The 60225-nt window shown below is 37.7% G+C and overlaps 2 protein-coding genes across 2 annotated transcripts; both read right to left on the bottom strand.

Annotated features, from left to right (window-relative positions):
• Positions 1-2997: 2997 nt before the first annotated feature.
• Positions 2998-44760, bottom strand: LOC130014032 (uncharacterized). Its single transcript, XM_056102828.1, has 5 exons — positions 44756-44760; positions 44440-44479; positions 41820-41961; positions 41389-41472; positions 2998-3002 (listed from the first exon to the last, which is right to left on the bottom strand). Exons 1-5 carry the CDS (start codon positions 44758-44760, stop codon positions 2998-3000), a joined length of 276 nt encoding a protein of 91 aa, XP_055958803.1.
• A 12655-nt stretch (positions 44761-57415) lies between these two features.
• Positions 57416-58774, bottom strand: LOC126830547 (uncharacterized). Its single transcript, XM_056102827.1, is given in 4 exon segments — positions 57416-57744; positions 57747-57921; positions 58182-58310; positions 58571-58774. Coding segments are annotated over 4 exon segments (837 nt in total).
• Between the last annotated feature and the right edge of the window lie 1451 nt (positions 58775-60225).

The following is a 60225-nucleotide window of genomic DNA, read 5'->3' as shown; positions in this document are numbered from 1 at the left end:
ATAAAGGAGAGAAATGTACATGGCTGTCATGCATCAGGCGTCACATTCACCATTCAATGTGCAAACCAGGGATATATGAAAATATCAAAGTTGAAAAAAAACAACCCTGTCAACGGAGTGTCAAACTGATTATTGAAATTGATATTTATGGGTGGAATAATTCTCAAGTAAGTCAATGGCCTTGCTGGAGCAAGATAAACTTAAGGTAATAGAAGGATTTTCTTTCAGCGAGTGTTTCTTTCTTTTACTTATTTTCATGGTCAACTCCAGTTATAGTATTGCGCAAAGGGGTCTTTAGCAGTGGGAAGAAACCGGAGGACCCGGAGAAATTGCAAGAGATACGACAGGCAAACCTACTCCTTGTCACGCACAAGCGAGGATTCGAAACCACGCCACTTGACTCAATGACAGACCTTATGATTTCAAGCACACGCGTAAAACCACTAGACCGACCCCACACTTCAATAGACAGCGAGTATTGGTGAATAGCCAGAAGATTCCGGATGTGGTCCGAGTAGGTTCGTAGAGTAGATAGAAACGTATGCCCGTCTTCATAGCCCTGCTTGTGCAGAAAGATAGAACGTTAAATCTTTTTGCATTCTAATATACATCCAAATCAGGATTGTTGGATATTTATTAATGACATTGTCAATATAATATATCTAAAACAAAGAGAATGGCCCGATTCTCCTGATAAGTTGTAGTCATCGGAATGCCACCAATCATTAGTTGATGGTCTTCAAAAATGGATGTACTGGAAAGATGTAAGTTAAACATCATGTTTAAATGAACGGAAGGGGGGACATTATCTCTTAGAGGTGTTTTTAAAGACCAGTAGTAATATAAAATGTCCCTCTTATAATAAAACACTACTTCCCCCTCCCTCCCCCGAGATAACTAAGTTACAATTCGTCAGGATATAACCAAGTATTGGACAGGACGGAAAGCCTGGCAAGGGAAGCTGTCTAGTGGTTCGCATGTGACGAAAAACCGAGGTCAGGTGCACACGTAAAAGATCCCTTGGCAGTTAAAATTCGATATAAGAGTAGGCCGTAGCACCACTGTCCAGGCAAAATATTCCTCGTAACACACTCTATGGCGTATGCCCGTCTTCATTATCCCAGTCGGAGCAGAACAGTAGGTTATTTCATTTTTTATACGCCCACATTTTCATGTGGACGTATATTGTCGTCGCCCCTGTCCGTGCGTCCACAATTTATTTGTGGACACTCTACAGGCCACAATTCTTATCCGATTTTGACGAAACTTGAAATATAGGTTTATCTCCAACAGATCTCGGCTGCTTTCGATATCGGCATGTATCGGATCGAAACTTCATGGATTATGGCCCCTGTTTGTACGAAAAATCACGTTTTAAGCTTGTGGACCCTTTAGAGGTCACAATTTTTATCCAATTTTCTTGAAACTTGCAATGTAAGTTTATAACCAACAGATCTCGGCTCCTTTCGATATTCGCGCATATCGGACGGTAACTTCCTGAATTATGGCCCCGGATTGTACGAAAAATCGCGTTTTTAGCTTGTGGACGCTATAGAGGTCATAATTTTTATCCGATTTAAAAAAAAACGTATTATTATATCACCGTTACACCCTAAGGACGTTTGAGTTCGAATTTCGTGAAAATTGACAGACAAAATGGCCACCGTTCGTTCTCAAATAGCGTAATAATATAGTATATCAAGGTTGTGGACCCCATAGAGGCCACAATGTTTATCCGATTTTGAAATGTAAGTTTATAACCCAAAGATCTCGGTTCCTTTCGATATTTGCGAATATCGGACCGTAACTTCCTGAATTATGGCCCCTGATTGTACGAAAAATCGCGTTTTTAGCTTGTGGACCCTTTAGAGGTCATAATTTTTATCCGATTTAAAAAACCGTATTATTATATCACCAATTGACAGACAAAATGGCCGTCCTTCGTTCTCAAATAGCCTAAAAAATATGGTATATCAAGGTTGTGGACCCTATAGAGGTCACAATTTTTATTTGTAAGTTTAAAACACAAAGATCTCGGTTCCTTTCGATATTTGCGCATATCGAATTGTAATTTCCTGAATTATGGCCCTTGATTGTAGGAAAAATCACTTTCATTTTAGCTTGTTCTCTATCAATCTCTCGAAAATGTGGGCGTATCCTGCCTTGCAGCCGCTGGTTATGAACGAGGAAATGAAATAGGGTTTAACGGCGAACTGTTTGTCTCTTTATGGACGAAGTAGACAAATGTGGCGTCAATCCGAAAAATGCTCGGAAGATAAATCATTACCATGACTAATGCATTTTTTGTTCAATTAGCCGGGACTTTGAAACACAATAACTTTGCAGATGTACAATCATTGAATGTCTTAACTTGGGCTTAGAGATGAAAGCAATACTGAATTGTTGCTGCATGCTTTGAGAGAAAGAGAGAGAGATTGGGTTTAACGTCCACTCGACACAAACTAGGTCATTTCGGGACTAACATATGGTTCAATTTTATTTCCATAATTCGCTTGCGCGTAGGGGTCTTTAGCAGTAGGGGGGGGGGCGGAGAAAATCCACGAGGTTGGACAGACGACGCTGCTCCTTGTCACGTACAACCGGGGATTCGAAACCACGCCAGTTGACTCAATAACCTACCTTATGATACAGGGCGCACTTGCTAACCATTCAGCCATCTACCCCTCTTGCATGCTTTGAATTGGAATAAGATGTGTGTAGGTCTATGCGCCAATACATCGACAATGGGTATTTTCTGCTCCGTTTCAGCACAATAATACGCAAATTAATTATGATACATGCATTATGCAAGAGCGTAATCTGCCTATTGCAGGTCTTCCTTTGGGTCTGAATTGTTATCTAAATGCTAACTTTATCCAGACAATAATCAACTCTCGTTAGCTGGCGATATTTACTGGATTTGAATACATTTTTGTGGTGGATAATTTTTTGAGCGAGACTTTGTTATCATACCAACGTCAGTAATGATGACCAAGACTAGCCTAAAATACAATGAGTAATATATCGGTTCAGGGTGAAGAAATTTTGTTTTCATTATCTATTTTTAACTATTATAGCGAGAACTATCAGCTCTTATCTAATCTTACCGAATGCCCCCCCCCCTTTAAGTATTTTCTATTTATGCGGGATTGGGCGGGGGACATAATATAATACTCGAATAATAACTGAAATCTATAGTCAAATCAAGCAGAGTTTTCCTTTGTTTTAATTTCCAAACCAAAGACAATAACACAGAAGGCATCATGAACTGATCTTCAAACCACTTGAGACGAAATACTTTACAGTTGAGTGCTGCTCATATTTCAATATGATCAATATGCTTATGACTCGTGCATCCTCTAGAAGTGATGTTCAATTATTCTAAATGTCACTATCAGACTTCCAAACATGTTACTGAAAGCTGAGCATGCTCATTTATTCCGACTGACTCAATCATAATTCAATTATGCTGCAAGAGGAGATAAATTTCGTCTAGACTTGAACCTGATTTATTTTATTAATTTGAAGTTGTGTTGATTATAAATTACTTGATGTAATTTGTACAGAGTTATAGCTTGATTATAAATATAGGTGTCCCCAGACAATTGGGTTAACCCTGGCACATTTTGAAATTTGAGCGCATTTTGTATCCAGACAATCTTGTATGACATATATCTGGCCAATGGTAAATATTTGAAGTTGTCTTTCTGCCTGTATTCAATTACGAGTCATATTATAGTGACTATCGTGACAGTTGTAACATGGATGCAGACTACCAAATAGTCTTCTATTAACTTTAATATTGATTCTTAGCTTCACCACAGAAGAAGCAACATCTGACACAATATCTCGCTCTGAAGCTTTTTTGGGGTTACACATGGACGGTTGAAGTTGTATACTAGTAAGCATGTAACCAGCACAGTAGTCAGGTCTCATCGACCACCCTATTCTTACAAAATGAAATGAAATGAGGTTTAACGTCCTACTGTTCTGCTCCTAACCTGGGCTAATGAAGACGGGCATACGCCATACAGTGTGCTATGAGGGAAATTTTGCCCGGGCAGCGGCGCTACGGCCTATTCTTATATCGAATTCCAACTGCCAAGGGATCTTTTACGTGCACGCCAATGTGTACACGGGACCTCGCTTTTTCGTCCCATCCGAACGACTAGACAGCTATCCTTGTCAGGCCCTCCATCCTGCATCACTGACAAGGGGAAACCACGCGGGAAACTATTCTTACAGATGGTAGGTCTGGAGAATATGCCGGTAAAGTAGCTGATTATCGAGACAAAGGGGCTGGGTGGATGGGACCACATAACTTTATGGATGGTCCAATTCATCACAACACAAAGTGCATATCATATCTACATACCTCCTACCAAGTTTAGCGATCAGCGATGATTGCTAGTAGACATGATAGTTCTGGAATATGTTATAGTTGAGAACAGTGCATATCACATTATAACCAACCTGATAACCATGTTATCTTTTCGATTCAAAATGATGAATATTAACCAACAATTGGCAGAAAATACTAGTTCAATCGGTCGTTTTCAGGTATAGATTACAAAATCAACACAACTGGTCATACAAAAGGGGACGACTATCCATTCAATGTTACCGAGATGATAATGGGTTATTGGTGGTCTGTTTTAATTGTATTCAATCTATTGTATTTATATGTCAATTTTCATTGCTATCCTTCACTTGTGTTTTAAATTACGGATCCGACTGCTTGCCTTACTGTCTGGTATCTGATCAGCCAGTATCGTTAGACATATACTCGTATTTACATATAGTTACCAGAATTAAAGTTAAAGAACTATAAAGAAATATTTGAAGTTTTGTTGAATATCCAAAGTTATCCTGTAGCATCTATTTGTATATATCATACATATAGCCTTTGATTATTTTTGGACTTCAGATAATATTTTCGAACCATCTCCTTGGGGGGGGGGGGTCGCATATTTTTCCTTTGTTGGAAATGGGCACAAATCATTATAGTATTTTATTTTGGTTCCGTGTATTTCACGGTCCACTCCATTAATACCAAATGAAGTGTTTTCTGAAATTGTGTACTGAGGTTGTGACGTCTGGACATTGGATTAATCTTCCAAAAAGTCATAATAGAATTTCTGTTTTGAAAATATTTAGTTACTTTAAATATTAACACAAGACTTGATCTTTTGCTATGATAATGATAAAATCTATTTCGGGGGATACACATGGGAGACTAATGTTATTTACTTGAAATTTGGATCACTTGGCTTTTAAGCCCTCCAATTGTACTCACACAGCGGCGCTACAACCTACTCTTATATCGAATTACAACTGACAAGGGGAAAGTACGCCAGAAAATACCGAGGAACTTTCTCGGCGGCCAACACCGGGAGCGAACCCGAGCCCCCCCCCCCCCCGGCTAACGTGCCAATGTGATACCCACTGAGCCAGCGCGGCTACCAGATAGAGTCCCGGGCCATTCAGCTTATGATGTCCTTCCCAATAAACCACCTTCCCGATCCATCAACTTCACGACTAGAGGAACAGGAATGTGTTTCTTTTTTTAAATACAAGTGGATGAGGAGTGCGGATGTTTAAAGCTGCAATTTCATATTTTTAAGTTATATTGTTAAAATTTATTAAAATAAAGCCTTAAAATAGATGGTATCTATAAACAGTCCTACCTTATTAAAGAATAATCCTATTAATTCTATAATTCACTATTGCCAGTTGAGAAATTGGCAAAAATATCATTTTCAACTTCAAATTCAAACGTTTGAAGATAGCTATTCCATGGGGGAATAGAAAAACAGGGGAGGTAATTGTGTTATTATTTCCGGGGTCAAAGGATTTTTTAAGAGGGAAAATAATACCTATGATCGTATAATAGTGAGTTGAAACCTTTTGAGCAAAAGACATAGAAATAATTGTGTTTTGACTTTCTAAGAAAATATGAAATTATCGCTTTAAGCCTACATTGCGTGTAAGAAAGGAGTATGACAGTGTCAAAAATAGTATACACCTTGGCCGGGTGCCCCCTAGATCCTGGGGCCCTGGTTTCAGCCGGTCTTAGTCTATAGTTAAATCCCGCACTGCATAATTGTACACTTTGTTTTCTATTCGTTATACAGCCAATAAACGAACTTTAGATATTTTAAAAGGCCGTAATCGAATACATATTTACAAGAATACTGACGTCTGGTTCACGATGACCTGAGTTAGAAGGCGACAGGTAACAAAAACTATTTCTATTTCTATCTGCAGAAACTATGGAATATGAAATCAATTGTAGACATTCTACAATCATCTTAAGATTATTTTTGTTGCAAATGTAGTTAATAAGTTATTAAACATTGATTATGATCGGGATATAATAGGTTTTAAATTAGAATGAATTGATTGATAATTAATAATACTTGGTTTGAAAGGCAAAATAACAATCCATATGTGGAAGCCATTACCTGTAATTCAAAAGAATAATGAGTGTTCATTAAACAGCAAAAAAAGTAAAAATCATTTTGGTTTCTATTTATGTGGTGTTGACAAAGAAATGAAGGGACGGGACGGAAAAACCAGATCCTTCCGCGTACAAATTGAAGTGCACATAAAGAAGCATTGACAGAAATTGATGATAACTAGACAGGAACACCGTGGTGTAGTTACCCTCTTTAACATTATGCAGATGACCACAGACAAAACCTGCAAACGGCTATAATTGCCAACCTGAGTCCTCACTATTTAGAGTGAAGATGTTGACTCAACAGTACAGGTGTACTCGAAAATGACACAGCAATTTCCAAAGATTTGCCACGAACCAGGAGTGTATGGAAAACCAGACAGCTCTTTATTCAGTATTCTTAGTCCTTATTTCTTAATTCATAGTCCTTAATTCTTATTTCTTCATTTGTTGTCGTATTTCGACATTTGTACAATAACACTAACATTTGTATCTTAAAATCAATATTTGTTTTGCGAATTACATATTTGTCATATCAGATTTGTAAAATGTATTTTAATTGTATTTTAAAACGACAACAAAAAAAGAAATAAGGACTATGAATTAAGAATTAAGAACACTAAATAAAGAGCTGTTTGGTCTTCCATAGGGGGGGGGGGGGAAATCCGCGACACTGATAGCGAGAGGGTTTTATACTATATAATTTCAACATTTACAGAGAGCAACTAAATACAACCCAGACAATATAAATGTTTTGGTCATTCTATTGGCGGCAGTTTTGCACTTGGATTTTATATCGTGTTTTGCGTTGATTTATTTCAATCAATAATAAGAATTCACACTCTTCTAATTTGAATATAAGCACTGGCATGAAATACCATATTCTATATTGTTCCCAGAAACTATATTCATCGAGGGAGCGAAGACAATATAAATGAAATGAAATGGGGTTTAACGTCCTACTGTTCTGCTCCTAACCTGGGCTAATGAAGACGGGCATACGCCATACAGTGTGCTATGAGGGAAATTTTGCCCGGACAGCGGCACTACGGCCTACTCTTATATCGAATTCCAAATGCCAAGGGATCTTTTACGTGCACGCCAATGTGTACACGGGACCTCGGGTTTTCGTCCCATCCGAACGACTAGACAGCTTTCCTTGTCAGCCCCTCCGTCCTGCATCACTGACAAGGGAGAACCACGCCGGAAAATCTGGATGAACTTTCTCGGCCAATGCAGGGATCGAACACCCGACCTCCAGGCTAGCGAGCTAGCGTCTTACCCACTTAGCCACGTGATCCCCGCAGACAATATAGGTCCTGGTAGTAGTCATTATATATATAAATTAATATACTGATTTTTTGGTCATTTGTAGAAATGGAGAACGCATCCTAACTATGGTACTTTGCAATTAGAGGATTGTTCATTTTGGTAAAGGAATTTCAGCTTATCAAAGATATCTTAGCCGTTGGCGATAACTATGACGAACCATTATATATCTGACTTAATTATACAAACAAATATTAATCAGTGTTAATGGTGGAAAGCAGAACTATTTAAATATATTTATGACCACCATTATATAGATTTAGGCGTGCGCCAACCATTACATAGCCTAACGTGGCGACAAATTGTAGGCTAATTGAACTGATATTCCATACACGTCAACCAGCAAAGCAGATTCAAATGTGCAATAATATTGAAGTTACTGTATTTAGAAATGGATTCAATTGTCTCTTCTTGTGGTATGTGGTCCTATTCGGTGCATATCAATAAAAATTATCACGCACACTTTCCATATCAGTATTAGTAATAATACATCCATTTATATGGCGTAAAATTCACAAATAGTGCTCCTAGAGCTTTAAAGTTTTTTGTTAGTTTGTGTAATATAGTTTGAAAAGATGGCTTATCAGCGAGACAAAGATATGAATTGCAGTGTTTATCATCCTACTGGTCGACATCCACTGGGTTAATGAAAACGGGGTGGTCACAAAACGACTGGGAGTAAATTCCATCTATCCACAGTCCGAAAAATGCTCGTTCTACTTTAGTATTGTACGTATAGCAATGGCCAATGAACCTATCATTTTCATACACGTTTCTTATGGAATATGTTGAGACCGAGGAAGTTATGTTACTTTAGTAAAGCTACTCAGTCGAGATGAACCTTTGAAACGTTGTAATTGTCATGAATGTATCTATTTCTTATAATAAATAAATAAATAGAAAAATAAGATAGTCTTTTGTAACTTGTTATTGTAATTTCTAATCAGTTGCGTTAGGTAAAATACGTGAGCAGTCCAAATTGAGTGGACAGCCATTTTTAATTGTTTCCTCGTTGACTTATGGGGTATGTTATTCTTGTTCATTATGCCCACATTTTCATGTGGACGTATATTGTCGTCGCCCCTGTCCGTCCGCCCGCCCACAATTTTTTGTGAACACTCTACAGGTGACAATTTTTATCCAATCTCAATGAAACTTGAAATATGGGTTTATCACCCTACGATCTCGGTCCCGTTCGATATTGGCATATATCGGACTGTAACTTCATGGATTATAGCCCCTGATTGTACGAAAAAAACACGTTTTAAGCTTGTGAACACTGTAGAGGTCACAGTTTTTATCCGATTTGATTTAAACTTGAAATGTATGTTTATAACCCACAGATTTCGGTTCCTTTCGATATTCGCGCATATCGGATCGTAACTTCTTGAATTATGGCCTCTTGATTGTAGGAAAAATCGCGTTTTTAGCTTGTGGCCCCTCTATTATCCGATGTAAGAAAACGTTCGAATATATCACCGTTACACCCTATTGTTTGTTGATGAAACTTAAAACATATCTTTAAATCCCACAGATCTCAGTCCCGTTTGATATTTGCACTTTTCACGCCATAACTTTCTGGATTAATGCCCCTGTATGTACAAAAAAAATCGCGTTTGTTTTTAACTTGTTCTCTATCCATCTCTTGCAAAATGTGGGCGTATCCTGCCTGGCAGCCGCTGGTTAAAATGTCCATTGTGTCTTAAATATTTAAAATTACCCAATATTGAATTCTTATTTGTGTCTTTAATTGTGAATATTATGGACAATATTGTGTTACAGATCTACGCCCTTTAACCAAAATTGCAATTCAAACCAACTGTGCGATACTGGAGGATTTTAATTTGATCTGAATATTCATGTAATGCATATGCCAAAGGTAGGGTAGATAATAGATAATTATAGACAAACGAGACAAATAATAGGGAGCAACTGATATATTGGTAATTTTAACCATACTTTTCCATAAAAAGCCACATAAAAAGTCATGGAAGAGATATCGAAATCAATTCAGATAACTGGCAATGGCATGCGACATGCGAACTCTTCTTTATGAAATCATATTTAATTTAAACTAAACAGTAAAAAGATAAGGTCATGTTATCTTAAGATGGCGCTTCAAATAAAATGTGTTTAGATACGTAACTGTGACTATAAGCATGATCAATAGCTTTCATGGAACATACTTTTATTGACTGATATCTGAAAATCGATGGTTGAGGGTAAGACCCACAGTTAGAACCAATGGCATGCTATTAGTCACATCAATGCGCCGAGAGGCTGAGGTTTTACATCAAAGAAACAATTTAGTTGAATCAGCATTGAAATTCCTGAGAGTTATTCTTTAAGATCAATATGCCGGCTTTACAGGAAGAAAGATCTCGCTTTATAACTAGAGTCATGGTGCACAGCAGCCTTTTCATGCAGTGATATTCATCTATTCAAGCGCCTAGAATGATCTGAATTTGTCTTTTATGGTTCTAATTTATTGTTCCTTTTTTATTGTTTATTTCACACGTTTATATTTTTTTTATATTGATTACATCTCAGGGGAATTACTTTAATGTGAGACTTTCTCACGAGGAAATTATTTGCCATGTCTGCAAAATTCTTGCTCACTCTAAGAAGCGGTCTTTGGTCGCTGTTTTCAATATCCAATCTAAAACCATATTACACAGGAGGTAAAACATCATTAAATAAGGGGGATCACGTGGTTAAGTGGGTAAGACGCTGGCTCGCTAGCTAGCCTGGCGGTCGGGTGTTCAATCCCTGCATTGGCCGAGAAAGTTCATCCAGATTTTCCGGCGTGGTCCCCCCTTGTCAGTGATGCAGGACGAAGGGTCTGACAAGGACAGCTGTCTAGTCCTTCGGATGTTACGAAAAACCGAGGTCCCGTGTATACATTGGAATGCACGTAAAAGATCCCTTGGCAGGTGGAATACGATATAAGAGTAGGCGATAGTGCCGCTGCCCGGGTAAAATTTCCCTCATAGCACACTGTATGGCGTATGCCCGTCTTTATTAGCCCAGTATAGGAGCAGAAGAGTAGGACGTTAAACCCCATTTCATTTCATTTCATTTCATTAAATAAGGAGTTAAAACATCATTCAGTAAGGATTTCAAAGCAAGCTTCGTCATAGAGCCATCAAAACAAATCTAATATATTTATTTTATATTGAAATTTTATAAAGTTGATTTTCATGATCTAGAGTTGCTCACTGGTTTCAAACTAGTATTTTCCATTATTAAAGCCTCAATGCGGTTAATGAAATTGGTTTAATGTCCTATTTTTCTGCACCATCCTGGGTGATGGAGATTGACGCACGCTATAAGGGAAGACGTCATACAGCGTGCTCATGGGGGAAGACGCCATGTACCGTGCTCTGAGAGAAGACGCCATGCAGCACGTTTGGGTGGAAGCGGGCGTTAAATAAAACTATTTCATACACAGCGTACTACGAGGGGAGACGCCATGTAACGTGCTATGAGGGAAATTGGGGTGTTTCCGCCTACTCTTCGTCGAATTCCAATTGCCAAGGGATCCTTTATGTACAGGGGGCCCTCGGGTTTTCGTTTGATCATGCAGACCTATATTCAATAAACCTTTAAATCGATCATTAAAATGTTGCCGAAATATTCCTATGCCATTTGTATTGTGTATATAGATGTCTGCAAACTTGATATAAAATCAAATTGGAACTCGTTTGTGGGTTACACCTCAAAGCGAATGTTATTTGCGTATCAAACATTGGACACCGATAAATAATAAACTCAAACAACTACCCCGCGTTTTTATTCTTTTGTTATCTGACATTGCCAGGTAGAAACGCCACCAGCATAATTGTGTTGATAAAAACGTACACACAAGCCGTTTCATGTAATAATTGGATAACGATGGAATCTTGGCTCAATTACGTGGTCCTATTGACCCCTGAAACTCTGCTATGTAAATATAATCGGATGAACAAACATCATAAAATATTGAATTATGTAGCCTAATATTTATATATTGTTTGATAGTGTTTAATATACTCGAAGACTGCAATTTGTAACGGGTATAAATAACGTAAAACATAACTTTGAACACATAACTTAAACTTGTGATTTTAAACATAATAGTTTTGAACAAACAATCTTAAACATAACTTTGAACAAATAATTTTAATTTAAAGAAATCACGTTGAACAACTAACTTTAAATATAATTTTGAGCAATTCGTTTTAAACATAACTTTGAACAAATGATTTTAATTTAAACAAATCACTTTGAACAACTAACTTTAAAACATAATTTTGAGCAATTCATTTTAAACATAACTTTGAATAAATAACTTAAACTAAATCTTTGAACAAATAACTTTAAACATAACTTTGAAATAATAAACGTTTTTTATACGCCCACATTTTCATGTGGACGTATTATGCCGTCGCCCCTGTTTGGCGTCCGTCAGGTCACAATTTTTATCCGATTTCAACTAAACTTGAAATATAGGCTTATCTCCCTAAGATCTAGGTTCCTTTCGATATTGTCATGTATCGGACCGTAACTTTATGGATTATGGCCCCTGATTGTACGAAAAATCGCGTTTTTAGCTTGTGGACCCTATAGAGGTCACAAATTTTATCCGATTTTGTTGAAACTTGCAATGTAAGGTTATAACCCAAAGATCACAGTTCCCGTCGATATTCGCAAATATCGAAGGGTAACTTCCTGAATTATGGCCCCTATACAGGTCACAATTTTTATCCGATTTAAAAAAAACGTTTGAATATATCACCGAAACACCCTAAGGATGGTTGAGTTTGAATTTCGTAAAAATCGGACCAAAACTGAAAGACAAAATAGCCGCACCTTGTACGAAAATAGTGTAAAAATATGATATATCAAGTTTGTGGACCCTCTAGAGGTCACAATTTTCTTCTGATTTTGATGAAACTTGAAATGTAAGTTTATAACCCACAGATCTTGGATCCTGTCGATATTTGGGCATATCGGATCGCAACTTTCTGAATTATTGCTCCTGATTGTACGAAAAATCGCGTTTTGAGCTTGTGGTCCCTGTAGAGGTCACAATTTTTATCCGATTTAAAAAGAAAGAACATGTGAAAATATCAACATTACACCATTACACACTAAGATCTTGTTGGGGTTTTTTTTTTTGATAATCGCGCATATCCGAATGAAACATTTTGGATTATGGCTCCTGATTGTTCGAAAAATCGCATTTTTAGCTTGCACAATTTTTTGTTCTGATTTTAAAAACCGTTTAAATATATCACCATTCCACCATAATGAAGGTTGAATTTGAATTTCGGGAAAATCGAAATGAAACTGCCCGACAAAATGGCCGCTCTTTTACGCATATTGTGTAAAGGTATGCAATATGAAGGTTGAGGGCCCTCTAGAGATCACAAATTTTATCCGATTTTGATGAAACTTAAAACACATCTTTATATCGCAAAGATCTCAGTCCCTTTTGATATTTGCGCATTTCAGACCATAACTTTCTGCATTATTGCCTCTGTATGTACAAAAAAATCGCGTTTAGTTTTAGCTTGTTCTCTACCCTTCTCTTGCAAAATGTGGGCGTATCCTGCCTGGCAGCCGCTGGTTATTTCATTTACGTAAACGAATGACAAACTATTTGTCAGTAACCCGTCAGTGTTGGTTTATGCGCAATAACAATTCGCCAGTAAGTTATACATACAAGTCCAATAATGAGTGAATTGCACAAAATACATGTAAAGTTCTTATATATTATAATTATCAAAGATTAATATGTAGAATGCGTTTATCTTCCCACAATTTGTACATAGAAACCGGTTGTTTTGAGAAAAAAAAGGCGTAGTAAATAGAATTTGTAGATTATGTAATTTGACAGAAATAGAAGATGAATACTGTCGTATCATTATATGATTACAGGAAAAAATACATAAAATCTTATTATTTTATTAATCCAAATCTCTTTAAATTTCAACTATTATCAGTACAAAATAACAAAGAATTGAATAATCTTGGCTTATACCTTTCACTTACCGACAAAAAACTTAATGAACATCTGTACGCTTTGAAAATAAAATTATATTATTATATATAATTTGTATAGGTTTATTAACTTTTATATCGCAGATCTGCAGTTTCCAATAAGCCTAATGTTGAGTCATTACACGGTATTAAATTAAATTCAGTTTTTTCTTTATATCTTTCACTTTTGCGTGAAACAAATGAATTCCTAGCATTCTCCTCTGTTTGCTGCGTTGAAAACCATTTTATCACAATGTAACAATGACTTGAATCAAGAGAAACCAGAATAGATATAACAGATTTGACGAGGCGTCCTTAGATTCATGGTGAGTTTATTCTATAGATGATATTAAATGAAACATTAGAATCACAGTTGGTTTCAGAAAATAACAGTTGTATATCTTTGTCGAAATTTATTAGTTTTAATTTATGAGCTTCAATCTGGTATTTGTTCCTTAATTACACGTCCTAACAATGACAGATGTCGCTGTGGGAACACTGATAGTGAGTTTCATATGGATGTATTTTTGGTCTTGAGATATTGGCATCGTCGCTGGATAGCTTAAAGGTGATGACCTGGGCATCTATATAAAATGAAAAAGGGTTCAATGTCCTACTTTTTTGCTCCGGTTAGGCTAATGAAGACGGGCATTCGCCACGTAGTGTGCTATGAAGAATATTTTGCCCGGACAGCGGCGCTACGCCCTACTCGTATATCAAATTCCAACCGCCACGGGATCTTTTACTTAAATGTCAATGTGTACACGGGACCTCCGCTTTTCGTCCGATCCTACGATTATACTTTATCCCTTGCCAATTCCTTCATCGATGACAAGGGGGGGGGGGGGCGCCGATTAACTTTCCCAGTCAACACAGTGATCGAACAATGGACCTCCAGGCAAGCGAGCTAACTAACTGCAGATCAGCGATACTTTATCAAAGAAATACAACTCACAGTTTGCATATTATTCGATTGACCATAGTATTGATGACCATTTCTATATAGTCTTGATTATATCGTCACGATTACCAAGTTGCAAATACTGTTGGAGAATAAAATTTCTTAAATCAGTTAAAGGGTCATTATGGGAGATTAAATAAAGAGTTGACAGTTCTCGCTATAATAGTTAAAACATAGATAACGTAAACACAGTAGAATATGCTGAAAATTTCAGTTAAATTGCTTTACTCTGAACAGAGATATTAGCTTTTGAATTTTAGTCTAGCATCGATCATCGTTACTGAAGTTGGTACCAAAAAAAAAAACAAAGTCTCGATTTAATACCTATAAGACATATAGATTTCACAAATTAAAAACACTTATGTGGATATACTACTTCTGAATTTATTATTTGCTTGATAACGATATCTGTATGTGTATCGAAACGTAGCATGTTAATATATTCAGAAATAGTATATCCATAAGTGTTTTTAATTTTTAAAAAGTCTCGATTTGTTGGCCGAGAAAGATCCTCGGCATTTTTCGTCTTGGTATCTCCTTATCAGAGGTTCAAGAGGGTAGGACTAACAAGGAACAATATCTTTCGGACGAGGCGAAAATCCGACGTCCTGTATACACGATGGGTCCAACGGTGGCTCAGTGGGTAGGACGTTGGCTCGCTAACTTGGAGCTTCGGTGTTCGATCGCTGCGTTGGCCAACAAAGTACGTCGGGATTTTCCGATGTGGTTCCTTCTTGTCGGTGACGCAGGACGGAGGACCAGGCAAAGAATAACGTATAGTCGTTCGGATGGTATGAAAAACTCGGGTCCCGTGTATACATTAAAGATTGGAATTCGATATAAGATTAGACCGTAGCGCCGCTGTCCGGGCACGACGTCCCTCATAGCACACTGTATGGCGTATGCCCGTCTTCATTAGTCTAGTCGGGGGCGAACAGTAGGACATTAAACCCCATTTCTTTTCGTTTCATTTTTATATACACGGTGACGTGCACGTTAAAGAACCCGTCAAAGTTCGAATTCGAAATAAGAGTAGGCGTAGCGCCGCTGTCCTGGAACACTGCATGGCTTATGTCCGTCTTTATTAGCCCGGATGGAGCAGAAAAATGGGACGTTGTACCCCATTCATATTAAATCCACATTAACTTATAGTGTCGTGTGAAATCTGGGACTCCTCCTTTAACGTTTCATTCAGTGGTTTTAAAATTGACAATATATTTCGTGGCACCATGCACATGTTATTGAGATTTATTACTTAAATGTGTTCACAGTAATTCTCTAGTGATGCTCCTCAGTAGCAATAACCGTTTCAACAGCTTAAGACTAATAGAAGTAGAGTGGTGCTTTCTCCTCGGGAAATGTTAACTGGCACGTGTTCATTTCTGAGTTTCCGTTTACTGCTAAACCTCATGGGGGTTTATTCCGTCCAATATATTGTTAATTATTCTCGCGCACAGCACGTGGTATATGTTTAAATGCATGCAACGTGTTGAGCCTAAGTGCAATGTACATACTCCCAAAAAATCGAATAAAATGATTACTGTTCAACAGAACATGTAATTGGAAATTTTGGGGTATTTTTTATTAAAACATTCTAAAACGTTTATAAAAGACATCATCCTAACTTTATATCGGAGGTCGCGATGGCTAGATAACCAGGAGATCCTGAGTTCGATCCCGATGTTTGCCGAGAAAGTTCCTTGGGTGACGGAGGACGGAGGGGCAGCTATCAAGAAGCAGTGTCTAGTTGTTGAGATGCAACGAAAACATGAGATCCCGTGTACACATTGGAGTTCGATCCCGGTGTGTACTGAGACAGTTCCTTTGGATTTCCTAGCGTGATGATGGAGGCCAGAGGGACTATCGAGGAAAAGTGTCTAGTGGAGAACGTGCGAAAGCACAAGGTCCCATGGACACGTTGGAGTGCACTTAAAAAAAACAATCAATCACAGTTGGAATTCGCAATTAGGGTAAGGGGTAGCGCCGCAGTCCAGACAAATTTTTCCCTCATAACACACTGCATGGCGTATGCCCGTTTTCATTAGACCAGTCAGTGCAAAACAGTAGGACGTTAATGCCCATTTTATTACATGCCATTTTCATTGTGTATTTGCAAAGGGAGGGAACTCCATTTTGGAGTAATACTTTAAGTCATGAATAGGGCTGCCAATTTCGTGTCACGTATAGGTCTGTAATTTGAAGGTGGTTAACTGGTTCAAATATTTACGACACAAAGTCCAATGCACTGTAATTGAAATATATTATTATATATAGATAATTTTCCGTACGGACGGCCGTTTTATTTTTGATCTTTACGCATCAAAATCAGAAATGACAGAAATCAAATTCTCGCTCATTTTTGAACTTTTCTACGGTATTCTCGATTTTTTTCTTACGGCCAACTCAAGATTTCGTCAAGGTCGCTGAGATGTAAATAAGCTTAGGGCATGTGTTTGTTGGTGATTATAGGGCTAGTGTAAGCGTTAGGGCTATGTCCAGGGTTAAGGTTAGCACCAGCCCTGTTAACATCTCGTGACCGTTGACCGTTTTTTTAAATATAATTTTATTTTCACCTAAGCGTCATATACAATTTACATAAATTTCAACACATTAGAAATAAGCAATTTTATTTGTAGCATCAGCATGATTTCTAATAATCTCTAATGTTATATACAAGAATGTCGGTTTATATTATATATTTGAAAAAGTAAGTAAGTCAATATACGACAGGGATATTATTTAAATATACTTGTATTCCTTTTCTTCAAAAGTAAAATAAGAAATGCTTTTTAAAACCTTTTGAACTCCCTGCTTTGCTATAATCCTTTTATAAATTTGGTCTTTAACTTTTCACCCCCGTCTAGTTATGTTATCTCCCTTGCCACGGTTGAGGGAGTTTACATATTGAGGAGGTTACTTTAAAAAATAAACAAACAAAAAACACACAGGTTGCTTTTCTCCTTTCCACGAAAAGTCGAAAGAGAGAGGAGATAAATAGCTACCTCATTTAAGATTTAAAATGCATGGTACATTTAAGTTTTTATAAGGTTCTTATATGTTCATATAATTGTATAATTCTAATTGAATGATAAGGGTATGCTTTCTACATATTTCCATTTATTTAGGGTGTAGATATTTGATTTAAAAACTTCCAATTCTAATGAGATTTTACTTATTAGAAAAGCATATTGGGATAGTGATGGCTTAACGAATTCTAATTTAGATCTATATTATATAGTACTAGCAGGATACCCGGCTTCGCTCGGGGGTCATAACTCCGAAACCGGAAGTGGTAGACTAACGCCACCTGGCCTATGTTACTCCCCGGTCTGAGCTACCCCTATACCCCAAATTTCAGACTCGGGGCAGACCTAGTGTAGCCGCCAACCCCGAACAGACAGACAGACAAACGACAGTCACCAATATATATATAGATTTGGTTAAGAATATTAAATGGTTTGTAAAGTCCCATTCACATAAATTATAGAAGTTGGCCTTATGAAGTAGATCTAACCATGTAGAATATTACTTGTGAATCACAATGCATGGTGAGAATTGTTTGGGACCTGTTCCAGGTACAATATTTTCCCTATTTTATAGCAAGAAACGTTTTTTATATCGATAAGTTGGTTTTGCTTGCAGATAAGATGAATATGAGCAGCCGGAACAATTGAGTTTAGAGGGATACTAGATTGAACGTTCGGGTTCGGTTTGGGTGTGTCTTGAATAAGAACATATCTCAGACAATAACGATAGTTCAGTCATATTTGCTGTGTTTACGTACTTCACGATTCTACCCTCAGTATCATAGAACTCGATTGCTGCTCCGTCGATTCTGAACGTTCTGGAATTGGAATCGAGCATCATATGGACGCAACTAAATTATTTAAATGTATATGTAATTCTGGACAGGGGCAGATTTACCTATTCATAGGTTGCACACTGGAAATAAATTAGCTTCAGAGGGCCCCCAATGGAAATCAAAACAAACATGTTTAAACATGTTAATATTGATAACGGGAGAAAATCATGTGGTCTTTGTACAATTACTATTTGTGGTTGCTCTACATCTGTAAACATCACAGACACAGAAAATAATGCAACGGTGGATGTGTGGGTGTGTGTCGGGGGGGGGGGGGTAAGATGCGCAGTAAAAAGAAGGGTATACTGTTATAAAAATGTGTGGAGGACATATCTGAAATCTCTCTGTAATTGTTTATCATTGACATAACGTTAAACTGTTATTATTTTCTGGTCGGTCAACACGGGTGATCAATCCTAACCTCCTCTTAGTGTAGGGATAATTTTTATAAATAATAGCTGCTAATCGAGTCTGCTTTAACCCGCTATAGGACTGAAACAATTTCTAATTTTACGATTTCAGTGAAATATTTACGTATTTAATTAGTTTGTACTGAAAACAATTTATGTTTATAGAGAAACAGTTGCGTACTTGCAATGAAATGGGGTTAACGTCCTACTGTTCTGCTCCGACTGGGATAATAAAGACGGGCATATGCCATACAGTGTGCTATGAGAAATGTTTCCCTGGGTCCTTTACGTGCACGCGATTGAGTACACGAGGCCTCTGTTTTTCGTCCCATCCGAACGACTAGGTAGCTGTCCTTGTCTAGCCATCCGTCCTGCACTACTGACAAGGGGAAACCACGCTGGAAAATCTCGACGAACTTTCTCGGTCATCCTGCATCAATGATAATAGTGAAACTACGCAGGAGAATACCGAGAAACTTTTAGCCAACACCGGAAGTGAACAGGAGATTTGGTTATAAAAGGTGTGTACATTAAACAATTATTTACCGTCGCTGTCAACATTACATAATAAATAAACCGAATAAAATTTATTACTTACAATAATTCATTTGTCAAGCTGTAAATATCTTTGTTTAGAATTTATAAATATCTTAAACTAAAGTATCTTAGAATATTCAAATCCCCCCCCCCCCTCTCTCTCTCTCTCCGGGGTGACGCAAGAGAGTTAAGATCCGCATTTCTTTGGTACGGCTATGCGTTCAGTAAACAAACAACTTACCTAGTGCTACAGCCCAGGGCCTTGTCGTGGCTAACAGGTAACAATTGAGCTTTTCAGCAATTTGAGTATCGAAGCGTGTGGTCCTAGAATTTGGGAAACATTTCCGGGTCAAGATGAAGTTTCTGTATTGCATGACTAGATATTTAGCAGAGAATAAAACAAAAATAACCAAATCAGTTGTAAAAATAGATGGACTTTGTCAAGTAATTGATCTTTAAAGGATATAGACGTGTTGACCAACAATTTTGCATATGAGGACCAAAAGGGGTTGTTGGGTGATGGGGTGGTGCAGTTATCCCGACGACGTGAAATTTTGGACTATGTGGAACCTTCCAGAGTCCCTTTGATGTACGAAGGCTGGCTGTGAAAAATCTAAGCCTATCTGTGAAAGTCCTGTACAAAGTCGATTGTACCTGTTTATTCTTCTATACTTTTGCCAACGATTTTGCAAGGCCTGGATGCCGACCAGGAAATTTTCTTCCGCTACCCTAAAAAGTCGTTCACAGCTGACATAACATAAGTTTCTTTTTCATTTTTAGAAACGGGCCTCGCGCATGATTACAAATCTGGCCTACAAATTATCAAAACGGTGCATCTTGTCACGTGACGTCAGGTATTTGACGCTTTTCTGATCCGCAGTCAAGAGCTTTGTACCCATCTTGCAGAAACTTTTGTCATTCCTAATTCTTCAAATAAGAGATGCCCACAACACCGGCAATAAGTCGAATGGTCGATCAGCTTCCACCATGTCATGCACCCGGGTAATGTTTTCTTGAATGGTTGCTGTTGATGGCCTTCCATGGCACGGGTCATCGTCAATGTTGTCACTGTCGTGCTTAAATTCCGCAGCCCACTTCGTTACTGGGACAAAGTGGAGAATGTGTCGTCATGTATCTGTGTTGGGGATAGTCCTTTCAGTTTCAGGTACATGATAACTGCCCTATAGCCAGTTTTGACCATTTCTGGTGATTTCAATGGTTAGGTTCACAAGGTGGCCTGCAAGGAAGACAATAATAGCACTATGTCTATGATTCATTCCATGGACAAATACTGCGTGTAGCTTTGAAAGCCGCGTTGAAGCCACGTGGTATTTTTGCTTTGATAGGGGGGCTTTAAAACATAAGGGAATGGAAAAACTCAAAACCTAAATGAGACGCTCTCCTTCCTATAGCGGTTTCCACACACAAGATCAAACACTACCAGGTTTGTCGAAACATCTCGTTGGCGCTCTCGTGATATCACGCAAATTTAGTAAATGCAGAACAGAGAGAGAAATGAATTTAACGTCCATTCGACACAGACTGTCATTTTGAGACTAACACATGGTTTAATTTTATTTCATTAATTTGCTTGCGTGTCGGGGTCTATAGCGTTGGGGGGGGGGGGGGGCGGGAATCCGGAGGACCCGGAGAAAACCAATAAGTTTGGACACGCGGCCCTTCTCCTTGTCATGCACAAGCTTGCGCTCGAACCAACACCACTTGACTCAATAACAGACCTCATGATCTGAAGCGTATAAAACGACCGCTGTTCCAGATTTTATCTTCTACCCACTGTTCTATTAACGTTTAAGTGCTGAGGGCTGTCATGCCCGAGATAAGGTATGCTTGTGCTTCCTAGAACACCGGATTTCGTATTCATGTACGAGACACGAGGTGGTAACACTTTCTAAGCGAATGGGTGGCTGAATGGTTAACGCGTGCGCGTTAGATCATAGGGTCTGTCATGGCTTGGTTTCGATTTCCCGCTTGTACTTGACAAGGAGTAGGGTTGCCTGTCTAGCCTCGTGTGTGTTCTTTCACTGCTAAAGACCCCTATTCCCAAGAGATTTATTGAAATAAAATTGAGCCATTTCTCTCCCCTTCTGTGTGTTGGGTTCACTAATCATGGCAGTGCAATACACGGGTAAACGGAGCATATATATAAGTAATCTACAAATGTAGGACAAGGTTAAAATTGTTGCATTTGAAGAGATAAATAGTTATCTTACATTCGGTTATTATGTCACAACACTTACATAATAGTCTACTTTACAATATTTAAAACTGACATTTCTCTCCAACCAGATCGAGTTTGCTGGCGGACTAGTTACATCATATGGCTCTACCATGAATCAACGGGGTCTACTCAATTGTGATGGTGTCCCTTGAACCTCAACGGTCTCTCCCAACGAATCTACATGGGATCTGCTCTCAAGGGTCCAATGCGTGACTGTTCTTCTAAAGATACCAATGATATTTGATCTTCTAAAGAATCTACACGATGTCTGGTTTTCTAAAGAAACCATTGATGTCTGATCTTCGTAGGCTAATTAGTAATTTGCCACTCACCTGTATTTCAAACAATAACAACTTATCCTTGGAATGTAAATGATCAACATGTTTACTAAACTATAGCTCCGTTAATTTTTATGTTTATGAACTTAGAATCAATAATTTGTAAAGATAACCATATTGTTTTAGCCCTTATATCGCTCCATTCCTTGTCTATGAATCTGAAAGCAATAACTGGTCCATGACATATATAATATGGTCGCAACGACAATATTTCATACCAATTTAATTTGCGTTTTCAAATAAACTCATACCAAAGTTAATATTTTGACAATGGATAAGACAGATAAAACATATGTGTTGATCAAATTATAAACCATGTCCCCTGGTGCACTTATATTCGAATAATGTAATTTCGCATAAATAACTAAAAAATATTACACGTAGGACGTGCTTTATTTCTTGATCGAATGGCTGATGGTTGGAGACTGAAACATACAGCATACTCTGTGATTAAACGAAGCAAAAGGAATTTGAGGACCGTGATTAAAAACCAATACAAACTGAACATGGACCCTCCCTCAATCAAGTCACGTGATAGTCATGGTGTCTTTTTTGATAGATAAGTTGGTTCGAATGTGCTGTAAGTGGCATCCAATCACACAGTTTAAATGCATCTTTAAAATTGTTTTATCAAAATCGGATAACAATTGTGACCTCTAGCGGGCCCACAACCTTCGTATTACATACTTTTACACTATTTGTGTACAAGGGGCGGTCATTTTGTCCAGCAATTTTGGTCCGATTTTCATAAAATTTGAACTCAACCAACATTCCGGTGTAGCGCTAATAACGTGATTAATCGTACAGTCAGGGGCCAGAATCCATGAAGTTATGGTTCGATACATGGTAATATCGAAACTAGCCAAGATCTTTGGGAGATAGACCCATATGCGAAGTTGCGTTAAAATCGGATAGAAATTGTGACCTGTAGTGTCCACAAACATATTTTGGACTTACGGGCGGACAGGGACGGCGACATAAAACGGGTATAAAGATGGTCCAATTCCAGTGGGCATGGAAAACAATTGCGTCACATATACAGTAAATAGTATATTCAAAATGACCGGAATATTAATCCTACTACAAAGTTAATTACAAATCATTACAGTACACATTCCCCAGTAAATATCAACATATTGGGAAGATATATCTTATCGAATTTAAAAAAAGTGAACCTACTTTGTGTCGAGTGGACGTTAACCCCCCCCCCCCCAATGTTTTGAAGATGTAACATAGGTCTATTTCGATATCCTGTTTATCTTTAAATCCCGTGGGTCATCTAATGGTCTTGGATAGAAGTATTTGCCAACACATGATCTTGTTAAAATCTGCCCGTCAAGGTATTTTGACATGATGTATGTCGTTAACAAGCTACTTGCCAATGCATCAACACGGTACCGGGATACAGTCGTTTTTAGTAGTATTTGTGGTATAACGACATCTTGCACTCATAAACAAAGGAAAAGAAGAATGAATTGAATGAACTCGTGTTTGATTGGACGTCAGCACCAATCGGGCTATATTGCACAAGACACATGGCGATGTCTAGGAAACCAATTAAATATAATCACAATAATACATTTATATAGATAAATAAAAACAAATATCACAGATTAGTAAATGAAATTAAAATTTTAAAAAAAAAAGATTCAGCAAGACACATCACACACATGGACATACTTAGTAAGAAAAGTACTATGAAATCACGTGAATTGACCCGTAAACTTCCACTGAGTCGTTGACATCGCAGCATGTACATAACCTATCGGCTTTTCATCAGCTTTCCTTCAAGTATCTTGATATTCCCGGTATCCCCGGTAGTATCGTTCCGTTCTACCCCACAAACCCCTGGGTCCATTCGCGAATTTCGCGGGGAACACGCATAATTGTTCTATTTTTATTGACCAAAAAAGGGGCCACGGTGGCTAAGTGTGTAAGACGCTGGCTCGCTAGCCTGGAGGTCGGGTGTTCGATACCGACATTGGCCGAGAAATTTCATCCAGATTTTCCGGAATGGTTCCCCCTTGTCAGTGATGCAAGGCGGAGGGCCTGACAAGGACAGTAACTGTCTAGTCGTTCGGATGGGTGGCGTCCACGCAAAAAATACCTTGAAAGTTGGACTTCGATATAAGAGTAGGCCATAGTAACGCTGTTAGTACCGCTGTCCGGGCAAAATTTCCCTTATAGCACACTGTATGGCATATGCGCGTCCTCATTAGCCCAGTTTGAAGCAGAACAGTAGGACTTTAAACTCCTTTTAATTTTATTTCATTTCATCGACCAAAAAAAAGAAATTCTATAAATATAAAGAGAGTGGACGAAGGGGGGTAACTCGCCTTTTGTTGAAATGAAGATCGTCGAATCATTGTTGTAAACTTGTCACTTCTTTCATAATCGAACGTACAAGCTGTTGTATTGTGGTGAACATAAACAACGGTGCTATATAAGACAGGTGTGTATTTTTTTTTTATTTGTCCGTAGAAACCTACGTGGCCAATGAAATCACGATGGACAGATTATTTGAATTCGTGAATACCCCGTGAATGGAAATGAAAATGAAATGGGGTTTAACGTACGACTGTTCCTCCTACTGGGCTAATGAAGTGCTATGAGGGAAATTTTGCCCAGGCAGCACTATGGTTTTTCGTCCCATCCGTAAGACTAGACAGCTGTCCTTGTCAGGCCCTCCGTTCTGCACTACTGACAAGGGGTAACCACGCCACCGTGGCTCTCCCCGTGAATTTACCCAGGGGTTAGTGAACAATACCACTGGGGATATCGAGGATGGTATCTTTATGACAAGTATGCTTTTCCCGAAAAGGTTTTCCTGTCATCATGTGTTGTGTAATTGGGATCATCCCTGCTAGGTATGTTTAAATATTCAAGACATTTACTAACTGTTTCTTACATGTTTGGAACCGCGGTGGCTCAATGGCTCGCTAACATGGAGATCCCGTGTTCGATCCCGGTGTTGGCCGAGAAAGTTCATCGGGTATTTTCCGGCGGCGTTCCCGCTGTAAGTGGTACATGATGGAGTACCTGTCAGGGGACAACGTATAATCGTTTGGATGTGACGAAAACCAGCGGTCCCTTGTATGCATTGGCGTGCACGTAAAATAACACTTGACAGTTGGAATTCGACTTAAAGAATATACCGTAGCGCCGCCGCCCGGACAAAATGCCCTTCACTGCACACAGTATGGCGGACACCTGTCTCCGTTAGCTTAGTCCGAGCAGAAAAGTAAGACAAAAAACATTTCATGTTTTCTTTATCAAAATCCTTGAGCAATACAGACTATTGTTTGCCTTTAATATCTAACTGTGAATGCTTCACTGTCACTTTCTTTGCCAAAACCCCATACAAATCCGAGATACGTCTAAAAATATAACGCATGTAAACAGTAAAGTAAATATAAAAATCGAACCGGCTCCAATATATGTTTCTGATTGGTTAATATTTACACTACTTTTCTTCATTCGCTGTGTCTTTGACAATCTTTCTTTCTCGACGTAAAGATAATTTTTGTTAACTAAAGCGTAGGATAAAGGATCTGATATATTTATCCCCTTTTGTAAACAGGGACATTTGCACAAACCCATGATGCCTCTGTACAGAGGCCTTTTTAAAACTGATTTAAATCTGGGTGTTGTCTCTATCAAACTTAATTCCCTTGTGTGTGGTTCTGTTGTTGGGTCATCAGTTGTGGTTGCTTGTGGTTCTGATGTTGGACCACCAGTTGTTTGTGATTCCACTGTTGGGTCAGCAGTTGTTATTGATTCAGTGGTTGGGTCAGCAGTTGTTTGTGGTTCTGCTGTTGGGTCGGCAATAATTGTTAGTGATTCAACGGTTGGGTCAGCAGTTGTTTGTGCTTCTATTGTTGGGCCATCAGTTGTTTGTGGTTCTGCTGTTGGGTCAGCAGTTATTAGTGATTCAGTGGTTGGGACAGCAGTTGTTTTGGGGTTTGTTGTTGGATAATCAGTTTGTGGTTCTGTTGTTGTATGCTCGGTTGTTTGCGGTTTAGTGGTTAGGTCATTAGTTGTTTGTGATTCTGTTGTTAGGTCATCGGTTGTTACTGGTTCTGTTGGTGGATCATCAGTTTGTGGATCTGTTGTTGGGTTTCCAGTTGATTTTGATGCGCTTGTTGGGTGACCAGTTGTTCCAGCTTCGGTGGTCCATATTGCTGTAATAAAATATGAAAATTGTAGTCAATGCCCAAAACAGTTTTTTGTGACATAGGCCTATGGGACTTACAAGTAGAGTTTACTGTCGTTTGAGTGGTAATGAGAAAGACGAAAGCTTGTGTAAGACACGTAACTGATTTCATAGCAATCGGAATACAAAGAAGTGTCGATGGAAACGCCAATCTCCCGGCAAAACTAGTCCAATTAGACCACCCCCATTTTCTTTTTCATTTTTAATTCGTAACTTTGTCATTTTAAAAAGCACCACCATTTTCTTTTTCATTTTTAATTCGTAACTTTGTCATTTTAAAAAGCACAATCATTTTCTTTTTCATTTTTAATTCGTAACTTTGTCATTTTAAAAAGCACATACTACTTGTACCTTGTTCACTACCATTTTCTTTTTCATTTTTAATTCGTAACTTTGTCAATTTAAAAAGCACCACCATTTTCTTTTTCATTTTTAATTCGTAACTTTGTCATTTTAAAAAGCACATACTACTTGTACCTTGTTCACAGTTACTTCCCGTAAATCCTTCTAAACAGCGACAAATATAAGACAGACCTACTTCTAAACACCAACCTCCATTTTCACATGACACGTTTGAACATTCTTCAAAACCTAAAAAAAAATAATTGATACCCTTCACATAATTAACACAATTTTATGTTTCATTTTATTTCACAATATCATTGAGTAGAAACTCCCTTTCGGACAGGTCACCATTGACTGTGATGTTGATTCTACTGAAGATGAAGCGACATGTTTCAAGGTCTTAATAAAATGTGGGGTAGCGAATGCGCGTTGCATCATAAGGTCTGCCATTGAGGCAGGTGGTGTGATTTCGATTCCCCGGTTGTACGTGACAAGGAGTAGGATCGCCTATCCTACCTCGTGGGTTTTCTCTGGGTCCTGTTTCTTCCAACTGCTAAATACCCTTACGCACAAGCGAATTATCGAACACGGGAACTCCAGGTTAGCGAGCCAACGTCCTACTCACTGAACCACCGTGGCTCCTTGGCCAAAGTGCATGTTTTAATAAGAGCACATTTGATGGTGTATGTGCTCGATAATTTTCTTCAAATTTAGATTATTTTCTATCATATAAAATACTAACATTTAGTTAGATGCACTGAACCCATTGAACACGACCTGTTTTTTTGTAGTATATGACATTGGCTACTGAGCTCTATATGTCTCTTCACACACCCGTATTTCGTGTGAAATGAAACCCTGTTATCTGTAGTGTTACATGCATGGCCTATATTTAACGTTTATTCTATCATGCTATCGATTTTTGTTGAATGTGAAAATGACTCAGAACATCCTGCCAACTTACCTGAATAATCAGTTAGTTTCATTCCTGCTGGATATCCATAGGCTTCTTCGTAGGCAAATCCATAAGCAAGGACACAAAACGGTTTATCCGTCATCGAATAAAAGGTTTCTACACCATTCACATCGGTGTTCACATGTACCCGGTATTCACTATTATTTATAGATTGAAAGTTGGTGATAGTCGGCGAGATGGTATTAATATCATCCTTATGTACTATTATTATGGCATGGTGGTTGTAAGTTCTATTTCTAAATGCGTCCGTGTTGAAAACATAATAATTAGTATATTTGTTCACGGGTGGAATAACCATCCAAAATGCATCACCGATGTATCCGGGTTGTTCCTTCACGCCGTTCATTGATAAAACAACCAATACCGGTTTGTTGCTCGTGAAATACAGACTTTCTGAGTTTAAAAGGGAAAAATCTGTGTACTGTCCCGAATCTATGTAGTTCATTTTACTTTTTATTTCAAATTCTGTTCCCTCGTCTAATGCAAGCACTCGAAACAATGAACCGGCCGTGTTTCCAAAAGGTGAAACTATAACATATTCCGTTCCAAACTCTGATATAGGAGGAAGCATCTCAACCATGTGGTCGCATTGTTTACCCGATGTCTGGCGTGCACCGTTAGGCATTTGTGCGCACCTGTTTCCACTGATAACTGCAACCGGTCTGTTCGATGAGATAACTGAGCCCGATGTTTCTTCCTTACAATAAATATTGACCACATCATAAGCCCCCATTTGAAAATTAAAAAGGTGCCCATCCATTATGTCATACCAAGGACCATTATCATAACATTTCGTACCATCTACAGATTTGAGTGTGATTGTTATAGAGGTGCTGTCTTCTACGGCCACGACTGCAATTTGACCTGTAACAACAATTATAGAATGATTAGAAAATATGCATTGGCAATTAGACTGTGATTTCAGTGTGGGTGCATTATGTCGTCCCCATGTCCGCCGGACCACCTGTCCGTTAACAAGTTGTTTGTGAATGAGATAGAGGCTATGGTGTTTAAAGGATTTGGTGGGAAGTATTCGGGTCATGAGAGGGCGAACCCGGTCGATATTCAGCGTTCCGCGACCGTCCGTTTCGGAGTTTCTTCCATTGCCCCAAAACTGATTCTTTTCCAATTTGGCCGGAAGCATTGTGGTCAGGTTATGAGAGGACAAACTTCATCGATATTCAGTGTTTCGCGACCTTCTGTTACATCCCCTTGCCACAATACTTTGTAAACACGATAGGGGTCATGAAAAGGACAAACCATATGGATATTAAGCATTCCGCTAGCTTCAGTCCCAGAGTTATGCCCCTTTTCCTAAGGATCCGTCAACGACGTAGAGGCTTCAGTAACTAATGTGTTTTTCCAACTCGTCAACACGATAAAGATCAGTTTTCCTTTTGGAATAACTATTGTCGGTGACTTGCTGTAATGGCTATCTTTAAATATGGAAAGTGTCAATAATTTATAAAGCAATAAAAGCTGTTTAAGCGGCATTGTAACTTGTATTGTATTATGTGTTAAAATAGAACCTATTGCCATGTAGTCGTTATTCGAAAAGTGTTGGCAGCAGATTACACCATGATATACCATAAAAGTTTATGTTGACAATATTGAGTCGTGTGGCAATGATTTGGTTCACAGAAACACATAACTTAAATAGCTGTACCATTCTTACGCTGGGCGGGAGAAGAGTTATGAAATGTCTTACTATTTTGTGAAGTAAGAAAACTGGCATTCGAATCCTTGCCGAAGATATCGAAGAGCTTAAACACAACATTGATAGAGACGGGGTATTTCGTTTACTCTTCATATATCCAGGAGCCACACAGAGTTAGTTATGAAGTCGAATAAATGAAGCACCCAACCCTAATCCTAATCTTGAGGGTACCCTGTCCTCAGTAAAACGTCTATATTCACAGAATACCATTTTTAATCATATATATATATAATAACACAAGGTACAATTTTATGGATACACAATTACTGAGTTTAATACTAAGCGAGGTTTCGACGAGTATACTCTCGTCTTTATCAAGCAGATGATACAAATAGTTTATAGTTTTCTTACTTCTTCCACTGGGCACGTTAACAGCCATGTAATGTTCACCCAAGCTTGGTACGGGTAAAACTAGAAACCCATCTGACGATTTACGATATGATCCATCGCTGAAGCCATAGACTGAAACTTTAGAAGATGATTCTACGGATATCGCCCTCTTCTCCAGAACACTAAAAGAGCCCTTGGATTGTACCCGATTTGGCAAACTCAAACGATGTGATTCATTAGCCTTTAGAGAAAACCTCCAAGATTCACCATCCAATCCGTGGGATGTTATATGTACATCAGTGGCATCTCTTGCCGTGATAACTAAAGCCATTTCATTGTTATTAAAATTGTTGATAAACGTCACCACAAAATGGGTACCCCAGTGATCAATTTCTAGTCCTGTGCCATCAGATACATGAAAATATCAACATAAAAGACATTTATGAAATCATTTTAATATGTATTACAATAGAATGATATGAGATATCGAGGTCTGTTTTTTCCACATTCTTAACTGATATTTCTCACGAGGCAAGTGTATGCATAGGTAACTGCTACATGATGCAGAATGGTCAAATCAAACTTAGATTTGGAAATACATCTCGGTCATCAACAAGGATAATCTCATGCTCATCTATTTAAGTCTATCTTTACTATTAAGAGCTCAAAGTAAAGTTATCTGCTGAAATGTTGAGCGAATCACTCACTTGAGAAGATTGTCTCAACAGATTGAATGGTTCCTGCTGTTGGTGACTGTTTTGAATACTCTTGTATATGAATGTCTTGTGCATAGGAATTGGGGGTAGGGGGCAGTGTCACCTGGATACAAAAGAGTTAAGGTGCATTAGCGCCAGGTGAGATCGAAAAACTTATCAAGACTGCTTGGATGGTGACGGACAGGTACTGACTTCTCGAGCTACGTTCTTCTCCTCTGGGTGTGATAGATAATACGTTTACGTCTCCGTTGAGGTATAAGCCGTAAAGGGCTACATTTTGTTGATTAAAATGTACGTTAACTCTACTACAATGGCCATATCTGGCTCGATGTCAGTTAAATTCCAATGTCTTTAACAAAAACTGTAAACAATGGCATGGAAATAAGTAAAAAAGCCCCGCGCACACGACCCTGACCCTGTTACCATCAGCAACCAGGTAACATATTTATTCATACCTATAGTAAGTCTGGCATATTCTTCTAAAGAACTCGGAGATTAAATCAAATCATTAAAACGATAATTGGGTGTGGCTGTAGGCATTCATAGTATGACACGGACTTCGGACTTTAATTTGAACCAAATCGTACTTACCCTTGCACGGAACCATGGAGATGTACCAGACCAATAACAATAACCCCTGTAATAGAGAAAAGTGAGATTAGAATAATAACGGATGTGATATAAAAAAAACTTCGAACATAAAAGAAATCCTGGCAGTTTGAATTCGAAAAGTAGGACGTCGTTTTCATAGTGCCAAATCTAAAAAGAATTCAGAGCAGAATTGATTTTGAACGAATATTAAACTAGACGTACGGCAAATATTTATCTATCTTAAAATATGCAAGAACTAAAGCTACCTATTGCAAATCTTTCTCCTGGGATGTTTAGTAGATTTGAATATATTTTGTGATGGATAATTCAACGTAAAAATGGATAATCGTACCGAAGTTAGTAATGACGATCGAGGTTACCCTAATATCTCGATGAATTGAAGCATATTCTGTTATCATTATTATATTTTAACTATTATAGCGAGAACTGCAAATTCTTCATTATTTTTTGTTAACCTCTTTTCCGCGTTTAATTGTAGAGTCTTTTGTACGTTGACACCCCTCAATGTTCCCAAAACCGCCTAACCGTTTCATCAAGAAATAACAACCGCTCCCTCAGTCAAGCTAGGACACAAAAATCACGCAGACAAAAGCCAGGTCGCCAGTGCTTGCCCCCTGGGTGTTTTTCGGGTAATCCAATATTTTTCTAGTAAGATTGGGTGTCTATACTTTCCATATATACCAAATTTGCCATACTTTTATTTTAAATAACCACCCGATAAATACTTTCGGGGCAATGCATCTTTAACTTAGTACATATTTAAAATATTTAATCGTTAGACCTCTTGTTTTCGGTCAATATTACGTACAAAGGATGAATTGATACTGATGTTAACAATGTGCCTCCAATACTTTCTGTATATACAAATGAAGTGAATGTACTGTTCTGTTCCGACTGGGTTAATGAAGATGGGCATACGCCATACAGTGCAGTGGTATGGGGTTAATTTTCCCGGACAGCGGCACTACGGTCTACTCTGATATCGAATTCCAACTGCCAAGGGATCTTTTACGTGCACACAAATGTGTACACGGGACCTTGATTTCCCATCACCTCTGAATGACTACGCGTTGTCCCTTGACAGGTCCTCTGTCCTGCATCACTGACAAGGGTGAACCACGCCAGAAAATCCGATTGACTTTCTCGGTCAACGCAGGGATCTTCTGTACATACCCTTAAACTTCAAATGTAGTCTAATGCAAATAATGGCCGCTATTAATAGAACAATAGTTTGACTATATCGACTTAATGATCGGTAATGAAATGAAGTGCGTCTTTGTAAGGGTTTTATTTCCCATGCTGTTTACCCTATTGTTGTTATACACAATGCCGCCGAAAACATTGTCAGTAGCTCCTTGAAATAAACTTAAAACCGACATGGTTTCAATTTATGAATTGGGTGGGCTAAAGCACAGTTTTGTTTCAAAATTTAATAACTGGTATTAAAATGGAAATAGTATAATTTTATGAATATCGTGTGCTAAAGTCTTTTTGATTGTATTGTTCATTCCGTCGTCTATTAACGATGTTTTCTTATTTCGCACGTAAGCGCTGTCAGGGCCAAATTTTCCTCATAGCATATTGTATGGCATAAGCCTCCTTCCTTGGTCCCGTCGGAGCAGAACATTGGGGCGTTAAACATTTCAATTCATTTCCAATCCTAAGCGTTATTTTAAAGTTACCTAATCGCGGGCCACATAGGACAATACCGCAGATATTTTTCAATTTATTTTCCCATAATCCTTACAAGCAGCCCATACAGAAACACGATGGTGCAGCGTTATTTTTTTTTTTCGTAGTCATTGAAACACAACACGTTAAAATGCTAAAATTAACACTAACCTGAATTCTCGCCATCTCAAGGAATTTTCGTTCAATGACTGAAAATGCGATGGATAATATTTTTTTTGTTTTTTTTTTTTTGTTTCAATGAACTACATATTTTAAAAAAAACATATTATATTGACGCGTGAATCATAGGAGTGTCCTCAATTAATTTTTAATATTGTGTCCATGAATCTAAATGTAGTAAAAGATAACAAAGAGAATCGAATCTCGATATCTTTAATTGATTTTGCTAAGGATTTATAAAACAATAGAGAGAGAAATGGGGTTTAACGTCCACTCGACACAAACTATGTCATTTCGGGACTAACACATGGTTCAATTTTATTTCAATAATTCGCGTGCGCGTAGGGGTCTTTAGCAGTGGGAGGAAACCGGAGGACTCGGAGAAGACCTACGAGGTTGGAAAGGCGACCCTACTCCTTGTCACGTACAACCGGGGAATCGAAACAACGCCAGTTGATTCAATGGCAGGCCGTATGATACAGCGCGCACGTGCTAACCATTCGGCCATCCAACCCCTTACAATAAGGTAGTGCTAGTATTAGAGTTTGTGCCGGTAAAGAGTTAATCTCAGCCCCTTAATCTGATGTTCGTGTTACCAAAACGTTCACGCTTTCTCTTCCAACGCAGGGATCGAACACGAGATCTCCGTAGGGATGGGGCGTACACTACGGACAATGCCGAATGGTGGAAACATATCAGACTATTGTCCTACACAAACTAGACGCGTGGCGGAACACTTTCAAAAATTAATTATTAAAAAAAATCGTGGTCATTTTTGATAAACAGTAAATTATATAAGCGGCTAAATATATGGTTAGTATGAGACAAGCAGTTAAAACTCTGTGTTTTGCTTAATTAGACATTAATTAACCTATCCAGACCATACCCAACTCTAGATGGCATCGCTAGCCTGCGATCTTTTGTGGATTATGAAACAATTTACTGCATAAATTTCCTTCACGATTTAACGATTAAATGGATAATCGAGACTATGCTGTTTATCGTACTGACTTTAGTAATGATGATCGAGGCTAGGGGGAAATTTCATTCGCTTAGTTCTCGGTTCATAGTGGATCAATTTGAATGACATTTTCAGAAAATTGCCTTTACGTTATCTAGTTTTTAACTATTATAGTGAGAACTGCCAACTCGTTATCGAATCTCTCATAATGTATCTTTAATTATTTACCTCAAAACTTAACACTAACTCACTGTTTTGACTTGGGCCATATTTGTTACATTCTCTTGGCTTTTAATTACCCCAGTTAAGTGAATCCAACAGTTAGTATTTCACTAATCTCAGCTCATGGGAGTATTCTTATTATTTAACACGGGCTCCAATAGGACAAAAGCTATATCCCCTAGGTGTTAACACTTTATCGAGGTCAAAAATAAGATGTTATCTAATTTTCATAAAATGTTATTTTTTATTTATTTTTTTTTTTTCGTTCTTAATATCATTATTCAATTAAAAGTCTTTCCAAATATAAACAAAACACACAAAATTTGAGAATTCTTTGATGCCCATTCAGAAATAAGTCAACAAATTATTCTAGTAGGATAAGCGGAAGCCATGTTTAGATTCGTTTCGGGTAACATTGGTGTTGTCTGGAAACCCCACCTTGTAATATTATCCACAGTTGAATGGAAATAAAGCGTGTTACTGTTACTAAATGTTTTCTTACGTTTATAACATGTTGATATTGTTAACGTTATAATACATGTGCTTCGGATAGTTGTACTGATATATCGAATGTAGCGTGTGGTAGGGGCGTACTGCGTTGTGCAGATCTAACCGTCCAGGCATATAATATGGATAAGGAACAAAGTATGATCGTTTGAAAGGTACGAAAACCCGATCCCGTCTATAAATCGGCGTGCACGTTAAAGAATTATTGACCGTTGGAATTCGATATGTGTGCAGGTCGTAGTGTCGCTGTCCGGGCAAAATTGCCCCCATATAGCACACTGCATGGCGTATACTCGTCTTCGTTATAGCCCAGTGGGAGCAGAACATTCGCTGGTGAATATATTTAAACTCCCCCCCCCCACGAGATTGTATTAAATGTAGCAGAAATATCAAAGATTTCTCAGTACAACTGTCTCATCTACAAGTACTTATACTTATATACATGTAGAATATTTCTTCTCCAAACAAGATCAAATATCGATGTTTGATTGCTGAATTGTTTCCCTTTGTTTATCTATTGATTATTATCAAATAATCAAGTACTGTATTAAAGTCTCGGGGTGTAATATATGGATTCTTTGTAGACGACAATATTGTAAAAGCTGAATTAAACACTATGTAAGGGATAAATCTGCCTGTTGCGGGTCTTCTCTGCTCCTTAAATATTGTATAAACTATTAATTAGACATTTATTAACACAAGACAATAATCAAACCTCGATGCCATCGGATTACTCGATTTGAAGTAGATTAGAACGGTCCAGCCATTTAATGATTTAATTTTAAAATGGCGAAGCGAGCCTAAAACTCGAATGACCTATGTCAAAACTACAACTATTGTTAACTTCGCTCAAAATGCACGTAAAAGATTCCTTGGCAGTTGGAATTTGATATAAGAGTAAAATGGGATACAGTCAAAACCCCCTCGGGTCAGAACCCCCTAGTGGGTTTTGTCGTAGGTCAGAACCCCCCTAGGTCAACCCCCCCCCCCATTTTTATATTATATAATATTAAAATCATTTCAAAATTATGTTTTTGTGGTTTGTGAAGTGAAGTACACAACAAAATCGATTATTTTTATATTTTATTTGCAATTATATGGGTGAAATTATTACCATCGGATAGCGTGTCTAATAATTGTTATGGTTTGAACACAAGTTGTAGAGTCTTTCTTGTAGAGCTTTTGTTGTTTTTTGGTGGTTGTCCGCGTGAGTATTGCAGGAGTTCAGTCTTGACATTGCTGTGATCCAGATGAGATGTTCAAGAGCCCGCCAGATTGTGGACTGAACGCTGTGTTCCAAGACTTGCATAGATTGCTAGTGCGAGATCCGCCATCAAGTGTTGTCAGATGAACGTTCCAGAGTTCTGCTGGGAATAGGGGTGGTATATGAGATTAAATTGTAGTGTCATGACTTCAGTTGAGATTGATCAAAAAATGCATTTCACTTGAATGATTACAATAACTGAGGCTATGTTATTCCCAGTAAAAAGCAGATTATGTTATGTTAATTGTGTGGTCAATAATATTTTATTTTTCAAATATTTTTTTTAAAAATAATAAATAAATGAAATAAATTAATAAAAAAAAAATCAAAAGGGTGGGGGGGGTCCCTTTTTAATTTGGGGTTTTGACCTAGGGGGTTTTGACCAAGGGGGTTTTGACACGGACCCGAGTAAAATATGTGTTTAACCTTCGAAAAAAAATCATATTAAATTAACTTTTTCTGGTCGCAAAATCCTCGAAATTGTCTAATTTAGTAGTCCCACATTTATGGGTCATTGTTAAGTAGCACCATTAGCTCCATAGTAAACTCGCCATATTTTAAAAAAAAAACTTTTTTTTTTCTCACCAGTTTATTATCCATTTCCACCTCTAGTACTCCCACCCACCCTTTGCAGTGTAGCGAGACTGAGTGATACATATGATGGTGGGGGTAATAAATTCCCAGATATGTTCGCCGGAATACACAATTGATTATATCTACTTAATAGGCACGAGTTCAATAGTTTGATCGCCCCAAGATTCATATACAATACAAGACGCAAAGTACACATATATAACATCCATTACCAGTCCGGGATTATACCGGGCATCTAAGCCTTTTTTAAATAATTGTGTGCAACTTTGCTACACTGAGTATTAAAGAGGTGTTAGGTAAGAGCTAAATCTTCCTATGGCACATGTTGTTTCTGGCTTAAAGTCATTATTTAGATATTTATTCACTTGATAAGCCTAAGCCTAAGCCTATAGATCATCGGATGGTGTATTAAATCGGACTAAGCCTTGGTTGTACATTACCATTGTGACGATAATAAACGATCTACGCTAAATCTTCGAACAGTCCTAATTTCTCCTATTTTAAAAGTTTAGTTATACCACTGGGTACCACTGGTCAGGTCTAAATATTATCGTCAAGTTAACATTTAGTCAAGGTCGGGCATTTATGGCAAGGTTTGGGGCATTTGTGTGGAAATTTTCACCCTATGATTTTCTACTTCAATAATTTTCATAGAATGTTTTGGTCTGTGGCGTTTCTCACCACAAGAGTTCCACAAGATAATGGACATAAAAAGCAAACTTTTCTTTAAAATTTCTTTTCAGACCTTTTTGCTTTTACATTTAGGAATAATTTTAACTTTTAATTAGTCTTCAAAAATCCACCAAATTTTAAATTCATTTAGCTTCCTATACCTTAATATTTTATGGGAAATAAAAGACAATCTGGGGTAATACATATTCTTCCCATTCATTAATTCAAAATAAAGTACACCCATTAATTTCCGGGAAAATAATACACATATCAATATCTATACTTATGTTTATGACTGTCGTTTGTTTGTCTGTCTGTTCAGGGATGACGTCTACACTAAGGCTGTCCTGAGGCTGGAAGTTGGTGTATAGGGGTAGTTCGGACCTGGTAATAACATAGGCATAGTGGCGATGGACTACGACTTCCGGTTTCGGGGTTATGCTATTTCCGGTTCATGGCAATACTCGTGCTACGCCCGGTCAACCGCTAGTATTTAATAGGAGGATAAACCCTTATAAGTCAAGTAGCTTAAGAACAGATCTTGGACGGATGTGAGTGGTAAGAGGGAAATTTTGCACGGACACCGGCGCTACAGCCTACTCTTATAACAAATTCCAACTACAAAGGTTCTTTCACGTGTACGCCAATGTGACCACGGGCCTCGTTTTTGTCCCATCTATGCCACGCTCTCCATGCTGCACAACATATGCATATCAGGTTGTAGCCATAATACAAGCCTCCGTCGTCTCTCGACTCTAATGCAGATATTTTAAGAAGAAAAGGTGTTATCAACAGCTTTATTAGTATTTAGCCACTATTAACAAGATGTAATACATATTAGTATCCGTCATTAAAACTAAACATCATATAATATTATCTAATAATATGGGGAGATATTGGCTTAACGTCACACTAATTATATTAACAGCGAGAGTTGGATATCATTTTTGCGGGGTGGCGGGTCGCACTTAACCCGGGTCATAGATGACTCGGGTGATCAAGGATGGGTAACTTAATTGCTTCAGTGACGAGAATAGCTAAGTTAGCAATGAAATTCTGCGCATTTTTCAAATAGAATACAATACTCAGAAAGTAATGCAAGAATCTGATAATAATAATAATAATAATAATAATAATAATAATAATAATAACAAAAAAGAAAAACTTATTGCTTCAGTGGCGAAAAATGCTACCTCAGCAATAATATTTTTAAAGTTAATATTTCGGGCATACTTCATCTATAATACAATACTAAAAATAAATGAGAGAATCTGGTAATAAAGACAGTAGGGTCTTAAGCTGTGGTGAGAGGTGGAGAAAACCCACGAGGTTGGATAAGCGACCCTACTTCTCGTCAGTACGAACTTGGGATCGAAACCACGCCAATCTACTCAATGACAGGCCTTATAATCTAAAGCATACATATTCGAAAACCACCCACACCCTTTCCATGTTTCATAATGAAAGAAAAGTGAAGCATCATGAACTTATTAGGGTGATATAAATATTATTTTCTTGTCTTTATGTTTCTTTGGCGATATCTTCTCGGTTTCTGTTTTACGGCGTCGTTTATAGCACCAGGCAAAGATTCGTGATATATCTAGAAATATGAAACCACTAAATAGTATAATAATTACTAGAACCGAGCTGAATCCTAAGTTCGCTTCTGATTGGCTAATATTTGCACTGCTTTGTTTTATTCGCTTAGTCCTTGATAATTTGTCTTTTTCAACATGAAGATACTTCTGCTGAATTTGAGCATACATTAAAGAGTCTGAAATAGTTCGTTTTCTTTTGACACAGGGACAAGTGCACAAACAGTGTGCGCCAGAGCAAGGTTTTGGTAGGGTTGGCATTTTAGCAGCTGGTGGTTTTTCGGTGGTTTGAAGTTCAGTGGTTGTTGGCGAGTCTGTCGAATGCTCTGTTGTGGGTGATTCAGTCGAGGGTACCGCTGTTGTTGGTTCAGTGGTAGGCGGGTAAGCGGTAATGGGGTCCGTGGTTGGTGGGTCAGTGGTAATGAGGTCCGTGGTTTGCGCGTCAGTGGTAATGGGGTCCGTGGTTGGCCGATCAGTGGTAATGGGGTCCGTGGTTGGAGAGTAAGTGGTAATGGGGTCCGTGTTTGGTGGGTCAGTGGTAGGGGGGTCTGTGGTTGGCGGATCAGTAGTAGTGGGGTCAGTGGTAATGAGGTCCGTGGTTTGCGCGTCTGTGGTAATGCGGTCCGTGGTTGGCGGATCAGTGGTAATGGGATCCGTGGTTGGAGAGTACGTGGTAATGGGGTCCGTGGTTGGTGGGTCAGTGGTAATGGGGTCAGTGGTAATGAGGTCCGTGGTTTGCGCGTCAGTGGTAATGGGGTCCGTGGTTGGCGGATCAGTGGTAATGGGGTCCGTCGTTGGAGAGTAAGTGGTAATGGGATCCGTGGTTGGCGGGTCAGTGGTAATGGGGTCCGTGGTTGGTGGTTCAGTGGTAGTGGGGTCAGTTGTTGGCGTATCAGTGGTAGTGGGGACCGTGATTGGCGGCTCAGTGGTAGTGGGGTCAGTGGTTGGCGTATCAGTGGTAGTGGGGTCCGTGGTTGGCGGGTCAGTGGTAGTGGGGACCGTGATTGGCGGCTCAGTGGTTACAGGTTGAGTTGTAAGTGATTGTGTTGTAGGATCTGCATAAAGAGAGGAAAATATCAGATAATTTCAAACGTTAAATTATTTTTTTGATTTTAACTAATATTTTACGAATATACAGTTCAAGTATCATCAAATGCATATTCCGTTTCGTTTTTATAGTGTTAACATAATTCCAATCCAGCTGGCGCTTCGAGAACGTCGCATGGGTTGATAACGAACGAAAATGAAATGGGGTTTAACGTCCTACTGCTCCTAAACAGTGTGCTATGAGGGAAATTTTTCCCGGGCAGCGGCACTACGGCATACTCTTATATCGAATTCCAACTGCCAAGGGATCTTTTACGTGCACGCCAATGTGTACACGGGACCTCGGTTTTTCGTCCCATCCGAACGACTAGACAGCTGTCCTTGTCAGGCCCTCCGTCCTGCATCACTGACAAGGGGAAACCACGCTGGAAAATCTGAATGAACTTTCTCGGCCAATGCAGAGTTCGAACACCCGACCTCCAGGCTAGCGAGCCAGCGTCTTACCCACTTAGCCACGTGATCCCCTCTAACGAACGAACAATAATGGTTGGAGCATTTGCAGTGGAAGCAGATTATAGACCCCTTTAATTATACATTCATACATAAGCAGCAATATTACCCCAGGCTCAGAGCATCTGATTTTTATCAAATTATCACCCCCTCAACCTAACGCCAAACTTGACGTGGTCTCCACCTTAAACACCCCTACGGTCAAATTCATTGCCTACATTATCAATCCAAATGCTGTTTAGACATGATAAATGTAGAGCGTGGAATAAGAAACGAATCAGATAATTAAAAATCGATTGATAATCCTTACCATCAAAAGATGTCATTCTCATACCAGCAGGAAAACCATAAGCTCCTCTATTTTCATACCCATAAAGCAGGATAGCGAATGGCTTGGTTGAGCTGAAAGTTTTTACGTTGTTGACCAATCCGGTTTTCACAACATAATCACAATTAGCTATTATTTGGAAATCCGAAACACTTGGTGAAATATAATTTGTATCATCCCTGTGCACGATCATCATGGCTTTATTTGTGTAATATCCTATAATATCACCTTTAAAAACGTACTCTGTCGTATATTTGTTGATAGGTGGGATTAACATTAGGAACGCATCGCCATCGTATGTATCATCATGATTAACGTCATTTCTTCCAATTATAGATAAAACAACCAAAACCGGGTTATTGCTGGTGAAACAAAACACATCTGATTGTGACAAAGAAACATCGATGTACGTTCTAGAACCTATGTTATAATTGGTTCCTTTGATATAAAAACTAGTTCCATCGTACAATGCAACAACCCGTAAAATTGAGCCATACCTTTGTCCTGAAGGGGCAGGTACAACAAATTCCTTGCCAAATTCTGCTACAGGGGGTAGCATCTCTACAACGTGATCACAGAGTGCCAGATCTGGTAATTCGGCACACCTGTTACCGCTTAAAACTGCAATTGGTTTGTTTGATTCTACGAGCGATCCTGTTGTTTCTCTCGAGCAATAAATATTGACCACGTCATGAGACATCATAGTATATTCAAGCACGGCTCCATCATTATAAGAATACCAGTTGCCATTTTTCCGACACTCATTACCCGTTCCCGTTTTCAGGGTGACTTTTACATTAGTATTGTCTTGAACTGCCACAATAACTATCTGAGCTGAAACATGAAGTGGAATATGTTACATGTGATTATTGAAAAGAATAACTTATTACACTTGTTATTTATATTCTTACATGTGCACATATGCCTGACGAATGGCTCGAGAAATCCCTCCCGGGATTGGGTCTAATCAAACGAAACACTGCGAGGAGTATGACATGTACAATGCGAGACCTGAGGTGGGGGTATGCTTCCTCGTGTTTAATAGTAAGTGCAAGGGGGCTGCACCACACACAATTACACAAAACAAATCTACGGACAAAACACAATAGACAGAAATCACAGTTGGCAGCTTCTTCAATATAAAAGGTTCGGGATTAATCGGAACCGGCAAATATAGAAAAAAAACTACGAGAACTTACAGTGATCATCATCAATATTGACTGTCATATATTCCATTCCTAGAGACGGTGTTGGTAATGCTAGAAATCCATCCGCTGACCTAAACACATAACTGAGACCGTACACGGACACTTTAGCAGTTGATTCCACTGTTATCGCCTTGTTCGTTAAAACTTCGAGATATGGAGAGGCTGTAGCAACAAATCCAAAGTTTTCTGTACGTGACTGGCCAGTAAGCAGCTGAAAAATCCGAGTGTCTCCGGCTCCCTCATGAAAGGTAATAGTTACATCAGTTAGCTCTCTCGCTGTGACAACGACACTGTTGACTACACCATCAATATTTCTCAGAAATGTCAGGACAAAATGGGTTCCCCACTGATCCATCTCCAGACCTTAAAAGAATTCATCCTTTGATAAGTAAATTTGATTAAGGCTTTTTGCTGGACAAGTACATGCGTACAACAAAAGCTTGTAAGCTGCTCTGCAAACACCCAATTTTTAAATTTATGTGACTTTTCCTGTGCAAATTTGTTGTTATTTCTAAATTTATCTTTTATATAGATGACACAGAGGGGTTTTAATTTGCAAGAGGTCTGCGAAATGATAGACCTGAGTGGGGATGAACACACCGATGATGAATCAGACATCGAAGATTCATTAGTTGTGGAAGCCAAGCAAGATGATGAGTCTGGAGAATCCGAAGAGCAAAACCCAGGAGCAGTTGCTTCTTCATCAACCCCTAAGAATGCAGATCATGTGTTTAAACCAAAGTGGAGGGGAAGAGATTGTCAGCGAAAAGCTGATGATTTCAGAGGCCATGGAGGTACTATACGTTCAGTATTTTAAATCAGGACCGAATTTACCTACGTATGGATCCTAGGTTAAACTCAGTGGGCACCCAGATTTATAGAAATCTTGGCATATTAGTTACAGTGGGCCACTAGATACCCTTGGGCCATATGCCAAATAAATATTGGTTCCAGTAATTGCATATATTTAGTTAAATATCAAAATAGAATTGTATAATACAGGTATTTTGATTATATCATGTATTTCTAGGTGCAGTTGCCCAAAAGTTTGAAGACTGTTTAACTGCTGGAGATTATTTTTTGAAGTTCTTAGATGAAAGTTTGCGAGAACATATCCTGTATCAAACGAATTTGTATGCTGTCCAGAAATCAACTAAAATTAAGCCAGTTACAGATAGGGAACTTTTAGGTTTCATTGGAATTAATTTTTTAATGGGATGCAATCGGTTGCCATCCTTGAGGGATTACTGGAAGTCTGCTGATGATTTGGGTTTACCGTTTGTTTCATCATGCATGTCTAGAAACAGATTTCGTGAAATCTTGTCTAACCTACATATATAATGGTGCTTTACCCCGAGTTAATGATGATAAAATGTACAAAATAAGGCCACTAATATCGGGATTAAATTCAAATTATGTGAAGTTGTATGATGTTTCTAGACAAATATCCATAGACGAGAGCATGATTTTGTTTAAGGGTAGGGGTAGTCTAAAACAGCACAACCCCATGAAACCAATAAAACGTGGGTTAAAATTGTGGGTAAGAGCAGATATGAATGGATATATATCAAAATTGTATGTTTATCAGGGTCGGTTTGGTGCTGAAACTTTAGTTGAAGATGAGCAATGGAATTTTGGCTTGGGCGAAAAGGTTGTAATATCTTTATTATCTGATCTGTTTTGTAAAAATCATGATGTATATTTTGATAATTATTTCTGTTCAGTTCCACTTATGGAATATTTAAGAATAAAAGGTGCATTTGCCTGTGGTACTGTAAGAAAGAATCGTAAATATCTTCCAGATAATATGAGGCCCGATAAGAATCTACAACGCGGAGATTTTGATTACAGAGTGTCTGAAAATGATATCGTTTACTTTTAAACGATGGATGGATAACAAAGCTGTCCATTTAATCTCTAATTTTCATGGAACCACAGCTTCACAAGTAAAACGAACACAAAAAGATGGGTCATCTGTGAAGTCACTTGCCCATTTGCGATTGCTGATTACAACAAATCTATGGGAGGAGTAGACAAGGCAGACATGCTTTGTATTATCCATGGTTTAAATAGGAAATCTCAAAAATGGTGGCACAAACTGTTTTGGGGTCTTCTTAACAGAACTCTTATAATTGCCATGATTGTTTACAATGAAATAACTGGCCTAAAAGTGTCAACCCTCAATTTTAGGTGTGATGTTGTTCGGGCTTTAATAACTTTGTCTCGTTTACCTCGGATAGGTCGACCTTTGGGAGCATCTCCTTTACTTAAAATCAAACGAAGAAAGGTACATTACTCTGTTGGTGAGGTTATACGGTTAAATAATGTTGGGATACATAATGTAATGTTTTCCGAAAATCGTGGTCGATGTGAGGTTTGTTCCAAGATAAACGTCGAATCTCGCCCTCACAGTAAATGTGTTACGTGTAACGTATTTTTGTGTTGTAATAAATCAAAAAATTGTTTTCTAGACTTCCATGGCGTTGTCGTAAATTAATTACATATTTCAATTTAAGGTGAATTTAACTATGAATTGATTCAAATTGTATTTCAATTTAAGATGAATTTAACTATGAATTATTATAGATTCAAATTGTTCGGAAAACATAATTTTCTTTGTTTGAAATGTCGTTTTAAGGTTGCTTATTAAACTTATGGTGAAAATAAAGATTTCGTACTGAATATAATTTACCCCTTTACCGTCCGTCGGGACGTACAAGTCCCACCCCGTACCCTTCAGCAAAATTTGCAAAACTTAAAAATAATTTTGTGGATACCCTAACCAAAGCCAAACCAACTATAAAATATCATAAAAAAAGAAATTATTTTAAAACTTAACCACTTGGGCCTCAAAGGGTTAAAGGATAAGTGGAGGTGTGGAGATGTGGACAGGGGCTAAGTAAAGTGTGTGCTATGGCGCGCTTTACGTCATGGCTTAGAGCTTTTGCGACCCCTACCCTCTTCCAAATGGACAGAATTACTTGCAGGTTCCAATATGTAACTTAACTTCATAATCCTATACTATGTAAAATGAAAATCGAGTCTACTGTCTGAACCTTCCGAATTTTTAAACGGATTTCTTCGATTAAACTATTTAACTTTGGTCAATATAAACTTACCTGTGTGTTTGAGATCAACTCCGGTTAAAGAAAAACCATTGCACAATTACATATCTCAACGAATAAAAAAGTTCTCACTTGACAAATTGAACTCCCACAAACTTTTTGACATGTGCAATAACAAAATGGAACCCGGTTAAGTCACTCTTCGGGAAAGATTCCGTATAAAGGGGTGACAGCATGCCACATCGAAACGGTTTGCGGTACTCTACGACAATTCAAGCTATAAGCTATTAGTCTCGGCTAGGTATTGAGTTTGGGCGTTCACACATATAACTGCCCGTATTTCGTTATAATTGTTTTACATTTCAGTAAAATCCCTGCAAAGTTTATAGATTTTCTTTTGAAATATTTTGTTTTAATTATTTGATTAGTCGGATCGGAGAATTTTCTTTTGAACATAAATGCGGCACAAAAACAATGACATTTGTTTAACGGGTTTTAAATTGTACCCGTGTTTTTAATTTTAAATTTTATGCAAAAGTCTAACGCCTTCAATAGTAAGTGCGCAGGAAGACCTCAATAGACGCAAAACAAAACTGGTAAGATAAACCTGCGGACAAGACAGACATAGCAAGAAATAAAGAACAAATATCAAATCAATTGAATATATCCGTGGGTCAGTCGTAAACGTAAGGAATTGTATTTGAATTAAGTATCTGGAATATAGAATATATTGGCCCCTTCTATACAGAATGTGGATAGTTTCCCTGATTACACTACAGTCCAAACTTTCGAATCGGTAAGTAAAGGTACGCTTATTACGGGGTCTTACAGGTTTTTTGGCATTAAAAACACAGTCATTAGACACTTTCAGGGCTGCCGTAACACGCTTGAAAGTGTTATTAAAACGGTTGTCATTGCATTGAAAGAATGATATCAAATTGATGATACACTAGGAAACTTCGGACGTGAATATCATGTTCTTTGTTAAAATAGTTATAAGATAGGGCAGTTTTAGTTGATATTGACTTTGTATATATTGATATTTATTGTGAATAAAATTGGGTAGACTGACCATCAATACTTTCAATATAAAACTTCTATGCAATTGCCTTCAGTTGATATTTTTCGTCGCGAAAACCAAAACGATCGAAATGATCGCGATTCGTCTTCAATGCGACACGTGGTTGTCAAACTCTATGTCAAAGTTAAACCATCACGTGACGAAAGTCATCTTGTCTTACACTCAGTCGAAAATTTAAGGGCAAGATAAAGTGACACCATCTTGTTGCAAACTAGTCTCGACACCAACAAGGCTGAACATATTATTTTCCAACACAGATTATAGGTCCTTGGATACAAATGCCCAAAATATTACTCACAATACACTATTAGACTGCCAATACCCTTTAAATCGTACACCCGCGTGTTATCATGTAAACGAACGTTTCAATTTTATCACTTTCGTCCCCAATCGCGGTTACATCTACAGACAAAACGATAAAAGTTGGGGACAGCTATTATCTCTCTATTAATACTCTGATCTGTGTAGTATTATATTTTGAATTTGAACAACTGCGGAATACGATTAATTCATATCAAAATACAAATGAGGTGATTTGATAATATTAAAAAATAAATTATTCACGAACTTAATGTCGTAATCAGCACTTCCGTTGAGCGGAAATTCAACACAGAAAGGTAAGTAAAGATGCAGTAAATACTTTTAGACTTATACTATCACAATTATCGATAAATCAGGTGTTAAATCGTAATATTATAGACTATTGGCCATCATTTGCAAAAACTGCCACATTATTCATATGGAGCGTTCTATAAATTAATGAAAACAGAACTGACAAAATCTAAGCTATCATGGTTGTCGTTGTCAAGTGTTGGTAAATGTTAACAAATAGGCTTGTTTCTAAATTTTGGATAGATTTTTATTCATTTATGTTAAAATAATAAGCATATTTAGGGTTTGGTATAGAATTTGTTACCTAAATATAATTTTTGTATGGCAAATTCTTTTCTATGGAGTACCATTTGTAACACATCATATATTCCAACCAAACATCATTTGATGCAATATTTAGTATTTGCCATATAGAACCGAAATATTTCATCCAGATATTGTTTATGATGGTACTTCATACAAATGTCTGAAAGTAGTCCCTTGGAAAAAATGGAGGATATTTGGAAAAAAAAGATTGATCATATGTGCTAACAAAAAGATAGTTTTCAAAATTTGAAGTCTGGATGGTTGTAGTGTATATTTTCAGGAATCTGTGTGAGACTTTGTGATTTCCTATGTTGTGTTGTTTACCCTGTAGCTGCACAGTGCTGAATGGTATATTTGCTTTATATTTTCCAAAGTTACAAATTCCAAAGTCATTATTTGATCGTCAACAATTTTTCATTTAGATACCAAAATACAGGTACTAAAGCTGTTGTGAATAATATTTTGAGGACCCGCCATTTTTGAAGTTGTGACATTTTTTGGCCTTAAGTAAACACGTGAATTTTTTCAAGAGAGAACTGTTTTATTCGTTGGGATATTTATTTGTGCAATGGGTTTTATTTAACTGGCGTTCATTACAAACACACAGGTGAGTTTATATTTTATAATAACCAAAGTTAAATAGTTTGTTCATAATCGAAGAAATCCGTTTAAAAAATAGGAAGGTTAGAACAGTAGTATGTTCCACACAGCCCAACTTTTTTCGGCGCCGGGTGGGAGACATCCCACCCCCCTCCTCGGAACAATATAAATATTAGATGATGTTCCGAATGCATGTGGTACCACATCCTGTTTCATACAAGATTGAAACCGTGATCCATTTATCCCGGTCACAATTTAGGGAATTTAAAAGAGACCCTGCTAAAGATTTCATAGAAATTTATGGATGTTGCCAGCCTGTGTTGACCATATACTTATATCGTTTACAATGGATGCCGAATCACCACACTATCGTATATAATGAATAGAATTGAACCATATTCGTCTGAAATATGTTTTGCTGTCTAACCCATTCTTGGTTTTTGAATTTAAACAATATTTTATTCGAGATATCAAAATGTTATTGGGGAACAGTTGTAGTCTTATGTAAAACAAACATTCATGCTAGTTCTAATATAGAAGCTGTTAATCGTATTGGGATAGGGATCTGAAAGGTATTAAGTCTGTTTCTCGATCTACGATGCATTTATTGTGCATAAAATATCTCAGAATAAAAATAATTTTAGCCTTAGAAGACTTTAAACATTATATTATTATATGTATTATATGTAGAATCACCGGTAACAGAGAAATCCTGACGTTAAAACAGTACCAATATCCCATATTTACAGCCCTTTCTGATAAAATAACGTGATATTTTCTTCTAAAAATCAGATTGTATTAAATTACTGATAATAATAAAATAGCCTTACCATTACACGACAGTAAACAGAACAGAAAAACCTGTAAATATAAAAAAAATATAGGGACTGCTCTCTTGATTACCAATATAATACTATAGGGTTTTCACGTTAAGAATACACTGTTCTGTTTAGTGTATTTGGGGCATTACCTACAAATGGTCGACAGACAGATTCGGGTAAACATATGTCATAATGCTGAACTTGAATTGGTAATAATATATTGCTGTACATACAGATATAATACTGTCATTTTTTAATACAATTAATTGCCTTCATGCTCTTGGCAAGTATGTCCTGGAAATAAACGACTTCAGTTACAGCTAATGTTTAGAAAAATGGACACTCAAGTAAAAAGTACCTGGTTAGTCCTGGGATCAGTCTCTGACGCATACAACTAAGGGTGCCTTCCCCGCCCAATACCCCAAAACGGGGCCATAAAATGACATTATGGAGGCACAATGAACCTACATAACTTGGCCAGAAAGATGGCGACCATCAATCACAATTAAAATGTTCAAATCGACGAATCTTATAGTGTATTTCGGGAACTTCACTTTGCCCGGCCCGTATGCGGATCACATCACATGAAAGCAAAACATATCTTACGTATATTTTATTTAGTTAAAGATAGAACTCCGCTGGCTTCAATCCAAAGAAGTGTCACCATGTCAGGCGAACCCCGCGTAGGCCGAACAGTTCACCAATAGATCCGCCCTTCACCAAATAAATACCTGTTAACGGATTGAAACACATTTCGGCAACTAACTATAAACTGAAACCCATAAAAGTCATTTGTTAAAGACGCTGATTATCATTCGCAGTTTTTTAGATATTATTTAATTGGTCACGCTAAAGTGTAATCGAATTGAGTTTTTAACATTTAATTTAGAAAACAAAAACTTGATACCAGTCTCACTCGGACTGGACAAACGATCAACGTCTCAAATGGTCATCGATTTCTCCTGTCTGAATTCAAGAAGATTAAACAATAATGGATGCCTGATCTTGAAAAATAATGAAAATAATGAACCATTTCCGAGTGTTAATATTCGTAGAGAATCAGTTTTGGCAATGCTGCAATTCAAAATCCCTTCAAATGGTGACCAGGGACTTTACATGGACAGAATTATATAAAAACACGACTTACATGTATAGTAGTATACTTAAACATCATCACCAGGCCAGTTGAACAGGTGCTTCAATAGATGTTAAATTCGAGGCAAACTTCTTTTAAGTGCTGAATTAAACAATGATTCTCCTACTTTTAATTATGGGCATTGTTCTGCGTTACTTAAATATTGACCAAAATATGAAGTATTGGGTCCTCCAGCAGATTAGTGATATAGATATTAATATATTTACGTTGATTAATATTTACCAAATATTCTATAAGTGAAATACTATCAAGCAAATACAAAGAAACGTTAACACCGTCATCAAACAATGATTCGTTGATCGATTTCCGTAATATTCGAAATTAAAAAACCGAATTAGAAGTCAATATTGGTCCATATCATCAATATTTATGTTATTTTGCTGTAATAAATATGGGATTCTAATATCCAATATTTATGGTTTCGGGCGCCATTTGTAATGAAAAAAGAAAAACATATTTAACAAGACAATGATAAAGTAATTAGTATTGGCCGATTCACAAACGATAAAATAATAATAAAAAAAAGAATGGACTCGGCAGGCTACTTTTCACGTATTTCACGAACATTATTGATTAGAAATTACAATTACTTTTTAAAAACTTTGTATACAATTATGTTGCATCAATGTTCTTTTATTCCCATTTCGTCTGTTTTAAGGTTCCAAAAAATACATCATTTACTTTTATAGGTAGAAAATAAGTAGCTCTCTAGGCCTAATAATGAATATCAAAGGGTTTTACTAACCCTTTTCTTCATAGAAAATTGGGGATCACGTGGCTAAGTGGGTAAGACGCTGGCTCGGTAGGCTGGAGGTCGGGTGTTCGGTCCCTGCATTGGCCGAGAAAGTTCATGCAGATTTTCCGGCGTCATGTGTATTATAACTACAAACATTTCTTTTATCATCGTACTAATGGCTCTAGTAGAACCCGACTTGGCGTTGATATATATCCATGTCCAGACGTATACTGACAAGGACGGCTGTCTAGTCGTTCGGATGGGACGAAAAATCGAGATCCCGTGTACAAATTGGCGTGCACGTAAAAGATCCCTTGGCAGTTGGAATTCGATATAAGAGTAGGCCGTAGCGCCGCTGTCCAGGCAAAATTTCCCACATAGCACACTGTATGGCGTATGCCCGTCTTCATTAGCCCAGTTTAGGAGCAAAACAGTAGGACGTTAAACCCCATTTCATTTCATAGAAATTTAATTCTTACATTTCTTGAAAACATTTGTAAACACGTTTCTGCTCATTGAAAGGATTCTAAATAAACTATCAGCCTACTTGTTTGTACAAGTAAACTTTTTTGGGTTAAGGTGATGAAACCTAGTGCTTAGTTTCATCACATGTATAAATACTTTGACTAAGATCGTAAATGGGCGTCTACTGATTAGGTTAAGCCAAAACTGTGGTACGTTAATTTTGATCCTAACGTAATGGTGATGATGAAACCGGTTACATAGTTTTATTACATCCATACCCTGAGGCAGTTCAATGTTGAAGCAGCTTATTTAAGCAGGTATTGGTTAATATTTTGGTTCACAATAGCTGTGATCACAATTAAGTGAGAGTGATCACACTTGGTTCAAAGTTTCATTTCATCACTAAGACCATGTTTGATAGGTTAATCAGAGATATAAGCAGTTGGGTTACTCTGGGCCCTTATTCACGAAAACTTAAACTAAGATACAATCGAAATTTTAAGAAATACTGCAATTCGATTGGCTGACCAGTAAAAGCAATTTGCATATATCCAATTTGCATATTGGTCAGCCAATCGAATTGCAGTATTTCTTAAAATTTCGATTGTATCTTAGTTAAAGTTTTCGTGAATAAGGGCCCTGGTCATTATTGTCAAGCAGTTGCTATGCAAGACACGTCCACATTTTGCAACAGATGGACGGAGAACAATTACGATGAATAGGGCTCGTCCTCTTATTGTCCTAATGGTGAGTGGTAAAGCACTTAATTACATCAACATCACAGTGCATGCTACCCTCTACAGTTTGATAGGCATTTTTCTTTTCGGTAAAATATTGTAAATCAAACAATAAAAGAATATAATGAATACATAAAAGAGGTATATACGTAGCGCCTTGTGGGCATATTGGAGTTGACAAAGCAAGGAATTGATTTTCAGTTACATACGTTTTTAAATCATCGAACAGGGGCAATCGATTTGTGTACAAGGATTAGTTGTTATAAATAACACAATTAATGAAAATGGATATACAAAAGAGATATATGTAGTGCCCTACTCTTCTTCCAGAGGTTAAGTACATGTGTATTCATTATGAACGCCAGCGTGTACATTCAAGCGACTATTGCTGTCCCTTGCCAGACTCTTCGTCGTGTATCCCTGGCATGAGGGATCCACGGTGAAAATCACGTTTAGCATCTGATAAGATGTGTGGTGTGCCCACAAAAGAGCCTACGGTACCAAATGTAGAACTTTTGGGAGAACAACCACTGGTCTAGTGTATGTCGATCATTCATCACAGAATTAGACATTCTTCAAGAATACTGTCACGAACAATACGCTCTCAATGAACGACAAAGGTCGCAAAGTTCTCATCATCGTAATAGTGATTAAATCTCAGATAATCCAAACTCAGCGGTTCAGGACCTTAAATTACTCATCTGTCATCCCTAAACCTAGAGAGGATAAAGTTTATGCTTAATTCAAAATACAGCTGACCAGGTGTACATAAATCTATACCTGAAAGTCGACCCAGGAGCACAGCCTAATACATTGCCGCTCACAATCTTTCGTCGCATGTACCAAAGACTGCCCACCCTAGGCGGTTTTCCTGTTGACTTATGGTAGTGCCCCTCCAGTAGACACAAGAATGGTAGTGTCCCTGCAGTAGACACAAGACCAATAGCCTAAAATGGAGCAGTGATGAAATGTTGTGATACTATAAATCTACAATTTATTATACGTCAGAATGGTTCAACATACCATTTTATATTGTTGATGTAGAAGGTCCGGCAATACTAGCCGCCTTACCACCTTGTAGAGCATAAAGCTGATCACACTCCAATGTTGTATAACTACCGACAATGCATCAAAGATTAATACAATATCCAGAACAGTTTGACAAGATCGGATGTTTCCTAGGGAATTTACATAGTAAACCCAGATGCTACACCTCATGTCGATGCTCCACGTAAGACGCCTATAGCACTACGTGACCAGATAAAGTTGGATCACATGGGAAAATCTTGGAGTCATTTGTCGTATCACAGAGCCTACGGAGTAGGTACCCAGTTTGGCTTACTCAAAGAAAGATCGTTCACGTCGAGTATGCCTTGCTCCACGACACTTAAATCAGGCCCTGCTTCGGCCTCATCACAGAATACCTACAGCAGAAGAGGTAACTCATCACTTTGCTGAAAATTTATGGTTTTCCAAGTTGGATACCAAAATGGACTATTGGTCTGTGCAGATGACAAAGGATAGCTGAACTATATTCTCTTGTCATGTGTAATGACGGGGGATCAACGATGGCTCGGTGATTAAAACCGCTGCTCAATAGCCCCGAGGTCGCGGATTTGTTCCCGCTGTTGCCGAGAAATTTGTTCGTGATTTTCAGTAGTGCAGTTGTCTAGTCGTTCGGATGGGACGAAAAACCGAGGTCCAGTGTAAACATTGGCATGCACGTAAAAAGAACCATTGGCATTCGATATAAGAGTGGATCGTAGCGCCGATGTTCGGGTATGTCAAGTTATTCCAAATGTGACGAGAATTTTACATTTTTAAGGAAGCTGTAAACAAAGAGTAAATTGAGCACTCACAAGGACTGTCAAGTTTGAACATATGGACATGTACTGTAATATAAGCAGTCCGAGTTAAACCATTAGGTTTTAGTTCACTGTATTACAATTATTATCATGTTATATTTTGTATGAAGTCGGTTTTCAGATCAAGTGACAATTCAACCTGTCTGTATTGGTACACACATTTAGTCCTACAGCCAAGGAGTGTTTGAATGTTTAAAGGGCCCCCAAATTTCTCACCTGATTTTGATAACTTGGGATCCTAATTTATCAAGGGTGCACCTTCTAAAACCGGCATTAATTTTTCTTTTCATGCGAAATTTCCCCGGATCGAAAATAGAGGTGCACTGTTAAAAATTATGTGCAGTTAATACAGCAAAAGGTGTGGATCATTACACCTTGTTTGGTTTAAAATCATGATTGCACCACAATAAGCTTAACATTGTTAGGGATGGTTGGGTTGATCGTTTTAGGGTGTGTGGTGTTCGATAGTCCCTTTTAGTGCAAGCTATGCGGCGGTGTTGACTGAACCACGAGTATGATTCAGTGTGTGCCCCATTTCATAAGCCTACTTCGGGACTAACATGGTCAATATTATTTAACAATTGGCTTGAGCAATTCTTCAAATTATAGGCATAGTCAATAGTGTTTGATGAAGATGCCTGCACCCACTTTTAGATCATAGATGGTTACAAAGGTAGGCTGTTAATCAACTCAATATCAAGTGTTTATCAATATGGTGTAGCCACAGATAATACCGTATGATGGGCGAACCGCTAATTCTCGACGTTTTTTGTGAAACGGCGAGAAAGGGGGTTCATTACTTCCGGTCGTCTGCTCTCGCTGTTTGTCTACAAAAGGCCCAGGGTAGCTATTATTTTATTTAGCTGTTTAAAGAACAACGTGGCTTCGATCGTCATTTCTACCCTTGTTAAACTATTAGCTGGAAATGTGTTTAAATTAGTTGCAAATAAAACCATCTGATGATCTCAGAGAGTTGATTGTGGGCTTTGCATGTAAATAAAATGTCTAATTAATGATTTATTTATACAACATTGGAGACCAAATTTAGCTGTTACAAAATTCATCTTAAACTCTTAAATTGTATTTAGGCCAAGCCACCCAAGCACCCTGTCAATGCCGGTCGATTTAATAAAGTCGTAACACATTCAAATCTCGTTGTTTCCCCTCTCATTACATTTCAGCTCCAACCTCTGTGTTCCCCAGAGAGCCACACTTCGATTTCGCTAGTGCCCCTCCTCGTATAAACATGATTACAACAGTACATGTTAGTAGGTTTCTGCTCCAATAATGGAATGGCTTTTAATTAGTTGTTAGTTGTGTTTTACGTCCGCTTCCACCGAGGCTTTTAATTGATCTCGATTCATTAAAATATCATCAATACAACAACGTAGTTTAAAGAAAATCTATAAAATAGTGAAATGTCCCTAAGGGTTTTCCATACTAGCGCAGTGACAAACGAACGGTACCCACTATAAAAGATACGACAGCCCAAAATCGTCATAGCCTACATACTGGTCTATGAAATTACTAATGTTGTATATATTATCATATTCATAATGAACTGGTTAGGAACCTGTGACCCCACCTTCAGGTTTACAATAAATCGCTACTTGTTGAATAGGGTGTAAATGTTGTTCTCGGCTGTTTAAGACAATTTTTTCACGTAAGACGTTGAGACCTTATCCGCTATATTGCCACCGTGTGGCTCTATTTACAAGCCTCACCAGGGCGACCTTCGGTTGTACGGATTTTCGTACAATTGAACTATCTGCATGCGAATGACGTTTAGTTCAACACGTGGTCTTGACCAGCCATACCATGCGATAGAGCACGGTCGGGATAGTTCAAAGATGGCCGCCAAGACTGACAAGTGAGTAGATTTCTCTGAAAAATATCAGAAAATTGTCGATTGCCGTTGCGTTATTTACACCATAGAACCTATTATATGTACATGTTAACACCCATAAGTAAATGAAGGAGCTTTGGGATGTAGATGTAAATAACTTTGTTTTTTGGGGGGTTTGTTCTTGATGAATTATTCGAATATAGGCCCAAGACAAAAACACTTTGTGAAAAGATCTTGGGTGACATAATTCACTGAAAAATATAATGATATTGATTAATCCTATTTGTAACCTACTTTAAACACATGCTTTCAGAATATAATTTCAATTTTAAATTCGAAGGGGATATTTAACCGTATACGGCAAAGTATCTACTTCCGCTATTTTACCGTACATCGTTCGACATGCGCAGTCACTTTTCTGAAAACCACGATAACCATTTTTTTAGACACCAGTTGACCAAGAAGTTTATATTTTGTAGTTCTGTTAAGTCTAACACAGTATAGGGCAGTTTATAATTGTTTTAAGGAAGCCAATCCAAAATTAGAATATGTTACAATTCGCTGTGTGGAAAATTTAAAAAATACATAGCTTACTGTGACGACGTACATTGTCGATGGTTAAGAACGCAGGGCATGTCAGGGAACAGTGCGTACCTGTTTGGATGGTACCAAAAACCGAGGTCCCGTGAGCACATTGGACGTGCACGTAACAGAATCCTTGACAGTTTGAATTTCATTTTTGTGGCGTACCTAAATTCATTTTTTTAAATTTCAGCGTGTATACAATTTTCCGTTGACGGAAATCAGTATGAAGCAAATGTTGATAAAAAAATATCCGATTTTGTTACAAGTCCCGTATTTGGTAAGTTATCTTATCATTTAAACAGCTTTCTAAGTTAGACTTACTGATTCTCCTCCCCCCCCCCCCCTTCCCTTCCTTTCCCTTCCCTTCCCTTCCCTCCACAGGGCTAGTGAAACGTTATGGGATACAAGTATAAACGGCATGGAATGCTTACTTGCTTTTAAAGTTTTGTTCAAAATTAGTCTGGCTGTAAAAGCTTTATTGGGTGGTTAAATAAACTACTTTATTATATTGTGGAGAAAGAGAAAGTGTTTAACTTCCATTCGACAAAAACTAGGCCATTTCGGGACTAACATAGGTTTAATTCTATTTCAATAATTCGCTTCCACGTAGCGGTCTTTAGCAGTGGGAGGAAACCGGAGGCCCCGGAGAAAACCTACGAGGTTGGACAGGCGACTATATTGTGTAGAGTATACCTCAGTCAGCTTCTACAATAAAATTAATACATAATTCCCAATACGCTCTCATTCATTTTCGGCTTCCCATGGAAAAAGAATTCAATAAGGGAGAAAAAGCCCATGGTACACTTTGGGGTATAATAAAGTCGAAATGTTTAAATTAAATTTTGATGTAAGTGTAAATCAAAATAATGATCAATAAATGGAACTCATTTAAAAAAAAATACCGCAAAGTGTCAGACAATTATAACCGAACAGGAAATGAAAGACAGGAATTTAAATACCAGGATGAATTTGATCAAATTTTTAATACTCGGGCTGCAACTATTCCCCCAACATCTCCACCTAAGAAAAAATTATGTAGGAAAAGTTCATCTACATGCACTGCAGGACCAGGCTCCGATTCTGGTGAAAAAGCACAACAATCCAGTTCGCGTTCCCTCCGAAATAGACAAATTAATATAATGGAATCCATCCAAGATGTTGGTCAGAAAATGTTGGCAGATGCAAATCAAATGCACAAGGAAAAGATGGACAGGTGTGATAGATTCCTGGACATATTAGAGAAAGGCATGAACAAATAAAACGTTCATTATAGTTGAAAATATCGTTGGTTAACGGTGTGTTTTTAAAACAACTTTATGCAGTAAGAGCCCACTTGTCGTTTAAATTACTTTTCAAACAGAAAAGTTGTTATCTTGATATTAGCCAAAAAAATATCAATCGTATGTTAAATTTTTTTTTGTTCCGTTTACATGACAGTTTTATAAAAAGGGATTAAATTATTTTTTTTAAAAAAATAATATTCTGAAGTTACTTTGCTGTTGATATTTCCTCTGGCAGAGTAAGGGTCAACTAAATTAAAACAAAAGTACATTTACTTTGTTCTCGGGCCCTGAACACCAGAAAATTTAATGAAATGGGCCGGTCTGTCATTGTTTGGCGTTTTCCTGCCAGTAAGTCTGTAAATGAGGAACTTCATTCAAAATGAATTTATTTACATGTATTAATCACAAAATGTATTTATTTACAATATATTAAGCAAACAGTTCAACAAGTCTATTCCGGAATGCAACACCATCTTCATCATTTGGAACAATTTGATTCTGTGGTCTTTGTTTATTATAATTTTCGATGAAATCGTCCAGTCGATCATTTGTAGAAATACAAATATTATGCAGGACACAGGCTGCAGCAATTATCTTTACTGCAGTTTCATTGTTGTAAACATGAAGGCATCTAAGACGCCTGAACCGGCCCTTTAAATGTCCAATGGTACGTTCCACCAGCCGCCTCATAGAGGCTGCACACTTATTAAATCGTTTTTGTCTTTCACTTAATCTACAATTATCCTTGTAACAGGTATAAGCCAGTGTTTAACAGGATACGCCGAATCACCTATGATGTATTTCTCGTGTCCAAATAATTCACCCCGTTCGGCCTTTTGATAAATACCACTGTTGACAAGCACTCTGCCATCATTTACACAGCCGGGCCAGCCTGTGTTCACATTTATGATTCTCATATTGGGATCAACAACCAACTGGAAAAGAAATAAGTATGCATTAAGTCCCATTCCGATAGGTCAAGACAATCTAGTGCAAATTACTGATTTCAAGTTAAACTACACTTACTTGGATTGTTTGTCTAGCCCACTAAAATAATAGAACCATTTTAGTAGATTCCACGTCAAAAAATTAAAATATAATTTGATTTTCTATAGTTTAGGAACTTTGGGACGTTAAACCCTATTTCTTTAATTTTAGTATGTAGGCGTACCTAATTAAGTATTCATATAGTTACCTGTAGTTGTATTGAAGGAAATTTCTTTCTGCAAATATAGTCCTGATCTTTGTTAAACCGATGGTTTAATCTGATATGAGTACCATCTATGAAGCCTATAACACCATCTGATGGACTGTCTGTAGTTATCTGTAACTCTTGTGATATAATGTCTTGTGATTCAAATGATGGCCATATGATGAACTGGATAAAAAGTAAAAAAATGTATGCGATTACAGTACAAGGGGCCTTTTATTGCATTTGAGAACGAAATAAAAACCATATTACGTTTACGTTGGCAATATATTGCCTAATTTTGGATCAGTAAAATAAACAGTGTAATAGTCAACTTCAATATAGGCGTCATACTACAGAATTTATTATGTGTAAATGTAGCTTAACTTGTACGCCATCTCTTCTAAAGAGTCCAAAACCTTCATAATTATCAAGTGTGTGGTTGATATGGAGATACCAAATAAATGAGCAATCTCTCTCATCGACTCCTGCGTAGCCATATACCAAACGAATATCAATAGCATTTTTCTGGGTTCTACTGCAGTGTAACCTCCAATATTCCCCGATATAATATATGGCTGAATCTTGCCAAAAAGCATGTTGAACGAATCCAGCGATAGCCGATAATGATACCTGAAATGAAATAACATAATGCAATAAATTTTAATGTAAATACCTTTGATTGTAGCAGAAAATTCAGATGTTTTGGCAGATGAGATTTATTATTAGGAATATGGCATATTGCCCAGCTAGGGAGGTATACGGGCCTAAAACTTACCTGAAATCTTTACTTGTGTACTAAGGTACAACCGATACAGCGTAACGGAGAACTTCTGAAAGATGTCGGGAATTGATCCGTGTTAACAATTGACCCTAATGGAGCCAGCGTTGTAAGAAAATGTTTTAAAAGCATTTCTTCGTCCCCATGGTCAAAATATAGTTCTAAAAATGAGTAAACAGCAGAAAGTATAGCAGGCAAAAGAATTGACATGGGCGCCGCCATATTGAATAGTCAATGGTCCGTGCCATTTGCGTTCGGGAGCTAGTTCACACTTTAGTCGCGACCATAGTCTACATCCGAAAGTCGCCCAGGGTGTCACGTGAATGTCATGACCAATAAATACTTTTTAAGGCCTGTTCGAAGCAATATTTTAATTCGTATATAAAACATTTTTCCCCCACTATTATCTTGCCCTTTTACATTATTTACTATTATGTACATTTTGCGACTAAGAATATGAAATTTGAATAAGTATTAAATAATAAAACAACAAAAATGCACAACAACGCGTCATGCGGAACAGTTGCTAAGGGGCGTGGTGCAATATAATCCCTATGCCAATGCGTATCTCGATAGTTATATAAAATTACGTATTACAAAACTACGATGTACAATGATTTATAAAGTCATTCCTTAACACAACAATTATTTAAATAAGCAAGCTAACCAGATAAACTAATCATGGTTCATGAAAACGGTATGTTGACATTTCTACGAGTACCACGGCGAGTCATGAGTTGAATAACGTAAACTTGTGTTTTACTAGTAATATGGACATATAATTTACATTTTATCGATTTATCTGTTACAATGAATAACGGATATATGCTAATTCGTAAGTAGGAATGGACATCATTCCAATCAAAGTAAGTAATTATTGCTTCTTTTCGCGTTACGCGTGGTAATGGTACTGTAACATCGACATCACATTGTACGTCGTTGACTTCGCTTATCGGCTTACTGTCGTTGTACCATATATAGTTAGGTTAAATCTTCCACTGCACTGCCTTACTAGAGGTCAGTAACATCATCAAGTTAACATTTGCCAAAAGGCTAACAACATTAAAAGCATCAACCAATCAAATTTCTTATCCCTGCTTACCCCAAGCAGAAAATCGTCACCTTCGAACTCCATCAAGGCATTGGCCTAATAAACACCTTATCGCCCTGCTTACCCTGAGCAGAAAATGCTCATTATCAAACTTAAGTCAAGGTGCTGATGTAATAAAACTATACACCAATTTTAATCAATCTCACTTCATTAAAACT

The sequence above is a fragment of the Patella vulgata genome, chromosome 8 (genome assembly GCF_932274485.2).
Source record: "Patella vulgata chromosome 8, xgPatVulg1.2, whole genome shotgun sequence".
Taxonomy (NCBI): Eukaryota; Metazoa; Mollusca; class Gastropoda; family Patellidae; genus Patella; species Patella vulgata.
Note: the sequence above shows the minus strand (reverse complement) of the source record. Positions and strands in the feature narration are given on the sequence as shown.

Excerpts from the sequence above, each read along its gene's own strand:
- LOC130014032 (XM_056102828.1), bottom strand. Across the intron at positions 41,962-44,439 it reads CGACATTTCAAACAAAGAAA|AAGGCGATAACAGTGGAATC; the intron begins ATTATGTTTTCC and ends GTTTTAACGAAC. Across the intron at positions 41,473-41,819 it reads CAATATTGATGATGATCACT|TTCCACTTCATGTTTCAGCT; the intron begins GTAAGTTCTCGT and ends ACATGTAACATA.